The sequence below is a fragment of the Diabrotica virgifera genome, chromosome 3 (genome assembly GCF_917563875.1).
Source record: "Diabrotica virgifera virgifera chromosome 3, PGI_DIABVI_V3a".
NCBI lineage: Eukaryota > Metazoa > Arthropoda > Insecta > Coleoptera > Chrysomelidae > Diabrotica > Diabrotica virgifera.
In genome coordinates, this window is record NC_065445.1 from 238,742,645 (window position 1) to 238,814,733 (window position 72,089).

General features: G+C 33.7%; 3 protein-coding genes across 3 annotated transcripts; all 3 read right to left on the reverse strand.

Annotated features, from left to right (window-relative positions):
* Positions 1-18,198: 18,198 nt before the first annotated feature.
* On the reverse strand, positions 18,199-19,685 carry LOC126882709 (uncharacterized). The gene is made up of 3 exons (XM_050647691.1): positions 19,608-19,685; positions 18,821-19,538; positions 18,199-18,236 (listed from the first exon to the last, which is right to left on the reverse strand). The coding sequence occupies exons 1-3, from the start codon at positions 19,683-19,685 to the stop codon at positions 18,199-18,201; spliced, it is 834 nt and encodes a 277-aa protein (XP_050503648.1).
* A 25,283-nt stretch (positions 19,686-44,968) lies between these two features.
* Positions 44,969-46,228, reverse strand: LOC126882710 (uncharacterized). Its single transcript, XM_050647692.1, has one exon. The coding sequence runs from the start codon at positions 46,226-46,228 to the stop codon at positions 44,969-44,971; it is 1,260 nt and encodes a 419-aa protein (XP_050503649.1).
* Positions 46,229-52,781: 6,553 nt separating this feature from the next.
* On the reverse strand, positions 52,782-55,361 carry LOC126882711 (uncharacterized). Its single transcript, XM_050647693.1, has one exon. The coding sequence runs from the start codon at positions 55,359-55,361 to the stop codon at positions 52,782-52,784; it is 2,580 nt and encodes an 859-aa protein (XP_050503650.1).
* Positions 55,362-72,089: the final 16,728 nt, after the last annotated feature.

Here is a 72,089-nt window from a genome sequence, read left to right on the forward strand (position 1 = left end):
ACATATTTTCTGTTAATAAGGAGTTGAGAGTAAAACATGACTTGCCTGTGCAGGCCCTGAAGCAGACCTATTCTCTACCGAGTTCGTAAAAAAGTATCTACCCTTTCTATGTACCTGCTCTATTGCCCAATCCACTGCCATTTTCTCTTTTTTCCCACTGCCATATATTTTTCAATAAACCTTTTTATCAGATTTTATAAGTTTCATGTTAATTTTGCCTTTGCCATTTTTGCAACTTCCTGCAATTTCTCTGATGTTGGCTTTTTTGAGACTCCGATGTCTTTTTTGTCTGTTTATTCTTCGTCTACCGTTTTACTCTTATTCATTCTTTTTTTCTCCGGTAAGTATATTCCTCTGTCAATAGTCCTCTGTAGTCATCTGCCCATACTGGCTTATGCTCATTGTCCTCTATTATACCTAACTTTTTCCTCTTTGTTTTTTATTCCGTCGTTTTTCAGCCCTGATTTGGTACCAACTTCTATTATCTATTATCGTACCTGAGTACGATATGTGCCTCAATTGTAGGGTACGGTGCAAGTGTATGGGCACACACTTGCACCGGGACTAGTGTATGGGACTAACAAATAATAAAAATATTGAAAAACTAAATAAATCACAAAAAGGTTTCCTTGTTAGAATGACAGGAGCCTTCAGTGCTACAGCAACAACAGCTTTAACAGTCTTGACTGGTGTAATGCCCATGCACTTGGAAGCACAAAAACGTGCATGTAGATATTGGCAAAGAAAAGAAAATTATGAAAAAATAATACAATTAATGGGAATAGAAATAAGAACAAAAAGAGAATTAGAAGAAATATTATATAGAAAATGGCCAAACGAATGGAATAAATAATTCCCCTAAAACAAGACGTCTCTATCATTTTATTCCAAATTTAAATAATATACCAAATTATTTTAACCCAAAAAAAGGATTAATACATTTCCTTACAGGGCATGGTCCGTACCCTACATACCTGCATAGATTTAATTTAAAAGATGATGAATATGTGAATGTGGAGAAATAGGCACACCAGAACTTAATTGCGAAAGCCAAGCAAAGACACAAGAATTACAAAGAATGAGAAGAGACCTTGTTGGCATAAATATAGAAAATATAATACAAAATTAAGAATTATATAAGTAATACACTAAGGGCCGGTTGTTCGAACGCTAATCAAGAAGTTGATTATAATCAATCATTTATTGTAATCAATTTTCTTGATGGGAATCAAATCGCGACATGAAAATACATGTAAAACACTAATCAGTTATTGATTGTAGGTAAAACAGTAATTAAAATATAGCCGCAGCTCTTAAATTATTAAAAATTGCTTATTATTATTATTGATTTGTAAGTAAAAACAAGAAATTAACATCAGAAAGAGTTTAATTGTGTTTTATTTTAAATTAAAACCAAAATAATATAATAAATCAGTCAACATAACCTCAAAATGCGACATCTGTCAGAAGTACGCTTAATCAAATATAATTGTAATTAAATATTTGATAATGATCAGTTTTGATTAGCGTTCGAACAACCGGCCCTAAATAATTTAGCGGACGTAATATCAAAGAAACAATTATAATTAAATAATATCAGACGAAGAAGAAATCAAGTAAATATCCAAACTATATAAATTTAAATAACAAATTATAAAATAAAAAATGAAAATTATGAAAGGTACATATAAAAATATGAAATAAAATAATAGTATAACTAAATAAATATTTATATAATAAAAAATTAAAAATTAATATTAAATATAATATAAAATAAAATAAATAAAAGATAAAAAATTATTAATCAAACAAAAAAAAAAGATATATGTAGCTAAAAACTTGAAATTTTAAAACTCACTGGATATTTTCGGCTAAGGGTCTGAGGCTCACCGAAATACCATTGGGGATATTATACATATTATATAAGTCAAATAGACCTACACTTACAATTATTTCTAACTATTTTTAGATTAATAGTTCTGGCATTTCTCATCTGAGAATGAGAACTGGAAGCACTATAAAAATTATATTTTCACAAAAAAAATAAAATTTAAGATAAAAAAAAATTAAAACTACATTTTGTTTATTAAAATTGTTTAGAATTGTTTATTAAAATTGTTTATTATAATTATTTATTAGAATTATTTGTAATTTATAATTTTCAGAATTAGTAATATATTAGGGTCATTATTAATTAGTTAAATTAAATTAGAAAATTGTTAAAATAAAAATTATGTGTATCAACTACTGTAATCCCATCAGGAAACGACCTGGATTAGTCTCAAGAGGCCAGGTCATTTGTATTTACTATAAATAAATAAATAAAATTATTATTATCGTATTACATCTGATTTTTGATACGCTGATACGCACTCCCCTCGTGTATCCTCAGAAAACCTTCAAGGACATCATACATGTGTAAGATCCGTTCCTGAAAAAACTAAATATACTCTTCTGCTATATTTATCATTGTCCATTTATCTTTTGCCTCTAAGTCGTTGTTGATGATTCGGAAAAATCGCCGTCGCTGTCGAAGGAATTCAATAAAAAAATAAAAAAAGATTAAAGGTAGAGCCGGTCGTAAATCAACGACAGGGATATATCGGTTTTAGTTTTGAGATGTATTTTTATTTGTGCGTCAGTGTTGTCGCATTTTTTACATTTTCTTTTATGAAAAATGTTTCGGGAGGTATTTTTGTCTCGGCGAGATGCACCAAAAGAAATAAGGAAATGATGCGATTATTACAGAAACGGCGATTATGACCTGTCATCAAGGTTTTCTTTGAAGCGAAAGTTTTCATCGCTGTAATGCAAAATTACACTAAGAAACAACATCTTCTGTTTGACAAGAACATAATGTTTTTGACACAATTTTAATGTAGATTTTTAAACTTCGTAATTAGTGATCTTATTAGACGATAATTTCTTAAGGCGCTTTTGTCACCTTTTTTAGAGTGTTTTTGTTCAGCGTTACTTCTTCGTTCCAGTTGTCTGGGATCGTAATACTTTATTTAGAACTGGTTGAGGTGTATTGCTATCAGCCTCTCCTCCATTTTTTAACATTTCTGAAGTTACTCCATATTTTCCTGGCGATTTTCCTGGGATATTTTCCTGGTGTGTGTGTTTGAAGAGTTGGCTTGGAAGCTAGTCCTTTAGCCACAGAATTGTAATATAAGATATTGGTTTTTAATAGTATATTATTCAACGAGCATGTAATGATGGCTATTACTCACGATGATGAAATTTGCGACACGAGCCGTTGGCGAGTGTCGTAATTCATCAGAGTGAGTAATAGCCATTACATGCAAGTAGAATATTATACTTTTTCTACGACCTTTTTTATTTAGATTAGTAGAAAAATGTAATTATCAACTACTAACATTATTTAAAACGAAAATTTTATTTTTCATAAGAAAATATATTTTATATAACTATGGTAACACTGTAAGAATTACACTCGGTGAGCTAGAAACAATCAAACAGTTGTCATTATGTTATGGAATGACGGCGGCTTTTAAAAATAAGACATATTTTAAGGCAATTACATGAAAAAGAACGTGTACTCTCAATTAAAATCTATTGTATAATGAACAGTACGTAAAACAGAATTCATTGATATGAATTTCATATCCGTAAGTCCTTTTACGAAATTAATACCGATTGTTTATTGTTTACCTTTTAATAACGTCAATCTAAAAATGTCAAAGGTTGAAATTTAAACGTAAAAAATATACTAACCCATTTTTAAAGTTAAAAATCCTTTAAACATTTTTCAAATTTAATTGTTCATATAAATTACAATGATTATTTTATTAATTAAACAAGTTTAAGTAATTTTATTTGCTAATAGGTATATTAAAAGTGCCATGCACCACTTGAATCTAACTTCAACCCGTGAGTAATGACCCGCGAGCAACTTCAGCCCGTGAGTAATGAATTATTACTCACGGGTAAAGAAATGGGTGTTATTATCTATTCAAAAATAGCGAATAATGAGTATATTATTAAACGGTCGTAGAAAAATAATATTGTCATCGTCATCAATAGCTCGACAACCCTTTTTGCGTCCAGCAGAGGGATCACGAAACTCGATTATCGACTTCAGTCGATCGAGTTAACTCGATAATCGGGAACTTTGTTTCACGACATTCGATAAATCGACTCGACTCTACCAAAATTTCTCGACAACCCTAAAGGAGTCGAGTTAACCAGTTTTGAAGGTTACGCTAGTATTATTAGTGTGTTTTGGACTAAATTAAAAAAATATATAAAAATTCTAATATTTGTAATTATTTTCTATAAAAATTTATTCGTATATAAAATCACAAGTGCTTTGTTCCAAATTTGTTAATTTCTTAATAAAAATTACAAGTATGCTGCCAATTGTTCGAGAACATTTACTGCAAATTCAAAGAAGGCAAGAAAATCTTGCATTGGTTCGTAAACGTGAACAACTCAGACGAAATCAGGAACCATTTGAACTGCCTGAAAAAAGATTTATATAGTTATTTAGACTCTCTAAGGACTTAGCATCAATACTCATCCAATTTGTAGGCCATCATGTAGCAAAAAGAAAAGTAGCTAGAGGAATAACTGTAGAAAGTATAGTCCTTTGTAGTTTACGATTTTACGCAACAGGGTCATATCAAAGGTGTTTTGTAGAAGAGTTTAATTTTGGTATAGCCCAGAGCACTGTTCATAAGTATGTCCATCTAATAACTGATATTTTAAATGAACATTTTATGCCTCAGAAAATAGCATTTCCTACAAGTGAAGAAGAACGGGAGGTTTTAAAAAATTATTTTTTAAGGAAATGGGGATTTCCTGGCTGCATTGTGGCACCCATATAGCTATCTTAAAACCAAGTATTGAAGAACACAATTGTTATTTCAATGTAAATCAACCGTAACAATATCGACAATTAGCTCTAAACAACGAAAAAAAAAACTTTTGAACATGTCTTTGGTTGCCTACATAAACTGAACAGAAGTTAGATACAATCCAGAAACTCGATTTTCTAGTCAATCGAGGTTCGTGAACAACTCAATAGACTCGATAACGAGTTAAGTCGATTTATTCGAGTCGACTTTCGTGATCGTCTGCTGGCTTGTTCTATGATTTTCCGCTATTCTGTTCTGTTCCTTGTTCTTCCAGTGGGTAACCTCAAGTGTTTTCAAATATTGTTCCACTTGTTCCATGTATCTAAGTTTGCGTCTTCCCTTTGACCTTCTCCCTACTGGTGTTTGCCTCATTATATGTTTTGGTGTTTCGGTCTTCAACATCCGTTCAACATGGCCCATCCAGCGCAGACTTCCAATCTTTATGGATGTTATGACGTCGGGTTCGTTGTATGCTGCGTATAGTTCAAAATTATATCTTCTGCGATATACGTCATTTTCTTTCACCCCCTTATATATGTGTCTGAGGATTTTTCGTTCAAACGTACCTATTAAGTTCTCATCGCTTTTCGACAGTGTCCATGTCTCTGATCCATATATAAGGATCGGCTTTATCAGGGTTTTGTATATTTTGCATTTGGTTTTTCTCGTGATGTTGTTAGATCTTAGATGTTTAATTAGTCCATTATATGTTTTATTAGCAATATGTATTCTTCTCTTAACTTCTTCTCTGACATTATTATCTGCGGTTACTAGTGAACCTAGATATGTAAAACATTTTACGATTTCGATGTTATAGTCTCCTATTGTCAGATTCTATAGGTTTCTTTGGCCTGTCGATTTGCTGGCCTTTATGTATTTTTTGTTTATTTCATTAATATATAGGGTGTCCCAAAAACTGAAAAATACGTGTTCAATCATTTTCAAAAATCTACCCAATGACACCAAACACCAACCCCCACTACATCCCCTGGAAGTGGGGTGGGGGTAACTTTAAAATCTCAAATGGAAACCCCTAGTTTTTCTTGCAGATTTGGATTCGTTACGTAAAAGTAAGCAACATTTATTCAAGACATTTTTTCGAACTGTGGATAGATGGCGCTATAATTGGGAAAAACGATTTATTCTGATACCATAGGTAAATTATAGAAACGGTCTAATATCTCGAGCAATACACTTCCAAATGAGAAACCAAAAAACAGGTTTTTAATATTTTTCAAAAACCTATCGATAAACACCAAAAATGACCCTCCAACCCACCCCCTGGAGACGGGGTGGGGGGTAAATTTAAAATCCTAAATAGCACTCCACTTTTTATTACAGATTCGAATTCGTCATGAAAAATGAAGCAACATTTATTCGAAACATTTTTTAAAATTGCTGATAGATGGCGCTAATAAATCGTATTTTTCCAATTAAAGCGCCATCTATCAACAATTCTAAAAAATGTTTCAAATAAATGTTGCTTAATTTTTCATGACGAATCCGAATCTGTAATAAAAAGTGGGGGTTGGTATTAAGGATTTTAAAGTTACCCCCACCCCACCTCCAGTGGGTGGGTTGGGGGGTCATGTTTAGTGTTATTCGATAGGTTTTCGAAAAGTATTAAAAACCTTTTTTTTGGTTTCTCATTTGGAAGTGTATTTCTCGAGATATTAGACCATTTCTATAATTTACCTATGGTATCAGGATAAATGGTTTTTCTCAATTATAGCGCCACCTATCCACAGTTCGAAAAAATGTCTTGAATAAAAGGTGCTTACTTTTACGTAACGAATCCAAATCTGCAAGAAAGACTAGGGGTTTCCATTTGAGATTTTAAAGTTACCCTCCACCCCACCTGCAGGGGGTGTAGTGGGGGTTGGTGTTTGGTGTCATTGGATAGATTTTTTAAAATGATTGAACATGTATTTTTCAGTTTTTCGATCCGATGTTTAGTTCGCGAAATATTCGACCGTTCCACTACTTTTGGGACACCCTGTATATAATATAATACTGATTATTTGAGTTCACTGCAATGTTTTTCCAGCATTCTGAGCAAGCTGGTCAACCAGAACATTTTCCTTGATGCCAGTATGACTTTTTACCCAAATAACTGTAATATCTTTATTATATATTTTATTTTTAATTGCAAAAATAATACTATTTCCTTTATGTTGAGTCATATTTGAGTTTAATCCTTTGATGACCGATAATGAATATGATAATATAACTACTTTATTTATCTTGTTTAAATTTAACCAATCTAACGCTTTTTCATTTTTTTTTCATTTGCTTTTCTTATTTTTGTTTTACTAACTTCTGTCTAGGGCGCTTAGTTTACAATTTTACTAAATTTATAATCTACAATATAACAGTTATTTATGTACCAAGTCAGTAAAGTTACTCTGTATCGAACAAGTCTGATATTATGAGCAGAGCGAGCCATAACCCATTCTCATTCTTATTTTTTTTTTAATCAATAAGTTGAATAATATAGAGGACATTTTGCATAATTTACAATTATTTGACATATTTATAATTTATCACATTGAGTTTTATCTTCAAGAAATTCCTTTTGGTCTGCGATAGTTCCACTGTCATCAGCGTTTAGAACGATGAAGTTGAAGAAATTGTAGACTAATCAATTTTTACATGCTACTATACATGATAGTCCGTGTCGCCGGCATCCGAACATCTTGCCACAAGCTCTAGTACCTACAGTTAAAAAATACTACTCTCATGATGTTATAGGGACCTGCGTCCCCTGTAATCCGTATCACTGTTTGTATCAATTTAGTCTTGGAAAGCCTCGAACTTCCAGAAGATGGCATGCATAGAAGTCACCCTGGGCACTAGGTGCTTCAAGAGTCGGTTCTGATGTCATATTCATATTCAGCAACCCAAAAAACGCCGGAATAATCTGTTTGCGTCAATTTAGTGCCTAAAATCGTCGAAATTCAAGTAGTGCCTTAGTAGTAGCACTGGGCAACAAGTGATCCAGAGGTCTGTTTGTATCAATTTAGTGACGAAAATTCTCGAAATTCCAGATGACGTGCCTTAGCAGTTACCCTGGGCACCAGGTGTTTTGGTGGTCGGTTCTAATGGCGTATGTGTGTTCAGCCACCTCAAAGCCGCAGAGTAATCTCTTTCCCCGCTCTAAACCCCTCAAAACTCCAGGAGATGATAGCAGTAACCCTGAGCAGCAGGTGCTCTGTGGGTCGGTTTTGAGGACGTAGGGGAGACCGGGGCTAGTTGTCACAGGAGTAAGTTGTCACAGGAGTAAGTTGTCACAATGCCGATTTTTACCTTATTTGTAAAGTTAACACGCTGTGCTATCTACACTCGAAAGGTCTTACTCATCACCAATTCCACACAAAATATTGCAGAGATCGGCCAGTAATTATTTCTCTTATTTGGGTAAATGTGTTTTGAGGCTTCTCATGTAAAATTTTTAATATTCAATCATTCGTTCTGTGAGTGAATTTGTGAAACCAAGGTAAGAAAAATGTATTTTAAAGGGTACCTACTGTCAATCCTGTAGACTACATATATGTAGGCATATTAATATATTTATTCATTTGAATATTTGAAGCTTATGTGGGGCTGGTTGTCACAAATTACACGGGGCAAGATGTCACAACTATGTCACTGTGACAACTTGCCCCGCAGCATTTAAATTTGTTGAAATTATTTTAGAATGTATTAAAATCAAGTTAGATTGGTGCAGAATACAGGGTATCATTTATGAATTTTTCAAAAGTAAACGTGGATATTAAATTTGTGAAAAAGCGATTTAATACATACAGGATTAAAATTATTGTTTTACAGGTACCTACTTGCTTACACAACGATAGTGTTGCCGTTCTGAGACTATAATCCGTGTTACAAATAACATATCTATTGCTCAGCCTGTGCTTTTGTTAGCGGCTTGGTAAAACTTAATATTACACAAATAATGTCATAAACAATTTTTATTGGTTTTGATACCTAATTACTTTCAGATGGTTAGAACATACAAGCGAAAAACCCATCGAGTTATTCCACCTTTGGATGATTTCTTGAGAGCAGCAGAAGCTGTAAGAACTTCTTACAGCTTCTTACTAAGAAGTGAGGAATATAATATAATATCTATTAGGAAATAAAATAAAAGCTGCAACGAGATTTTGGTATAGTCGGTTCGCTAAACTCAGACGCATCTAGCTCGTGGTTTTAGTAAGTACTTAATTTTACCAATTTGCTAAAATTGGCAAAAAAAATTACTAAGTAGTTAATAATTACTAAATAGTTAGTAATTTTGCTAAGTTTGGCAAAATTGGCAAAAAACAGAAACATTGTTGACTAAAATCACTGGCCAGTTGTGTCGTTTAGCGAACCGACACATTATCGGAGTTTAGCAAGATTTATCAAAAGAAAGTCAGAGACCAATAGAACTGTCTAAATGGGATACAAAAAATCTCGACTCGCTTTCTGTGAGAGGGAAGAAATCGAACTAGAAAAATATTTAAAAAAAGCTTTTGATATGTACTTTGGTTTAACATCTATTGAAGTAAGAAATTCTTCTTACTTCTTAAGTTTATAGTGCTTCTATTGAAAGTTAGCATGAAAACAATGGGCGCCTACTGTCAATCCTGTAGACTACATACAGTGAGCACGTAAAGGTTGGAATAAATTCATTTTCTCGAGAATGGACGATTTTGAAAAAAAATCCCGAAACAGGTCAATTTTTATTTTTAAATTACGACTTTTTGGCATATATATCATACTAGTGACGTCACCCATTTGGGCGTGATGACGTCAACGATGATTTTTTAAATGAGAATAGGGATCGTATGATAGCTCATTTGAAAGGTACTTCAATTCTCTATTCAGTAATATAAACATTAACATAATTATTTATACAGTGCGTCGAAAAAATTTTTTTTGAAATAAATTTATTGACATAAAAAGAAGAATATGTGTAATTTATTTAATTCAAAATACATTTTATTGCTCTCAGAAAACAGAAAAATTTGTTTATTTGAAAAAGAATCATTGCTTTTCGCAAATTAAATGCTCAAACTGTCAAGAGGCAGGTGGGTGGCTGCTTTAATATTGAATTTAAGCAAAAAACAATATTTATTTGTCAAATAAACATTTTTGCCTGTTTTCTAATAGCAGTAAAATGTATTTTGAATTAAATAAATTACACAGATTCTTCTTTTTATGTTAATAAATTTAATTAAAAATTTTTTTACATACTGTATACATAATTATGTTAACGCTTATATTACTGAATATAGAATTAAATTGCCTTTCTAATGAGCTATGACACGACCACTATTCTCATTTAAATTAATCATCGATGACGTCATCACGCCCAAATGAGTGACGTCAATAGTATGATATATATGCCAAAAAGTCGTAATTTAAAAATAAAAATTGACCTGTTTCGAGATTTTTTCCAAAATCGTCCATTCTCGAGAAAATAAATTTATTCCAACCTTTACGTGCTCACTGTATATGTAGGCATATTAATATATTTATTCATTTGAATATTTGAAGCTTTTGTGAGGCTGGTTGTCACAAATTACACGGGGCAAGATGTCACAACTATGTCACTGTGACAACTTGCCCCGCAGCATTTAAATCTGTTGAAATTATTTTAGAATGTATTAAAATCAAGTTAGATTGGTGCAGAATACAGGGTATCATTTATGAATTTTTCAAAAGTAAACGTGGATATTAAATTTGTGAAAAAGCGATTTAATACATACAGGATTAAAATTATTGTTTTACAGGTACCTACTTGCTTACACAACGATAGTGTTGCCGTTCTGAGACTATAATCCGTGTTACAAATAACATAATTATTGCTCAGACTCTGCTTTTGTTAGCGGCTTGGTAAAACTTAATATTATCTACACAAATAATGTCATAAACAATTTTTATTGGTTTTGATACCTAATTACTTTCAGATGGTTAGAACATACAAGCGAAAAACCCATTGAGTTATTCCACCTTTGGATGATTTCTTGAGAGCAGCAGAAGCTGTAAGAACTTCTTACAGCTTCTTACTAAGAAGTGAGGAATATAATATAATATCTATTAGGAAATAAAATAAAAGCTGCAACGAGATTTTGGTATAGTCGGTTCGCTAAACTCAGACGCATCTAGCTCGTGGTTTTAGTAAGTACTTAATTTTACCAATTTGCTAAAATTGGCAAAAAAAATACTAAGTAGTTAATAATTACTAAATGGTTAGTAATTTTGCTAAGTTTGGCAAAATTGGCAAAAAACAGAAACATTGTTGACTAAAATCACTGGCCAGTTGTGTCGTTTAGCGAACCGACACATTATCGGAGTTTAGCAAGATTTATCAAAAGAAAGTCAGAGACCAATAGAACTGTCTAAATGGGATACAAAAAATCTCGACTCGCTTTCTGTGAGAGGGAAGAAATCGAACTAGAAAAATATTTAAAAAAAGCTTTTGATATGTACTTTGGTTTAACATCTATTGAAGTAAGAAATTCTTCTTACTTCTTAAGTTTATAGTGCTTCTATTGAAAGTTAGCATGAAAACAATGGGCGCCTACTGTCAATCCTGTAGACTACATACAGTGAGCACGTAAAGGTTGGAATAAATTCATTTTCTCGAGAATGGACGATTTTGAAAAAAAATCCCGAAACAGGTCAATTTTTATTTTTAAATTACGACTTTTTGGCATATATATCATACTTGTGACGTCACCCATTTGGGCGTGATGACGTCAACGATGATTTTTTAAATGAGAATAGGGATCGTATGATAGCTCATTTGAAAGGTACTTCAATTCTCTATTCAGTAATATAAACATTAACATAATTATTTATACAGTGCGTCGAAAAAATTTTTTTTGAAATAAATTTATTGACATAAAAAGAAGAATATGTGTAATTTATTTAATTCAAAATACATTTTATTGCTCTCAGAAAACAGAAAAATTTGTTTATTTGAAAAAGAATCATTGCTTTTCGCAAATTAAATGCTCAAACTGTCAAGAGGCAGGTGGGTGGCTGCTTTAATATTGAATTTAAGCAAAAAACAATATTTATTTGTCAAATAAACATTTTTGCCTGTTTTCTAATAGCAGTAAAATGTATTTTGAATTAAATAAATTACACAGATTCTTCTTTTTATGTTAATAAATTTAATTAAAATTTTTTTTACATACTGTATACATAATTATGTTAACGCTTATATTACTGAATATAGAATTAAATTGCCTTTCTAATGAGCTATGACACGACCACTATTCTCATTTAAATTAATCATCGATGACGTCATCACGCCCAAATGAGTGACGTCAATAGTATGATATATATGCCAAAAAGTCGTAATTTAAAAATAAAAATTGACCTGTTTCGAGATTTTTTCCAAAATCGTCCATTCTCGAGAAAATAAATTTATTCCAACCTTTACGTGCTCACTGTATATGTAGGCATATTAATATATTTATTCATTTGAATATTTGAAGCTTTTGTGAGGCTGGTTGTCACAAATTACACGGGGCAAGATGTCACAACTATGTCACTGTGACAACTTGCCCCGCAGCATTTAAATCTGTTGAAATTATTTTAGAATGTATTAAAATCAAGTTAGATTGGTGCAGAATACAGGGTATCATTTATGAATTTTTCAAAAGTAAACGTGGATATTAAATTTGTGAAAAAGCGATTTAATACATACAGGATTAAAATTATTGTTTTACAGGTACCTACTTGCTTACACAACGATAGTGTTGCCGTTCTGAGACTATAATCCGTGTTACAAATAACATAATTATTGCTCAGACTCTGCTTTTGTTAGCGGCTTGGTAAAACTTAATATTATCTACACAAATAATGTCATAAACAATTTTTATTGGTTTTGATACCTAATTACTTTCAGATGGTTAGAACATACAAGCGAAAAACCCATCGAGTTATTCCACCTTTGGATGATTTCTTGAGAGCAGCAGAAGCTGTAAGAACTTCTTACAGCTTCTTACTAAGAAGTGAGGAATATAATATAATATCTATTAGGAAATAAAATAAAAGCTGCAACGAGATTTTGGTATAGTCGGTTCGCTAAACTCAGACGCATCTAGCTCGTGGTTTTAGTAAGTACTTAATTTTACCAATTTGCTAAAATTGGCAAAAAAAAATACTAAGTAGTTAATAATTACTAAATGGTTAGTAATTTTGCTAAGTTTGGCAAAATTGGCAAAAAACAGAAACATTGTTGACTAAAATCACTGGCCAGTTGTGTCGTTTAGCGAACCGACACATTATCGGAGTTTAGCAAGATTTATCAAAAGAACGTCAGAGACCAATAGAACTGTCTAAATGGGATACAAAAAATCTCGACTCGCTTTCTGCGAGAGGGAAGAAATCGAACTAGAAAAATATTTAAAAAAAGCTTTTGATATGTACTTTGGTTTAACATCTATTGAAGTAAGAAATTCTTCTTACTTCTTAAGTTTATAGTGCTTCTATTGAAAGTTAGCATGAAAACAATGGGCGCCTACTGTCAATCCTGTAGACTACATACAGTGAGCACGTAAAGGTTGGAATAAATTCATTTTCTCGAGAATGGACGATTTTGAAAAAAATCCCGAAACAGGTCAATTTTTATTTTTAAATTACGACTTTTTGGCATATATATCATACTAGTGACGTCACCCATTTGGGCGTGATGACGTCAACGATGATTTTTTAAATGAGAATAGGGATCGTATGATAGCTCATTTGAAAGGTACTTCAATTCTCTATTCAGTAATATAAACATTAACATAATTATTTATACAGGGCGTCGAAAAAAATTTTTTTTGAAATAAATTTATTGATATAAAAAGAAGAATATGTGTAATTTATTTAATTCAAAATACATTTTATTGCTCTCAGAAAACAGAAAAATTTGTTTATTTGAAAAAGAATCATTGCTTTTCGCAAATTAAATGCTCAAACTGTCACGAGGCAGGTGGGTGGCTGCTTTAATATTGAATTTAAGCAAAAAACAATAGTTATTTGTCAAATAAACATTTTTGTCTGTTTTCTAATAGCAGTAAAATGTATTTTGAATTAAATAAATTACACAGATTCTTCTTTTTATGTTAATAAATTTAATTAATTTTTTTTTACACACTGTATACATAATTATGTTAACGCTTATATTACTGAATATAGAATTAAATTGCCTTTCTAATGAGCTATGACACGACCACTATTCTCATTTAAATTAATCATCGATGACGTCATCACGCCCAAATGGGTGACGTCACTAGTATGATATATATGCCAAAAAGTCGTAATTTAAAAATAAAAATTGACCTGTTTCGAGATTTTTTCCAAAATCGTCCATTCTCGAGAAAATAAATTTATTCCAACCTTTACGTGCTCACTGTATATGTAGGCATATTAATATATTTATTCATTTGAATATTTGAAGCTTATGTGGGGCTGGTTGTCACAAATTACACGGGGCAAGATGTCACAACTATGTCACTGTGACAACTTGCCCCGCAGCATTTAAATCTGTTGAAATTATTTTAGAATGTATTAAAATCAAGTTAGATTGGTGCAGAATACAGGGTATCATTTATGGATTTTTTAAAAGTAAACGTGGCTATTCAATTTGTGAAAAAGCGATTTAATACATACAGGATTAAAATTATTGTTTTACAGGTACCTACTTGCTTACACAACGATAGTGTTGCCGTTCTGAGACTATAATCCGTGTTACAAATAACATATCTATTGCTCAGACTGTGCTTTTGTTAGCGGCTTGGTAAAACTTAATATTACACAAATAATGTCATAAACAATTTTTATTGGTTTTGATACCTAATTTGGATGATTTCTTGAGAGCAGCAGAAGCTGTAAGAAGTGAGGAATATAATATAATATCTATTAGGAAATAAAATAAAAGCTGCAACGAGATTTTGGTATAGTCGGTTCGCTAAGGTCAGACGCAACTAGCTCGGGATTTTAGTAAGTACTTAATTTTACCAATTTGCTAAAATTGGCAAAAAAAATTACTAAGTACATAGTTAATAATTACTAAATGGTTAGTAATTTTGCTAAGTTTGGCAAAATTGGCAAAAAACAGAAACATTGTTGACTAAAATCACTGGCCAGTTGTGTCGTTTAGCGAACCGACACATTATCTGAGTTTAGCAAGATTTATCAAAAGAACGTCAGAGACCAATAGAACTGTCTAAATGGGATACAAAAAATCTCGACTCGCTTTCATACAGACTGCACCAATGGAAACCAATTTTATGTGTGCCACAATTGTGACTCGGAGGACGATATGTAGTTCTTTCTAAGTTTGTGAGTTCTTCTTTGAACAAAAACGTTTTATTTTTTATTTACTTTATTTTTGTAATACTGTGACAATTTGCTCCAGGTACTGTGACAACATGCGCCATCTAGGGGCATGTTGTCGCACAAATCCTGTCAAAGGTTAAACTATCTTACAATTTTAACTGCTGGTACCTACAATTTAAAAAAAATATGAACGGGTAGCTTACATACCAACTCATTGTTTGGAGAAAGTTTCGTTTAAAAAAGATAAAGTATGTCGGAGTTAGAGAGCCAGAACCAAAAACTGTGACAACTAGCCCCGGTCTCCCCTATTCTTATTTAGCGACCCCAAAAACCACCGAATAAAAAAATATATAAATGAAATTTTGTTTGTAGAATTTTTCCTTAACATCATCCTCAACATAATGCAAAAAGTTGGAAGTCGATAGGTGCTGAATTTAAAAATCGATTTATTCCGGTATTTTTAGTTCTAAATGCCCTGGTATAAACTAAATTTTGTTTCCAATAGCTCTTTATAGTTTCAATGATATTTTACCAGTCGACAATCTCAAATTTTTGTCGTACCGCATTTTTCAAACTAGATATAAAAATGATTAAAGCACGTTACGGAAAATATCCCAAATAATTCATTCTCGACTAAAAGCTATCGAACAGGATAAAAATAACGTCTAACATCCCGTAGGTTTATTTAAAAACTAGTTTCTTTTAAGTAAATTCAATTTTTTGATTGGCCGATTGATTGGAAACCAATCGAAGGCGATCGGATCGTGACGGCGGCATCGACAGGGTCGTTCGAAGGGCCTTCTCAGGGCGTCTCCCGCCGCCGTCATCGTCGCCCGTGCCTCCGTCGTCGTTGAGGCCACGTCGGGATGCTCCACGGCGTCGGCGTCTACAAAAATCGAACATCTATACTAGAATGCGCAAGAAGTGAGGTCGAGAGGTCAGAGGTCGGTAGGAGGAGGAGGGAGCATCGGTCCACCGATCCGATGGACTTTTTTACGATACTCGTATATAACTATATATATAGCATCCGAGCCTGGTGTTCGATATTGGATCTGCTGGCTTTTCTGCGACGCTTCCAACGCGCGCTCGGGACTATGTATATATAGATGATTCGGTACATAAGGTGTGTATATAGAGCCCGATTGGTTCGATCGGTTTTCGATATTGCGAGGAAAAAGGGTATCGGGGCGGGCCGATTTTACTAGGAGATTCGATTGATGGGTTGGAGGTGATTGGGATGGTTTGGAGGAGGAAGGAGTGGCTCTCCTTTACTCCCAACGATTTTTTTGTCCTTGATATCCCATCAAATATGCTATCTATTAAAATTTTATAGCCAATTTACTTCTAGACGAGGTTTTTATACCTTAACATTTTATGGAGTAAAAAAGAAATTTTTCGTAAGAATAGTCCTTCGCATACGTCTTTATACAGAATGTTTGTACAAATTAATGTCATGTAGCAGGTTCGTATTCGTCTTATTGATATCTCATTGGATATGACCCGTCGATGTCCTTACTTATGTCCTTATCTCTTTCATCCTATTTATATCGTAAAGGCAATTGAAAGAGATATAATATAGTAAAGCAGGGGTAAAAAATAATTTTCTACGCTTTCTAAATTTTCAGTAGACATTTGCCAAATACATGGCAAACTCATAAAGCAAACATTACTTTGAAAGCCAAAAAGAAATAAGAATTATTGCTAACTTGTACTCTGGCCTACAGATTATAGCGTGAAGTATCGAAAGCACTGAATGTAAGAGGGCGGTGAAAAAAAAAACATTTGATCTCAGTTTACCTTTACCGTTGGAGTAAAAAAATCAATAGTGTTTGTTTAAATACATAAAGAACTAATTACAGTGGCTAGTAGATCAATTAGTGACCACAATACATAAAAGATAAATCATCATGAAAACTAGGTAAGTATATCTATAGACCAAATTCTCGATGAGGGCGTAAAACTTAGGAATGATAGACTTCAAAAAATTGGCAACAAATTGGTTTTACTTGGACTGCGCGAGTTCTAATAATTATTATACCCAGTCCCCTTTATACTACTAGCGCAGCTTTGGGAATATAGCTCGATAATCTGCTATCTCTTGAGCTTACGGTATACAACAAGGAAGGTAACAGGATCACTTGGTTGAAGGCTCATTTGATTGGATTGAAAGATAATGAATATGAAGACTATTTAGCTAGATCAGTGTTCGTCAGGATCTTTCTTTCACTGGCCTGGTTATGTCAGACATAAAAATGAAACAGCCAACGTGACACTGACATCTTCACCCTGTATTTGAGGATGATGAAAAAGAGCTTTACCAGTAAGGGTGTCTCAACGTAGCAACAATGTGAATGTGGTGTTAATGCTAGATGCTTCAGGATGGTTCTCAGTTTTGCAGAAATTTTTTTTATCGTGGAGTACTATTTTTGGTCATACGAAAAAGGTCGCGAAGAAGGTCCATGCTTAAAACTAATATTACATTCTTATGATGACTAAAATTTAAACCATTCCAAATGAGTTTTAAGGAAAAAGAATCCTAACATAAATATGAGGATATTCAACTAAACAGATATAGGTACAGGGATAGTTAAACAGCTACTGCTACTATGTGGAAATGTTTTTAAGAGGCCGCAGATAAGATCAATTCGTCACACCTAATGACCTAATACAATGCTTAGCACCATCCCTAAAGCTACTATCGATACGACGGACGCATCCGTTTATCCGTTTATCAAATACTGAATATTAGATATACTTAAAGATTATGGTGTAGCAGTACCAACGGTAAGGCATAAAGACTGTGGCTTGGTGATACTCCTCCATAGATCCCCACCGGAAGGGCAAGACGCAGTAGAAGTATTTCAGTATATTGCAACGTTAAACCTTAAATCGTTTGCAAGAAAACAACGTGAATCTGCTCCCACCGCACTCTCGTTGCTCAGTCTTATCACAAATCCAATATGTGTATATGATCGGCAATTGGTATAACCAATTATCCCAAGAAGTAAGGCCATCGGATAGTATCTTCGACTGGAAGACATGTAGGACATTAAACCATATTTCATATTACAACTGTCGTAGGCCCAGTAAAGACCAACAAAATAAAGTGGAAGCTGCAAACTGCTACTGGCTATCTGTGCGAATAGAATACTTTGCTGTGAAAAACAAGAAAATATGGAACATCTGTCATGCCCAAGATGTCTAGAAATTATTATTCTTCTTCTTATTCAGCCTGTTTGCATTCACTCCTGGATAAAGGCCTCTCCATGAGTTCTCCATTCTTCTCTATTTTGTGCTATTTGGTGCCAGTTTCTCCCCATTTTTGCTTTGATGTCGTCTTGCTTTTTTGTGCTCTTCCTCCACTACGACTCTGCTCGCGTGGTCTCCAATGTACAATGTTTCTCGTACACCTTTCGATGTTTTGTCGTGCCACGTGTCCTACAAAGTTCCATTTCATTTGCGCAATTCTTTCAAATACATCTTTCACCTTCGTCCTGTTTCGCACTTATCCTCATTTCGTATAGGTTTCCTCAGAAATACTCCTAACATAACCCGTGCTAACATAGTTCCTACATAATCGCCCTCTGTATCGTTCTCAATCTATATGCTGATACCGCTGTAAGTGTCATGAAGCTGAAGAACACCATCGGTAATGAAGATGCGGCGTGGTATGTGAGGGGCTGCAGTTGCCGCCATTACTGCGCCCTTTGGTCGTTTTTTTGTAAAACTGCAGGGTAGTCTACATTTCTTTGCTTGTGCTCCAAATCTTCGATGGTAGTAACACTGCTCGTCAGATGATGACTTGGTACTCTTGACCATTTGAATCTGTTGCCGTTCTTCAGCTACAGTTGATCTGTTGGATAAAGCGCTCACTTGGTCATCCAATGCAGCCACTGCTTTGTCTAAGGTAGGGCTTTCGGTAACAGCCATGACTGGAAAACTAGAACATCGGAGGTACTTATCGGCTTTCTTAGCAAGCTTTTCTAGATCTCCATCAAGAACAGATATAACACTTCGAACCGAAGGTGGTAGGCGGTCCAACCAAAAAAATTTTAGAACTTGTGTACTAATGTTATCCATGGCCAGAGCTTGCATTCGGTGGAGAAGTTGAGTGGGTTTTAGGTTACCCAGAGTGAGCTCCATTAATCTGTGGATCCTTTCATCTGAGCTAATGCTATACCTTTTGAGAAGGCGAGCTTTCAGTTGTGTGTAGGCATTGCCAGCAGTTTGATTCTTTACAATATCCGCCACTTCTATTAGTATGTCACTGTTTAAACTAGCAACAGTAAGGTCGAACTTGCAGTTGTCAGATGTGATTTTGGCTTGTCGGAACTGCGCCTCCAGCCGAAGAAATCATAGTTCTGGTTCATTGCGCCAAAACTCTGGAGCTTTTATGCCTACCCGTGCAATTATTGGGTGATCATTGCCTTCATATGGTGTAGCATTATCGTTTGGCATTGCTTGGTCGTTATCTGTCATAATGTCGAATTTAAATCGTTGTACTTACAGTTTTTTTTTTTCTCGGGATCACCAATGTGGCCGGTTTGCGGGATGCAAAGTAGTCGGGGCACACTTTAAACTATTTTATTGGTTTATTTACAACAAACTACATACTAAAACAAGTAAGAAAACTATGACAGTTCTTTACGGAGTTTCTGAATGTGTTCTGACAGACGTCCGTTAATTCGTCTCCTCTTCTTTCCCCAGCCGGTCAACATATATTAGGTGGTCGTAGGTTAACTGCCAATCTGCCACAGTCTCCATTCCACAGGTCATAACTGGTAGAATAAAACTGTTGAATACCCTTTTCTTTAGATTTACTGGTATCTTTTTGTTTTTCAAGGCATCACTGAGTCTTCTTACTGCTGCCGAAATTATTAGAAATTTACAAAAAACGTGGGCCGGTTTACTTTTGTTATTTCTTAATATGTATTTCAAATTTAATTTAAACGAATATTGCATTTAAGTCTCATTAAAATTGACCAACTCTTAGGTACTGTTCGGAGTTTTCAGATTCAGGGAAAGTCAGTGAAGGTATGTAACAGTGGCGGCTCGTGACCTCAGTATGCGGGTAGGCTACACATATACTTCGGGTAGGCGACAAAAAATATCCTACAATTTGTAATACATTTTGAGCCGTCTTGCAATACTAAATGTAATCTATGAGCGCAAGAATGTGTAAAAATTGCTTTTGGAGCATCTACTTTAATTTTTGATTGTAATCCGTTTAAAGAGCCAGCCATTACACTTGCACTATCGTAAAATTGAGCAATTAATTTATTTTTGTAATCATATGGCTCAAGCACGTTTGAAATTAAACTATATAGAGCGTCTGCAGATCTACTCTCGCTAACATCAAAAAACCCTAAAAATCTTTCTGTTACCTGACCAACTTTGTTAACAAAACGGATTGTTAAAGTACACTGTGATTTTTCGGTTATATCAGTAGTATCGTCCGCTAGTATAGAAAAAAATTGACTTTCATTAATTTCTGTTGAAATTTCATTTTTTACGTAATCGGCAAGGCAATCTATTAAATCATTTTGTATTGTTTTTGACAAACCCGTGAACACCCCTTCTATTTTTTAACATGATCCTGGATTTCCTGATCGCGTTTAACTATGTACTAAATTAAAAATTTCTTTAAAATTACCCATGTTTGAAGAATTATGGCTCTCATCACGACCGCGAAATGCAAGTTCTTGTTTTACTAACAGAATTGTAACATCAATTTCTTCAACTTCTTCAATCTTTTTCAACTTCTTCATTATATATCTTATTAGATAGAGAAATTTGTCCAGCTAAAGCACTGTCAATAGTTTGTTTATTTTTTTCTAACCGTTTTAAACCTAAGCAATTGTTTAAATGTTCTTTCGAAGATTCATGTTTTTTTACACTTGCTGATAAATTTTTCAAATCTGAATATCCCTGACTCACCCAAACATTTTGCTTCAAATTTGAGAGCAACAGACAAGGCCAACAGAAAAGTGAATTTTTAAAATAACTTCCGCTTAGCCATTTATGATTTTCATACCATATTGTTTTAAACGATCTCGAAAATGGTCGATTGTCTTTTGTCTTATCTGTGGATAAAATTGTTAAATTTGGTAAAGGCCGGCTCATTGAAATAATTTCTGATCTTTCTTGATTTTTGCGCCTTGAAAAAGGCGTCTCGATCAAACTGCATATTACAACGTTTAAAATATTCACATTCGATGACTAAATAAAGTTTTTCCACCAATAAAACTAACACACCTACGTTTCAACAACGTCAAATATTACTTATTTTATGTATGTATCAAATAATAATTTACTCTTCGAATAAATTGATAAGTTAACAATTAATCTGGCTTTAAATTTTTAATTATCTATATAATCTAATAACACAATTCGTCAGTTTAACTTTAAATTATCCAAATTGTATTGAAACACAATAAAAATATAATGGACGACTGACAAATAACTATTCACAGATTTATTTGTCGTTAGTGAATTATTACTAAATTAATATAAAATTAAAATGCCCTTCAATAGACCGATCTCAAATTTACCTCTTTATTATTCAGTTTTCATAAACAAATTTAAATTGTCCTACCTAGTTTTATTCAATACTTAACCTACTAATAACAGCCAAAATCAAAAAACAATTATTTAAAACAGTTTCAAAAGACACAAGAGAAGCAACTGATAAAATTTTGTAGGTCCGGCTATAAGACTCTGTGCCTATCCGCCCTTTCAAAATCGTAGAATACGGTCGCTACCAGCAGACCTGCAGCAGGCCTGCTCGCGTAAACAGAGAGAGATCGCACGTCAATTCGGTGTTGGCGTCGTTCTATTTCAGGCTACGTTTTCAAGTGCCTGACCAAGGAAGAATATAGAATCTTATACAGTACTACTGATACTACAAGGAGCGTACAATAATTATAACTACGGAGAAACTTTTTTGGATATTTTTAAAAATAATTTGGATAAGTTTTGCTATTTTATTGTAGGTATTGTGTCAAAATTGATAAATTACAATTTTGAAATAAGTAATTTATATTAATAATTACATTTGTACTACATTTGAAGAGGGTAGGCGGCGCCTACCTTGCCTACCCCGACGGGCCGTCCCTGGTATGTAAAGCAATGAGCAAAAGCTATATTCTATGGCTTGATACCATCCTGCGTCTATCCCGTTCATTCGAAGTTCGATGTAATTTGCAGAACGGGATTAATAAAACTAGAAAAGCGCAGTAGAGACATGATGTATAAAATCGATATCCTCCAGTCACAGCGGTGGGTCCTTTTATATATATAAAAAGCGAAACTACAGATGACATCCAGGCTCAAAACGACGACGGATGATCCTCCGCTCCTCTCGCGCCTTTGCTTTCCGTTCCCTTTTCTAAGTTTTCCTTTTCTGATGCCGATCTGATACTCTCGACCCGAGCGGAGTTCGATACTCTTCCTGAGAGACGTTCGGTTTGGACAGCTGAGCAGTTAAACCGTGTTTGCATCGCTCGGCACAATAATTATTGTTTTGGCTCAGGTCAGGTTCTTATTAAAATTAATATTACTTACACTGTTAAAATAATATCAGCCTGAGTATAAAAGGAATCGCTGAAAATATAATTAGATAAAATAATTTTGCACTGTCTCAATTTAATTTAATTAAATACTATTGTTTCCAATTTTTCTTTTTTATTTTGTAAGTGCCTCCAAGAACAGTAACATGACTTTTAACTTGTTCGCAGTGGACCTAAATACTGCCGCTGACTCCATACCCCTGGCAGAGGTTTTTGAGTCAGGGTCGACATGTGGGCAAAAGTACACCAAGTTTGATCTTTTTTGGTTCATTTGTCACTCTGTCTATTTACGATATCCTCAAGATTTGACGATATATCCAGATATCGAAAGATCTTTCAATTGTTTTAGACACTGTTTCGGTGAAAGGCCATGTTCTACTCTATATAGCAGAATGCTAAAGATATAACAATATAATAACCGCATTTTTAAGAAAATTCTTAGTGTATTGTTGGTGCAATCTTACAACCTTTTGCAATCTTCTTACATGATGTTCTAGTTTCCTCTATTCTGCTTTTCATTTCCTCAGTTAAGTCCCACTTTCCATCCAGACAACAGCCCAAATATAATGTGTATGACTCTACTCTCTCAACTATTTCCCCATCTATCCTGATAGAATTTAGATTTTTAGCTACCTATAGAAGTATTTATTTTGCTGATGGCTATTCATTTATCTAGTTATCTCTGTGAAAACTTTTAAACCCATTTGTTTACTATGGTCTTTTACTGCTGATAAAAGTAATAATGTGTAAATCATATTTTAAAGTTACTAGGAAAACTATCAGCATATTTTAAGTTTTTGATGACTAGTCCGTCGGAAATTATATCTTCTGTTCTGTCTTCTACATCTTCTCCAAAAACCTTTTCTGCATATAAATTAAACAAAAGCGAAGAGATCACACATCCCTGTCGATATTTTTTAATAAAAGGAACTTCTTCGGACGTCTGTTCTTTAATTCTATGTCATCTTTGATTCCTGTTCAAACTGGCTATTATATTATATAAATATCTCTTTCTAGACCTATGTCAGACATGCTTTCTCGTAGTCAAAGAATCGGACATAAACATCAACATGTACATCTCGACATGTCTGTATGAGATTCTGAATGCCAAATAAAGCCTCCCTTCTACCGAAATCACACTTGAAACCAAACTGAAATTTGCCAATGTTTTCTTTACATCTGGTATATACAGGGTGTCCCGGAAAATAGTGCGTTCCTTAAAGGTATAGGTAGAAGGCACCATGTAGAACAAAAAACTCTTATAACATTTTTTTTCTAAATGCAACCGTTTGACCAAAAAATTAAAATGTATTTTGGTAGGCAAATTTAAATCTGACAACTATGTGCGGTACGCAAATTTAAGCATAGACAGTCCCATGTAAATAAATAGATAGAAGATAGATAGTAAACAGATAGTTTTAAAGAATCCTGTTTAGTGTCAATGCCGAAAATGTTTTCGAATAGTGAGTGTATTACCTATTATGTTATTACCTATGAATGGTGTTTGTGAAAGGTTACTTGAAACATCTATTCGCTATAATAATTATTTTCAAGTAAGTACAACTTAATTATTTCAGTTCACAAGTAAACAAATTACTGAGACATTATCTGGTGTATTTAAGTTCAACTGTAAACTATTAAAACTATGTAATTCAGTTAAAGCCCTCAGCAATACTCAGCATTCAACCCATTTAAACCTTACTAAATACATAATACTAGTTCAGTTAAAAGATGTGTTTTTATGTTAAAAGATGTGTAATTCGTTTAAAATTATGCAATAGGTATTTCAATACATTTCAAAAGAAAATAATTTTAGTAAACAAATAGTAAATACATAAGTATTACCTACTATTAGGTTGGATTATTTTAAATACTGTTAATCACAATCACAAACGAGTTCTTATTATGTTATTATTCCGTAGTGCGTACGATGTTGCCAGTTTATTAAAATTTCCAAACATTAAAATACAGGTATATTTATGGAAAACAATGTTAACTTTTTTTTTTGGAAACGGTTAACTTTAGAAAAAAATGGTATAGGACTTTTTTGTTCCAAATTGTGTATTCTCTCCATACCTTAAAGGAACGCACTATTTTCCGGGACACTCTGTATTCTAGGGTGAACGATTTTCAAAACCAACTTTAGTTCATGGCTCATTAAACTAATTGTTCTGTATTCTTTGAAATACTTGCTCCTAGGGTTCTCAGGTATCGCCACGACTACTGATTTAAGCTACGTTTAATGGTGTCGTTGCAGATGCGGTCGTAGCATTTGCGATCACGGCTATTATCGTTGCATTTGCGGTCATACAAAAATATGTTGATTTTATCGTTGCATGTGCGGTCATTGCCTAATAAACAAATAATATTTTTACCTTTTTCTACCACTATCACATGAATAATTCTATAACCATATTTTTGTATGATTTAAATAATATTTATCATAGACGTTGATAAGAGGAGAAAATGCTTACTAATAATTTTATTACGGTAAAAAGTATTTTGATATAAAAAAACTTGCTTCTTTTGAGAGTTTAGTGAGATTATCTGCACTAATTAAAAAAAATGAAGATAGTTGATTTACTAAACCTTAGTGTCACATAAATAAAATATTAGTGAATCGTTGATTATTTCTATATAAATTGGCTTCCTTACTGTTTGTGTCAAATGTTAAAAAGTATTAAAAATTTAAAAGTGGATATCCAGCGTGAAGAGCAGAAGGTTTTCCCTTGGTGGTTTCAATCACTTCAAAATTTTCAGTTATTAAAAGTTGTTACTTACTGCAATAAACAATCTCTCAAACTAACAATATACAAATAATATGCATTTGTTTTTATATTTAGATTTTGGTAATTCTCCCCCAACCTTTATAATTAGGCAAATACAAACTTTCCAAAAATCCGTAATGAGGGGATTATTGTGGTTTATTCATTACTGTTTTCATTACCTATTGTTCGAAATATAGATAAGCGGATTAAAATATTTCAATAGGGTCGACCTGGCCTGCTAATAACTCGGGTGGTTACTAATTTACGACCTTCTTAAATTTCTAGCTTTTAAGTAAAATGTCTGATCGCAAGTGCAACGTTACCTGCCAAAATATTTTGGATTGACCGCTTTTGAAACGAAAATTACCTTGACCGCATATGCAACGACCGCATCTGGACCTATTTCACGTTTAATAGGAGTGAGATAGTTCCGCTTTCTCCAAGCGTTTTCAAAACCTGTTCTACTTGATCCTAGCACCTTTTCATCTTTCATTCCTACTACTGGGCGTTTCTCATTACTTGACCAAAATATATCAGCTTTCTATGTTTAATGGTGTTAATGATCTATCAAAATTTCTAGCGTCTATTTTAGATAAGAGTAAGACTACAGATTGCTGGTAGTCCCAGTCCCAATCCTCACAGTCATATGGATCAAAACCATGTACTTTAACCAAATTCGATGCAGAGTTCGATATTCTTCCTGAGAGACGTTCGGTTTGGACAGCTGAGCAGTTAAACTGTGATTGCATAATAATTATTGTTTTGGCTCAGGTCAGGCCCTTATTAAAATTAATATTACTTACACTGTAAAAATAAGATCGGTCTGAGTATAAAAAGAATCGCTAAATATATAATTAGATAAAATAATTGCAATGTAGCAACTTAATTTAATGTAGGTACACAAAGTTCCTCTAGATATTCTCAAAAACAACGTAACTCATAATAAACAAGAAATTGTGACTAAATACATTTATACAGTGTGTTTCATTGGGAAACGGAAATACTTGAATGATGAATAGAGGTCACTGAGGCAGCTCTAGATATAGGTACTACATTAATTTATTGCCCCACCGATTTTTATAACCGAGCTACAGGGGGTTATATTGGTTTTGACCATTTCTTTCTAGATCCACAACTTTGTTGTTGTTTGTTTGGGTTTATATGACTGCGGACACTAAATCCATTCGCCAATCCACAACTTTAGAACCACCTAGCAGTGGCGGCCCGTGAGGTAGTGCCATAGAGCCATGGCACTACCTTGCTAACTATCCATAAACATATTTTTTATCTTCAAAACTTTTTAATTCCTATTAATTTTTTTGTGTGTATTTCTTTTGATCTTCATAAATTATATAAAATATGGCAACTATGGGCGCAATACAATCCCTGCCGACAGCGGAGAGTATTCGACAGGATCTCCTTCGCGCCGAAGTCAGTACTGGCACGAGTAAAGAGAGAAAGATTTTACGAGCATTATATGTAAGTGACAGAGAAAGAGCTATATTGGACTATTAGTATACCTTAACATTAGAATCTCTGTGCCAGGCACGAGGGTATGAAGCCAGGTCTATTTATTTTGAGTTTCTTTACGTGCTGGTTTGTCGCTTTTATTATGTATATTTTCTGTTAAAAAGTTTTTGTATTTATAATTAAACTTTTAGTGCATCATGATCGTGGGTATTTTGATAATATTTTGATTATTTCTTATGTTAAATTTATTAATTGACAATAAAGATTAGAATTTAAAAAATGTTTTTTGGTGGTTTTTCTCTAGAAAAAAAACTACAAATGTTATAAGGTGTTGTGGAGCTTTCGAGTTAGCTTTAAGAGGTCACGACGAAAAAGAAAATTCAGAAATAGAGGCATATTTAAGGAGCTGGTCAATTTTAGCGCCGAATTAGACAACGACTTAAAGGTTCATATTATTCAAAGTGCCAGATCTTTCAAAGGTCTACCTTCTCCGGACATTTAGTTGTTTCTAATTTATTTATGTCGGAGAAGTTTTCTGCTTATAAGCATCAGTTCTCCGAATCATTTCTTAATGAACCATGGAGACAATTTTATTTTTTAAGCAAAACTCGGTTTAAAACTGAATTAGAAGTAGGTACTGTATTAGCGAGACGAATTAAGTACTATAGGTCTGGATCCCGCGTATGAAAAAAAAAGTTGATTAATAGCAAGCTGAAAATTTGTTAATAGCTTAAGGGTGTCTAGTCGGATAAACTTTGATATATGGGAACACTGGAACAGGGGTAGTTTTAATTGTGGAACAGGTTAAAAATTTGGAACGGTCACAGCACGAAAACGGCACATTTATTTTGTCCGACAGAACAGACTTAAACTCTTCGAACAGAGATTAAACTCTCATGCAAAAATCAGACTGTTATTTATCACCAAATGGGCGTTTTAATGAGTGGAACATGTAGAATATGTCAAATGACAGGAATTATGACAGGTAATAAATAGCAGTCTGATTTTTTCATGAGAGTTTAATCTCTGTTCGGGGAGTTTAAGTCTATTCTGTCGGACAAAATAAATGTGCCGTTTTCGTGCTGTGACCGTTCCAAATTTTTAACCTGTTCCACAATTAAAACTGCCCCTGTTTCAGTGTTCCCATATATCAAAGTTTATTCGACTAGACACCCTTAAGCTATTAACAAATTTTCAGCTTGCTATTAATCAACTTTTTTTTTCATACGCGGGATCCAGACCTACTACCTCTGGGGCTGTTTCGCTATCGGTTTTATTGTAGAGGGAAGGTTTAAAAAGCACATTTGAAGAAACTGTTAAACTTTTAAGTATTTTAGTTACCATTCCTATATCAACATCTGAAGCAGAACGCTGTTTTCCGATGTTTACATCGAAACCTAGTGCTTTAGGTATGCTATCTGCAGAAAAGCATTTTGTAAATTGTATTGATAATTTTAATTATAAATTCATTGAAAACTTTGGTACCAAAAAAATAGAAGAATGAACTTCATATGTCGTAAATTTTAAAAGTGACATTACAAAAATTTGTGCATGTGTGTGAATAATGAAATAGTATTATTTTTATAAATTGGTAAATAGAGACTAAATCGTAATAACAATTTTCAAGCACTATCAGCAGTAAATGCTGGTGGTAGGTTAAGAGGTTTTTATTATTAATTAATTTACGGAACTGTTTTGATCAATGTTGGACAATTGCTCGGCACCTCAGATCAATAAACTTAGATATGTACATAAGATAAAAGTATCCGCGCATATTTTTTTTAGTTTTTGTTGTCAGTATACCTTTTTTTGACAATATCGTGAATCCGTCACTAAAAATTTTGGCGGCTGCCCGAGTGCTGGCACTACCTTCTTAAAGTGGTACGAGCCGCCACTGCCACCTAGTATATTTTTTTTGATATTTGGTACACATTTAGAACCCAAACCATTCAACTACTAATCACAAGAAAAATCCAGGTCCGGCTTAAGAATAATATAAATTCATTGCGACCTTGTAACAACACCCTGTATATTTAAGTTTTCAAAATCCGTTTGGATATTTGAAAAGAGCAAAAACACTAATTTTAATGGTTCGCTCTAATTTCTTGAGCAGGTAATGAGTATTTATTCATTAAATTCAAGTTCTTAAAAATTTCAATGTATGTAATTTCAAAATTAAAGTCATTAAGATAAAGGCAGTTTTTCTTTACATTCGATTCAGAGTTGGACCACCATCTCCATATAGCTATTTCAGCATCCTCATGCCTCCTCAGTGAAGCTATGCAGTCACAACTCTGAAAGGAATATAACCAATCTGCCTATTTAAGGGAAACCATAGATTCCACCTTTTGAGACGCAATCTAGCGACATCTCTCGTATTACGAGGAAAACAACGAAAAGCCCTAGATACAAAGGTTACTACTTTTTAAACAATTAGAGTAATTGAAATAAAAATATAATAATAGTACATTGTTTACCGGGTAGGAAAAGCTTAACATTCCTGGACGACTGTGAAGATTGCTAAGTCGAGGCGCAAGCCGAGACTTAGCAACACAGAGTCCAGGAATGTGGCTTTTCCTACGAGGTAAACATACTATTTTTCCGCAAATCGTTTAAAATTCGACAGATATTGATTGATTAAAAAAAAACGCGATAATTTTATTCCCAAATAAATGGTGCTTTGAAATTCCTAATAAAATTACTTGGGTTACTATGGAAACGTATTGAAGTTGAATTGTCAAACTTGACGCTTATAAATTTAATTGCTGGTGTTCTCGAAAGTAAAATGATAAGTGATGATGAAATTTCCATTCCTGGGACTCCTTCAGAGCTGGTTGAGGCAGTGAATACTGCTTCATTAGAATTATTGCCAAAGAAATCAAGAGAAAAGTACGAAAATGCATACAGACGTTTTATCGATTATCGCATGAGTAAAAATACGAGTTCTTTCTCAGAAAATGTTGTAATGGCATACTTCCTAGACCTTTGTTTAAAGATGAAATCTTCAACATTATGGGCCAATTATTCAATGCTGAAGTCAACCCTTGCACTTAAACACAATGTAGATATATCTACATACTCAAAATTTTGTTATTTATTGAACCGGCAAGCTCAAGGTTATAGGGCAAAGAAATCTAAGATTTTAACGAAGGAAGAAATTGAAAAATTTATCCAGGAAGCTCCAGATAAAGAAAATTTAATGATTAAGGTAATTTACAAGGTTTTAATAGCAATGTGTTTTCTATCATTTATGTAGAACACTAACAACTGTACGGAAATATCATTTCCTTACAGTAAGGAAATGACATTTCCTTACAGTAAGGAAGTCCTGACTTTTTCTTCAAGAAATTTTGACAGGAATGTCAAAATTTCCTGGCGATTTGCGGAAAACAATATTTTAAATCTAAGACTTTTCGTTAATAAACTGCTTTCTGGCTGCATCCCGTATCTCCGGATTTTACAATATATAATCACAGAGACGACGAAAATAGGAGAAAGCAAATAGAGGACACTTAGGCCACGCATTTACCTTCTCTTGGTCTAGGGAAAGGACCGAAAGACAGTTTCTAAATACTCAAAACTGAGTAAAAATGGAAAAGATAAAGACAGTTTTTGTTTACATTCGATTCAGAGTTGGAGTCATTAAATTCATTAAATTGTCTGCGCAAAAAAATGAGGAGAACTATTTGAAAATTTTGAAACCAATTTTGAAAATTTCTATATAGTAGGGGAGGAAAGTACCTATGCTAAAGTTACTCGAGCGTTATGGGGACCTATTGGGTTGTGAAAATTGGGTCCTAAAACGAAAAAAAGTTAAGTAAAGTTTTCCATTTAAGTAGGGACTTTCCATTTTTTTAATTTAATTTTCCATTTCGAGCAATCGTTTTTTCCGTTTATAGCGCCATCTATCCATAATTCGAAAAAATCTCTCGAATAAAAGTTACTTATTTTTAAGCAAGGAATCCTAATCTGTAATAAAAAATGGGGGCTTCCAATTTAATATTTTAAAGCAACTCCCCACCCCTCCTCCGTGGGAGGTCGTCTTTGGTGTCATTCAATAGATTTTTCAATAATATTTAATACGTGTATTTAGCAGTTTTTTGATGTGATTGATGTTTATTTCGCGAAATATCGCGGGGTTCCTATTTAAAATTTTGAATTTACCCCCATCCCTCGCGGTGGTGGGTCTTGTTGGCATCATTCGATAGATTTTGAAAAAATATTAACGCGTATTTTTTAGTTTTTCGATCAGTCGTTTATTTCTCGAAATATTCGCTTTTTTCTTGTGAAACTTTGGGGCTTACCGATTTCCTTACGCTCCGCTCCGATTTTTGAAATATACACTGTTCTGCATGTACTTTAACTTACCTTATCTTAATCTGACAATTTCGAGTTTTTCTAAGGATAGATTTTTTTTTTCGGGCCCCCCTTAACGAACTTTACTGTATTCAGATCCAATATATGATAGGGGTACATTTACAGGATACAAGGTTTCTTTCCATGTCATATTCTGACGCGCTCGAGTAACTGCAAAAATCCCTGCTTGGGCTCCCCTGTCCCCTACCAATAGGTACACAGGGTGTTTTTCAAGGTCACAATGAATTTATATTTTTTGTTAATCCGGACCTGGATTTTTCTTGTGATTAGTAGTTGGGTGGTTTGGGTTCTAAATGAAAAATTATATATGTGTAACCAAATATCAAAAAATATATACAAGGTTGTTCTAAAGTTGTGGATCTAGAAAGAAATGGTCAAAATCGATATAACCCCTTGTAACTAGAAGATGTAATGTAATATATCTAGAACCGCGTTCTTCTTCTTCTTCTGGTTCCTATCCGTTTCGGATATTGGAAATCATATTGGCAATCATAACCTTTCTCACTGCGGCTCCAAACAGTTTTGTTGATGTTTTCTTAAACCATGTTCTCAAATTCCGCAGTCATGGTATTCTACTTTTACCGGGTCCTGGCTTACCTTTGACTTAACCTTGCAATATGGACTGCAGCAGGGAGTAACGGTGCTGATTTCTCATAACGTGTCCCATATACTGCGTTTATGCGTTTGGTGGTAAACACATTCTCCGGTTCCTTCTTCATTCTTCCTAGGACTTCCATGTTCGTTATCCTTGCTGTCCATGATGTAGAACCGCGGTAATGACCCCTATTCAGCATTAAAGTATTTCTGCTTTCCAATTGAAATACCATACATATACCTATAGGTCAAAAATAACAAAAGAAAAAAAAGGAAAGAGATCGTAAGAGACAGAAGGGTAGTGGGCAGCCTTTAATAAATAGAAATACATCCTCACAAAAATGTGGCTGCACAGACGTACACTAAAAATACCATGGACGTCTATGCTGATAAATGTTGCAGTCCTTAATAGAGCAAATGCTGCTCGCGAGCTGCTTTTTAACATCAAATATAGAAAGACGGCCTATTTTGGATATGTAGTAAGGGGAGTCCGATATAATATTCTTCAAGTTATTATGATGGGTGAAATCGAAAGACGCAGAGGAATTGGTAGAAAGCAGGCCTCTTGGTTGAAGAATATCAGGGAGTGGACAGGAATAAGCAAAGCAGAACAACTATTTAGAATAGCTCGAGACAGAAACAGTTTCGCCATGTTAATCGCCAACGTCAAGGGGACTTAATAAGGCACGTTAAGAAGAAGAAGGCCTGTAATTATTAATACAAAGTCTATGCACACTTTTACCTAAGTTGATAATATAAAAACCAATTACATCTGTTAACTTCTATCGTGTCTTCGCGTCTCATAAAAAAACAGTCTCTACGTCTCGATCTAACTTAATAACATCATATTTCCATTATTCGTTTCCTCCCCCTCTTCCACCGCCCGAGATTCCTTGCTAAAAACTCGTAGAACAACTTTACATAAATCTCTAAGAAAACAAAAGAAGACACGGTGAAAGACGAACGGTCGGCAATTGCCCGACAACCTAAAAACTCATCCACAAATAGCGAATACAAAAACAAAAGAATATCAAGAAACAAGTGAAAATACTACGTATTTCAATTGTTCACACTTGCTATGATTCAGAACACTTGACTCTATTTTCAGTCTAAGGAAACTACTCGAGCAAGTACGATGCGAGTTTGTTTGGTTTGGCGTTTGTCGTATAGTCACACGCAGGTACGGACTAGACGATTGTGTTAAAAAAAGAACATAAGGCTATACACAGGGTATCTAATAATTACGAAATTTCTTGACCTAACCTAACCTTAAAAATGGGACATGTTTGATGTCTCGTATTTCATAAACCAGTGATCCGATTTGAGTGATTCTTTTAGTATGTTATAGCCTTATTATTTAAGAATATCGTTGTAATAATATTGTTGCTAAACAGGTAAATGTCATTTTATATCGGGTGTAACAAGCATACTGTGTTTTTTTCTTAAAATTCGGAACACCCTGTGGAATATTCCAGCATATATAAAATATTAAAATTAAAACTCGATTGTAGAATTATGCTTTCTTAACATTTTCTTTTTTGATTTATCTGCTTATGTTGGAAAATAAAAAAGTTATGTGATTTAACAACTAACCATGTTTTTTATCAATAAATCCTCATAGTAGGGGAGAAAAGTATGCTAAATTTGCAATTACTCGAGCGTTCTTGGGACCTGGAGTGGATTGTGAAGAGTGGGTGCTACAACCAAAAAAAGTTAAGTTAAGTTTTCCATAAAGTGTGAGACTCTCCATTTTTCAATTTAATTTTCCATTTCCACCAATCGTTTTTTCCGATTATAGCGCCATTTATCTATAATAGGAAAAAATGTTGCGAATAAAAGTTGCTTATTTTTACGTCAAGGATCCAAATCTGCAATAAAAATTGGGAGCTCCTATTTAATATTTTAATGTAACCCCCCACCCCACCTCCGTGGGGGGTCGTGTTTGGTACCATTCGGTAGATTTTTGAAAAATATTGAATGGTGAATTTTGCAGTTTTACGATCTGATGTTCATTTCGCAAAATATCGCAGCGTTCGTATTTATAATTTTTAATTTACCCCCCACCTCTCTCCGTGGGGTGTCACAAGCCCCCACGGAGGTGGGGTGGGGGATTTAATTTAAAATCTTAAATAGGAGCCCCCTATTTTTATTGCAGATTCGGATTCTTTACGTAAAAATAAGCAACTTTTATTCGACATATTTTTTCGAATTATGGATAGATAGCGCTATAATCGGAGAAAAATGATTGTTTCAAATGGAAAATTAAATTAAAAAATGAAAAGTCTCCCACTTTATGGAAAACGTAACTTAACCTTTTTCTGATTTTAGCACATACTCTTCACAATCCAATAGGTCCCCATAACGCTCGAGTAACTGCAAATTTAGTATACTTTCCTCCCCTACTATGAGGATTTATTGATGAAAAACATGGATAGTTGTTAACGCACATAACTTTTTTATTATCTCACATAAGTAAATGAATCGAAAATAAAAATGTTAAGCAAGCCTAAGTCTACAATCGAGCATTAATTCTAATATTTTACATATGCTATAATATTCCACAGGGTGTTCCAAACTTTAAGAAAAAACACAGTATGATTGGTACACCCGGTATAAAATGGTATTTACCTGTTTCGCAACAATATTATTACAACGATATTCTTAAATAATAAGGCTATAACATACTAAAAGAATCACTTAAATCGGACAACTGGTTTATGAAATACGAGACATCAAACATGTCCCATTTTTAACGTGTTCGGCTAATTTTGCCGGTGTGTGTATCTATTTACGGGCTTACGGGTGTACAATAATTATTCAATTGTTACCTCTCTGTCCAAGGCATCGTCTTCTTGTAAATTGCGGTCATATCGATTTTCTGATGTATATGATTTTCTTCTGATGGTTTCAACAGATAATCAATTCTTCTTTTGTTTTTTTCTTTTAGTGTTCTTTCACATTCCTCGTCGAACCATTTTTACTTTTTTGTTTTTTTCGTTTTTCCGATAGATTTCTCTGCTGCTTCTGTAATAGTTCTTTAGATGGCGGAGCACCAATTAATGCGAAAATCACAGAGCACAGGTTAAGATGGTTTGGTCATGTTCATCGTTTAGGGACCGTTCAAGTATTACGTAACGCAAGTTGGGGGGGGGGTCAAAAATTTTCAAAAATTGCGTTACGTAATAGTTAAACTTCCATTACAGTGCGTTACGTAGGGGGGAGTGGGGTCAAAAATCTTCCAAAATCGCGTTACCTAATACTTGAACGCTCCCTTATCGCCCAGTACGAAGAATTGTTGATCTGCCGGTTCCTGGGAGTAGTAGGAGAAGAGGACCAAGATAGGCATGTAGTCTTAGGCAGGCCCTGTCGGCAAAGGTGATGATATTGCTATAACCCAAGATAGAAGCTTATGAAGATATATAATTTATGTAATTAGGAAAACCGGTTTCGCATAGAGATAAAGCCAAAGAAAATGATGATAAAATAGCTATTTGTATAACAAGGGAGAAAAGTGCTACTTTTTCTCCAGAGAATGAAGTTTACTGCCCGACGCGTAGCCGGAGGGCAGTAATCATTCAAAGTAGGAAAAGGCACTTTACTCCCATGTTCCTACATATGGTTTTTCCACCTTCTCTGACCAACAAAATTTATTAGAACTAAAACTAACAAGTAGGTACAATATAACTGTCAACTGTCAAATATATCTAAGTCAATTTATTAATGTAAACATTGTTAAATCAAAATAACAATTTACTGTTTTTTACTATTCTGCAAAATACAGGGTGTTTTATAAATAAACGTTAACAGGTATAGATACGTAATAGAAAATAGATATTGTACAGGGCGTCAATAAGTTATATTTCATTAATGAAATACCATGACGTCACTTTTACTTTCCCTCCCTAGGGAGGAAAAGTACAACTTTGCTACCTACAATCAGGTCCGGAAAAGTATACTTTCGGTAGAGGTAAGTGGAAGAAAAGGTTTATTATCGTTGTTATTTTTTAATACAATTGCCAAAAAGTTGCTTTTTTACTTTCCTCTTTTTATTTTTTTTGCAATATTTACTAATTTGATAGAACTTTATAATAATTTGTTGTAGATGTTGGCGGATGCTGAAGATACATTGGACAGCAAGAAAAGCTAATAAAGAAGTACTAAGGATGGTCAACAAACATAGAGAACTGCTAAAGACTGTTAAACACCGGAAAATGCCATATCTGGGACATAGTGATGGGAAATCGATATAAAATATTACAACAGTTAAAGGCAAAATAGAGGGCCGTACAGATGTAGGAAAAAAAACTAGTTTCTTGGTTAAAAAAGAATCATGAATGGACGGATAATTCTGATATGGCACAAGAAGAAGACATGAAACAAAATTTTTATATTTGTTTATATTTGTTATTTCTGCAAATAAAAGTTGTATTATATTTTTTTCTATAATTTTTTTAGTATGTGAGACCCCACATAATCCGTTACAGACGAAATGGTAAAAAGAGCTATTTAAACTAAAAAGTTAACTACATGTCATAGTTGAGGTCATCAAGAATTAAGAACCTTTCTTTTATTTTTTTATTGGTTTTGGCACTGCCTAATCCAACCATGTTCCTTTCTTTCTTGTCCCATATTCTCTGTCGCTCCTCTTGCAGCTGCCGTCGGCAAAGAGCACCTTCGGGACTATACTATAACATTGTATATTCCGTTTGACATCAGCACTTGTTGTCCAATTAAAAAAATATCCTCATTAGTTGAGAAATGTTATTGTGTCGAAAAGATGCAATTGCAGGGAAATAAGTGCGAAGGGAAACGTCAGATTTGATGGTGTAGCGCATACCGAGGTTGCTGCAAAAATTAATATATTTATTTTCCAATGAAGAAATACTAATAAATATTTCAAGAAATCACTTAGACAAAATTCCAAGTGGTTGACTGTATACACCCTAATTTCAAAAATTCTTTCTTTGTTTCCTATTTGGTATATAGGAATTCAATGTTAAAATTATCCAAAAGGATTCGTTTTTGGTCTGAAAACTGAAAGTCAGTAGGTACCTATTTCGATTTGATTTAATAAAAATCGTTCAAGAGCCGCAAGCGGATTTTGCTCGTGATAAGTAATATGGACAAACATTACGGGGGACGGGGGTATTGGCAGCACCAAGTCGGAGGAATTCATCATTGATACCGGGCTTAGAAAAGGATTTAACTTCGCACTGGAACATGCAGTAAGGAAAGCTCAGCCGCAACTGACAAACGGATTTGCCGCCCAAAGACCAAAAATACTATTAGCTTTTGCGGATGACGTGGACACAATGTCACAATTCACCAGAGATGCAAAAGAAGCTTTCACCCTATTCGAGAACGGAGCCAAGGAAGTTGGTCTTAAAGTCAACGAGGACAAGACCAAGTACATGGTGGTTACGAAGAACCCAAGACCAAGGGTTAGACAAAACGTAACAATTAATGAATACAATTTTGAAGTCGTCAAAGAAATTAAGTACCTGGGATCATAACATCTGAAAATAAATATGAAAAGGACGTGGCAGCCAGGATCATTGCAGGAAACGGGACATATTACTCATTAAGGACCCTAATTAAATCAAAAATACTCTCAAGACCAGCAAAAATAAGAGTATATAAGACAATAATTCGTCCCACAATAACGTATGGAAGCGAAACATGGACTCTGAATCAGCGGGAAACGACAAAATTACTGGTACTTGAAAGAAAGATACTGCGGACTATCTATGGGCCTTGCAGGGAAGAGATAACAGGAAAATGGAGAAGACACAATGATGAACTCCAGACAATATATGGAGATGAAAACATAGTACGCTACATTAAAGCAAACAGAACACGATGGGCGGGTCACGTGCTATGATCAAGTGACGAAAGACTTCTGAACGCCACATTCTGGGAAAGGCCCGATGGAAAAAGGTCAGTTAGTCGCCCAAGAAAGAAATGGAAGGACGCAGTAGCCAGCGATCTATGCAAAATGGGAGTGCAGCAATGGGAAATAGCTGCTCAGGACCGACAATAATGGAGGGAAATAGTAAACGCGGCCAAGACCCACATAGAGATGTAGAGCCAAATGATGATGATGATACGGAGGTATGTTGAATTAGTTGTGTACCTACCTACATGACTTCTCCGCATATACGGGCGGACACCAAAGCCTGTAACGATGGTAGTTATAAGGTGTCAAAGTCGCGGTTTTATTTATTTTTTTGACGCTCATGATTGAGATACTGCGAAGCAAAATCTCCAGGGCCGGACAGCTCGGTGGGGGACAAAGGGGTGGCGAGCATGGGTGAATTTAAAAATTATAAGAGGTTTTTTGTGACGTTCGTGATCGAGATAGTGCACAAGAATTTGGGAATAAGTAGATCATGACGTAACCAAGCAAAATCTCCAGGGGCGAAACACTGCGTGGGGCACAAAGGGTTGGTGGGCAGTGGGCAGTGTCAACCTCTATAGAGAACTTGACAATTTTTTTATTTATTTATTGTATTTGTCTACATATAGAAATAACACTTACCAAATATCAAACCTGAAATCGCAATATTTAATTTACAATGAACATTCAAAGTTGTGTAAACACATAATATGATAAGGGAAAAACAGTATAACATTATTCTATTAATTATAATGGATAAAATCGAAGGAGGCAGAGGAATTGGCAGAAAACAAGCTTCGTGGTATAAGAATGTCACAGAATTATCCGAGATATGAAGAGTCGAAGAACTGTTCAGAATAGCTCAAGACAAAGATAATCTTGCCGTGCTAATCGTCAACGTCGAGGCGACTTGATAAGGTGCTTAAAGAAGAAGGGCATGAAAGATATAACTATGTCGTTATGGGTCTTGTTTCCTACTTGGCTTATATAGTGTTATTCTTATTTAATTATTTAAAGATAAAAATAAAGGTAAAAATCACAATAGAAATAGCATGAAAAGGATTTATAAAACACAAGTGATTGTTTACAAATAAGAAATTGAGTTTGGCCATTAGATTGAGGTTCGTCGAATGTTATGTTTGGTCGCAACTACTATATGGGGTAGAAGCTTGGACTCTAAAAGCAAAATCCGTAAAAAAATTGGAGACATTCGAAATGTGGCTATAATAGGCGTGTTCTGAAAATTCCTTGGACTGCAAAAGTCTCCAACGAAGGTGTTAAGACGAATTGGACATGTCAGAAAGTTGATGAACACAATAAAAATAAGAAAAACATCGTACCGAGGCCACATACTTCGTAACAATAAATACTCTCTGCTACACGTCATCATGCAAGGAAGAGTAGAGGGAGAGGGGAAAAAAGGCTTGGGAAGAAAGAAGAAATCTAGGCTGAGGAATATCAGAGATTGGACCAACCTTATTGTTAAACAGATATTTCACGTTGCAAAAGATAGAGAAGCGTTTAAAGAAGTGATCCCAACCTTCATTAGAAGGCGGCACAAGAAAAAGAAGATTTAATTGTTTATTCATATTTTAACAATGTTCTTTTTGAAATTAACCAAACTCCTGGAGTCATATATCCCTAAAAATGCATTTGTTTTTTTATTTTTTTTACTAAGTTAATGGCACTGGCATAGCCAAAAGACCAGTCATGTTTTCTTAGTTTTATCAACCATTGCTTACTTACATTTATATATGTGGTACATTGAGTAACAATAATTTGTATACAATACAATAATAGTGTGTTAGTAAATGCCTAAGGATTTTGTTTACGTATTTTTATTTTTTTTGTGTATTTTTTTTTTCTTTTTTATTAATTTTTTTATTTCTATTCGTTTTATTAGGATTTATGTATATTTTTTTATTGTTTTGTTTGTTTTCTTTTTTATTATTATTATCAGATTTAGCCATACGGCTCACACTCCCTCTAAGGGGAAAATTGACTCATCCCAGATACCTACGGTATCAAAAGGATTGAGCTCTGGTGGGACTCTTTCCGTGTTATCGAGCCCTAGGTGACTTGGAATGCAGGTGTATCTCCCAGAAATTTTCGTACGCATCTGGCCGTCGCGAGTAGTACAGCTTTCTGCATGGTCTTATAAAGATGTTCATTCAGACCCAGCTTTTTTATGCTTTCGAGGAGGGTCTTCGGAATGACTCCAGTAGTAGAAATAATAATCGGTATCGTCTGGGTACTTTGCATTCTCCATTGCCTTCGTATTTGAATTTCTAGATCTCTGTATTTGGCGATCTTTTCAGTAAATTTACTACGTAGATTATTGTTGTTAGGTATCGCCACATCAATTAGTGTTGTTTGTCTTGTTAATTTATTAACTAGTACGAGATCTGGTCTATTATGTGCCACTGTTTGGTCTGTGAGCACAGTGCGGTCCCAGTATAGCTTGTAGTTGCCATCCTCAAGCATACTCTCAGGGACGTATTGATAATACGGGAGATGGTCTGTTTGGAGAAGTCCCAGCTTGATAGCTATCTCTTGATGAAGGATTTTTGCTACTGCATCATGCCGTTCCTTGTATTCAGTTGCAGCAAATGCCTGGCAACCCCCTGTAAGATGTTGGATGGTTTCTTGGGCTTGACATCCATATCGGCATCTGTCGTTTTGAACCTGAGGGTCTTTGATGATATATTTCAGGTAATTTCTGGTTGGTATAACCTGATCCTGAATGGCCAGTAATGAACCCTCCGTTTCAGGGAACATCTTTCCTAATGTCAACCAGTAGTTCGACGCTATATTGTCGACATAGTCTTGGCTGACCTCATTGGGATGTCGCCCGTGCAGAGGTTTACCCATCCAGGTACGCAGTTTTTCGTCCTTAGTAAGGTGGTTTATGCGCATTTCTGGTTCCCTCAGTTTGATCGGTGTTGTGTCATCTACTGCGCAAATTGCGCGGTGTAGAGTAGATGTCTCAGCCTGCATCTGAAAATAAGTTCTTAAATTAGCAATTTGTTTATCTAATTGCTCACCTATATCCATAAGTCCTCTTCCTCCTAAATACCGGGGTAATGTTGTTCGTTCTACTGCACTTTTAGGGTGGTGTTTTTGTGCCTTTGTGAGGTGTGTTCGTACTTTTCGCTGAAGATTTTCTATATCCGTTTTTGTCCACTTAACAATACCAAATGAATAGCTAAGCGCGGAACAAGCGTAGGTGTTTAGTGCCTTAAACAAATTTTTACTGTTAAGCTGTGAACGAAGCAGCTGTTTTACCCTTATTATAAACTCAGTAGTTATCTCAGTTTTCATTTGCTTATGGTCAATTTTCCGCGCCTGTTTTACTCCAAGATATTTATACATATCGTTGTCGCCCATGGCCTCGATGTTCTGGCCATTTTGCATATCGAATCCACCGGGCTGTACCTTTCCTCTGACTATATTCAAAACACGGCACTTGTCTAGACCGAACTGCATACTAATATCATTAGAGAATGTTTCTACAGTTTTTAGCATCTCTTCTAGGTGTTCTCGAGTGGAAGCCATTAATTTCAAATCATCCATATACAACAGGTGATTGAGCTTCGCTACCACAGTATTATTGCTTTTAATGCTAAAACCTGAGTCAGTGGAGTTTAATAGCTGGGAAAGGGGGTTCAAAGCTAAACAGAACCAGAGTGGACTCAACGAGTCTCCTTGAAACAGGCCCCGGTTGATTGCGATATTTTCGGTTTCAATATTTTTTTCACCAGGTATTTGGAGGTGAATTTTAGTCTTCCAATCTCTCATTATATGCCTTAAAAAGGTCACTATGTTATCATCGACTTTGTATATTTTCAAAATATCTATTAGCCATTCATGCGGTACTGAATCAAAGGCCTTTTTATAGTCAATAAAAGCAGTAAAAAGGTTCCTTTTTTTAGTGAATGCCTGGTTAGAAATGACTGAATCGATGATAAGCTGTTCTTTGCAACCCATGGAACCCTTAGCGCATCCTTTCTGTTGAGGCTCTATGATATCGTTTAGAGCACAGTGTTGGTAGATACGCCGGGTTACACAGGATGTGACCAATTTATACAAAGTTGGAAGACAAGTAATTGGGCGGTACTTGGATGGATCTTGGGTGTTATTTTGATCCTTGGGTATTAAATAAGTAGTTCCCTGAGTTAGAAATGATGGTAATTCCTGCGGATTAGAAATAACATGATTAATTAATGTTGATAAGCACTCATGAATACTCCAAAACTTTTTAAGCCAGAAGTTCTGAACCCCGTCTGGTCCAGGAGATTTCCAGTTATGAAGCTCTTTGATGACATTTGAGACTTCTTCAGTCGTGAATGGTTCGTAGTTAGCAGTGACGTAGTGGTGACAGTTGTGCGTCGTATCTTCTATCCAACCAGCATTGTTGTTAAAAGCAGCTGGCGTGGAAAGTTGATTTCCCCAAAACTCATGAATTTCTTCTTGGCTTGGGTAAGACTTGTCGACACTTTCTACGGTGGAATTGAGTTTTCGGTAAAACGCCTTCTCAGAGTTCTCAAAAAGTGCATTGTCACATTTTCGGTTGTTACTAACTTTATACCTTCTTAATCGTCCTGAATAGACGGAGAGTTTTTGTTTTAATGTATCCAGACACTGTTGGGCTGTGTTATTTTCTGGATCGTATCTCGAGTGTCTTGAAGTGCTCCGCATTATTTCTTCAGCTCTCTTAATGACTTTTCTACTTGTTACACCTCTTATATATTCTGTGACTTGACCAATAGCCCTACGCAGTAATTCAATTTTTCCGAGAAGTCTTTTTTCCCATGGTGCAATTCTGTTACCAGTCTTTCCGTTATTAGTACCCCGTCGTGTTCTGATCTTAACGCCCATTACATTGGCAATTGCTGTTGCTGCACAGTAGATTAGCATATGCAGATATTCCAATGTGTGGGCTTCTACGACATAATTGGGTAGGACTTCAGTGTTCACAATTTGTAACAGCGCACCTAGTTTCTTACAAGAGTTTATTCGTGGTAGCGGTGGTCTGCTAAGTGGATTTGTTCCATTAAACTCTTGTACGGCACGAGCCATTTCGTTTTCTAGACTATGGCGCAACTCGTTGTTTTCCTGCTGTGTATTGTCAGGTTGAGTTTCTGGTATGGGAATCTCAGGAATCTGCTCCTCAAGGATTTCATTAGGGACTTGATCTAAAACTAGCTCTTGGTTATTAATCTCCCGTTCGACTTCGCTTTTGATGGCATCGCGTCTAGTCTCTGGGATAAGATTATTTCTTATGATTACCCGGTATTGATCTGATACTCTTTGCTCCGATACTTGAATATCTGGGTACTCCCTGCAAAATTCGGCATACAGCAGTAGATAACCAAAGCTTTTACGACTACAGAGATAGGGAAATCAATGTGTTAGAGAGAGAAGTACCTTCCCAATGAGTAAGAGTGAGATAGATGCTGACGTCACAAGTAATCTTCCATAATGGAATCTACCATAGTTATTTTCCGCTAGATGACACCAATCCGCCATTTTTATTCCATTTCAGTATTTTTAGATGGCGGCATAGCCAAAACGGCACTAAAGCATATCTCCGTTGTTATTGGTCCGATCGTGACATGTGAGGTATCATAGGAAAGGGGAGGAGGTAACGAATACGTTAACACAAAAAAAAACAAAGATGCAGCATAGCCAAAATGGCACTAAAGCATATCTCCGTTGTTATTGGTCCGACGTGTGAGGTATTGGAAAGAGGTGCGTTGGATCGTGACGTACCAAGGGATCGTTGGAACGCGGCATGTTACATATACTATATTTTATCTACGACCATAACACAATATGTTATTTAAAACAATCACGTGCATAAATCTAAGCTTTACGAGTTGCATACTATATTTTATATACAACCGTAACATAACTTGTGTTTAAGCGATGGTGACATCTCGTTAGCATTGGTCTGATTGGAGATTGTGATACGTTAAAGGTGTGGGGTGTATCGAATATCATAAACTAACTCTTACGAGCTGCATACTATATTTTATCTACGACCATAATGTAATCCTAACCGTAGAGAAACGTATGAGGAATCATGTGATATAATTGAGTAATATAGAAAAATTAATCATGTCATAAAGACATTATGTATCTTTACTAATACAAATTTGTTAGTAGCGTCATGTCTTTGAGTGAGTACAGACATAAAGTTGAACAGTTTCAAGACAAACTTGTCGAGTTACAGAAAGATATTAAAGTATATCAGGATTTAAGAAAAATTATCAAACAATTAGAGAAGCTACATATTAGTGATAGAACATATCCACTAGGACATATTCAACCATGGACGATAACACCACCAGCGGGAACATGAAAAGTGAATTTAATAATATATTCGCATTGACGTGTTTAATTTTAATGCCTGTATTTATCTTAATTTTAAAAATTATTTTAAAAAATTGTAAATAGAGGATTTGTCATGTAATATAAAAATTGATGAGTAAATAAGGAGTTTTAATTAAAAGTCAATAGTTTTTTTATATATTTTTATTATAAAACATAATTATACAGGTAATATCGTATTACAAAACCATTGGCGTAGGCGATCCACATTTCTTTCGGTGCATAAAAACAGACCATTGGCGTGACAGGGGTTTGCATCAGGTGCAAATTTACAAACGCTAGGTGTATAATCAAATTTGCAAACATCAATAATCGCAGGAAAAACTCCAATCATATTACATGTCTGTCGTAAAAAATCTGCTTTTTGTTCTCCTCGAACGTAAATGTAATCGGCAGCATACAATAACTTGGATTCTAGTATTTGATTTATTTTGAAATATTCAACATCACCATTGGAATACCGAATGCCATGCAAGTTTTTTTCCAAGAAGAATACTGTCTTCTTATCTTGATTAGTTAATGAAGTAAACGGTTGCGGCGACGTAAATATGTAATGACATCGTTTAAAACCAATTTCAATGCTGAGTTCCTTGGGTACAAACCATCCATCTACCATAAATCCTTGTATGTCGACTAAAGCAATCCTCATGATTGAGCGTGATGATTGATACTGAATGACATATTCTTTGAATCTACTTAAATAATATTTTTGATAACTTCTGTTAGAGGAAAGTATTCGAGTAGGCTGTCGTGAACAATTAAACAGTAGGCTCGAGTGCCTGCCGGAAAACCTGAATCTGCTTCGATTTCCAGTTTAACATCAACGGTTCCTGATCTGAATGACGTATCATCCTGCTTGGAACAGTCAAACACAAATAAGGCATATTTCTTGAATGCAACATAATCTAAGATGGGATGTTTTGTTGAGGAAAGAGTATAACTAGGAAAGAATTCCGTATAGTTATAGTGAGCTATAGCATAGTCATTTTTTGCAAAATCCAATTGCATTCTCTCGTTAGGCCAGTATTCTCCATTAATAACCAATCGCACGCTGGACATTCTAATGTGATCAAATAACGTTGGATTAGCGTGTATGTCATCTCGTTTAGAGGTTTGAAAAGCCACAATGACATAGCGTGGACGTTCAACAGATGAAGTTGTCTTTACACTCCATATCTCGCGTCGAGATCCTGATGTAAGTGAAGGAAGTTCATTGAGCTCCCATTTACGGAAAGGTATAGTTATCGGCACATTATTCTTAATCGGAGTCATTAATTCAATTTTCATATCATCATTGGGAAAGACATGCTTGACCTTGAGTTCCATGCTGGTAACAGTTAACGATACTGTTGTTGTTGTTGTAGCATTAGGTTCTTTCATTAGAATACAGTCTCTATCATTGCGTGCTCGAACAAATCTAAACACTTGACGGCCATAGGTTAATTTATTGTAATCGTTGAAAATGTTGAAAATATGTTTTATCGGAATCAGTAAACTAAAGTTGTCTCCCGATATATGTGGATTATTCGGATAGTTCCATCCTGCAGTACTGAGAAACTTGGAATCTTCAGGAGTATAACATAGCAAACTGCGAATAGTGCTAACTACACCTGGGTCTCTAACTATTTCCATATCATGTGAACTTTGGATATATGTACATGTATCAAACAAGAAGGCTCCAGCATTCGGTGCAAGAGAAACCACTCCATCACCTACTTTCTCTATACTTCCTTTAATTTCCAACAGCGTTTCGTGTATCGCAAAAAATGCATCTGATTGATTTATAATAAATTCCACAACGTCACTATTATTAAATGATTTGATGTATGGCGTATATGTACGAAATTCTTCTTTTCTAATAGTATTGTCGAACAGGGGTTTTTGGTAAAGATCAAAAATATGAGGTTGAGGTTCCTGCTGTTGAACCCCCCGTCGAATGTATTGACGTTTTGACATCTTTCAGCTTTAATCCAATGGCAACAAGAAAGGCTTTATTGGCGGCAGACACGTCACGTCGCATGCAGGATCTACGTGAGACTAATGGATATTGACTTGTAGAGTTTTGTTTTATAATTAAACCCATCTATATCGTTTCCTTAAAATCCAAATGGAGCGTACTTTTCTCTCCTCTAAAGTTGACAGGTCTTAATTCCTGATCGACTATACTAACAGTAATTTTGGTAATTTCACGTATACTGATGCTTATTGGTATGTATATAGGGTTATGAGGACGTTCATCAATAGAAAAACCTGGATCAACATTTATCGGAAAATGCAGAATGGTATGTACAGGTCTGTCTTCGTAGAAGGCTCCTTCAGTAATGTTGCATTCAAAGAGTAGACTTGATACTTTTATAATGTTCACAGGTTGGTCTGAAGAATGCATTTTTCCTGATGTTAACACTCTATTTGATGAGAAACCCAATAATTTACCAAGACTATCACCTTTCTCGAAAGTAATGGTATGATCTTGACAGAAAATTTCGCATTTAAGCGTATTGTTGTTCGGTTTTAAAGTGAACTCCTGAACCGAATTGTATATACCCATTAATTCATTTCGAATGTATGCTTCGATATCGGTAATTTCATAAGATCCAGATGGAATTTCAATATGACGCAACTTTGTACGATCATTTTGCTCATAGAAATAAAACTTTTCACCATCAATGTTTGGAATTGAATTAAATGTATGAAATCCCAACACTGCTACATAATACTGCCGTAGCGGATCAAGCAAAAGAGGCACTTGAGGAGTAAACGAAAACTCGTTTGTAGTACTTGTTAGGGTCAATAATCGAGACATGACTGATAGGAGGTAAAAGGTGCAGTAAGTTAAATACCAAAATATGTTAAACATTTCTTTATTTTTCTTAGAATAACGTTACATGTTTTTCTTGTTTTATTTATATTTTGCTCATAATATGGTATTCTACAAAATACACATACACTTTCCATCAACCCACAAACATCACTCCATACGTGTTTCTTATAGTCTTTCTTACAGGGTAAATAATATTCTAGTGCATGACGAATATCTTGTGGTAATTCATACCAGACATCAGCGGTTATATTTTCCATTATACAGAAACTTTAAGCACAAATGTCCACAGTTTATTTGGTTATAACTTTGATATTGATCGTTATTATAGGCAATTCTTCCACCATTCAAATAGGAAACTAGTTCTTGAGGTGGCTTCAAGCAACCATATGAATCAAAATACTCTATGTCTTTGTTTATCTTTCTGTAAGCTACCCAATGTGTACCAGGGTTTGTTGAAATGTCGAGATTAATTATAGCACATTCACGTTTACGAGGGTTACGAGGTAAATTATCTCTCATAAACACGCCTCGAAAATTTGGAATTTTAAGTAGTTTAACAAATTTATTCAAGTCAACATTGGTTAAAGGTCTATTAGGTAGCTTTAGCGGTAGTTTTTTGACTTTTTTAAGTACAATCCAAAGCCTCCTTTACCGTTTTTTCGAAGGTATAATCCTTTGCCTAGATGTTCCATAGCTTTATTGTGACGTTTGTCCTCTTCCAGTTTCTTTTTAGCATTCTTTGAATCAATTACAGTCTTTGCGATGGCACTTGCACCACCAGCCAAACTACCAAGAGCTGATAAGCCTGCAAAGATGGGGATTAAAGGTAAAATACCGCCAGATTTTGATTCGAATGGAATGATTCTTGGAACTCGTACATTTCTTTTCCCACCTATATTCTTCACGGCTGTTCTAGCGGCTGCAAGTGCAACTAGAGCTGATTTACGCAAATTTGGTGATGGTGGAGTTCGTTTCATCGTTCTGATAATTGGTTGCAGCACGTGGCGCTTAAATGAACCAACACTTTTACCACGTTTCATACCCATACCTAGTTTTCGTTTAGCTTTCATTGCTGTAGTAGTCAACCAGGCAGTGGCTTTTTCACCCAAAGATGCGCCGTTTGCTGTAACTCGTTCCCACGCTTTGTTTTCCAATACCCAATCTGCTTTATGTCTATCTTTCAATGAATTACTTTGGGAATATGCAATATCATGATCTCTCGCAGCTCGATCTAATGGATTTATCCCTGGATCTCCACGAGCTAGACGTTTCTGTAATTTAGTTCCAGGTCCTAGATACTGGTAACCAGGGACATGCAATTCAAACGGTATATTGTTGATTAGAGAATTCAACACTCCTTCGCCTTGAACGACTAACATTGAAATGAATGGCTTCTTGAAAAATTTCTTTATATAACCGAGCGTATAAAATACATCTTAATCACAAGATGAAGGTCATTCAACAAGATAAGACACTAGCGGTCGAGAACTTGGATTTTGTTGATAACGTGGCAAGAACCAGTAAACATGGCGCATTGCTACCACATTCTTTTCGTGCTATCGTATGTGGTCCAAGCGGATGCGGAAAAACGAATGCTATGCTGGCATTACTGTTTGATCTAAATGGCGCTAAATTCAAAAATGTTTACGTATATTCAAAGTCGTTGTTTCAACCCAAGTATCAGTTTTTGAAGGAAGTGTTGGAATCTGTGAAAGAGGTTGGCTATTTTCCATTTAAAGACAATGATGCCGTAATAAGTCCTGGCGAAGCTAAACCAAACTCAGTATTCATATTTGATGACGTATCTACGGATCCACAACAAACAATACGTGAATATTACTGTATGGGAAGACATAAAGATATCGATTGTGCATACATATGTCAATCATACAGTAGAGCAGGCAAACAACTCCTGCGTGATAATGCCAACCTTATTGTATTGTTTAAACAGGATGAGCTCAATTTAAAACACGTCTTTGATGATCACGTCTCACCTGACATGACATTTGCCCAATTTAAAAAAATTTGTTCTGAATGTTGGCAGGATAGATATGGCACGTTCGTAATTGTTAAGGATTTCGATATTTCTAACGGACGATATCGTTTAGGCTTTGACAAGTTTATAAAATTGTAGTTATGATCGAAACACACGCATTCCATAACAACATGTTAGACAAAGAGGTAGCTGCACGCAAGCGTAAAGTTGCTGAGTTAGCTCGAGTCATTCGCAAAAAGTATTTGGCACTAAAGCTAGGTAGGACAGAACAAGACGAGACCCTAAACAAGCTCTTTGAACCCTTAGCTAAACCTCTAAAAGATATTGCACAATCCTCAAAAACGTCCCATCATGCTCCTAATAACAAGCTTAGACATGTCAAAAAGGAAGAGGTGAAAACAGAAGAGGCGAAAAAAGAAGACAGCGATGATGATGTATTTTCCGATGCAATATCAACGTATCAAGATCATGAAAATGAAGATTTAAAACAATATAAAGAATTAAATAATACTGAAGTTCATCACAATTCCATAGGTAATCTTAAAGGTGCAACTGCAGAAAAATATCTTAATATTGTCAAACCGTTGTTTAAACCTAAAAAAGCAAAGAAGCAATCACAAAAAATTAAGTCTACTACATTAAAGAAACTGTCTTTCGAAGGTCTAGCGACTCGTTCACCACCGAAAACTCGGTCTACTACATTAAAGAAACCGCCTTTAGAACTAGAAAAAGCAACTCGTTCATCATCGTCAGCATCTACCTCCAAAGGATCAGGGCTCGTCGATGCTTCTCATTTGATTTACAACGATAATCCTATTGAATATGTATATTGGGATGATCCAAATGAACTCTGCGACAGACTCGAATTGTTGATTGCTTCCCAAGAAGCAGGAAACACATCTCATAGTAACGAAATTGTTGCCATTATCAACGAATTACGTGAAGCAGATATTATATATTAATGTTAGATCAGATTAGGCATCATTTCCAATATGAGTGTCGATAAGTTTGGTCGTCATCATTATCGTTCTAATGAACAAGCTATTCAAAAGCTGCGTGAAGGCTTCAAACAATCCATTTTAGATTTACAAAACCAGATACATGCAGTAAATAAGGATATTAAACGAGATCCTCCTGTAGCTGGTATACATCTTTCCAACAAGAAATATGTAGATGATCACATTGTGAATATAAAAAATTTTTTGCGAAAAGAGATTAACTTGATGCGTAAAGAATATAGTTCAAAAGATACTCAACTTGAACAAAAAATTTCTGACTTTCAAAATTCCATCGGTAAGATTGAAAGCAATTTTAATAAAAAAAATAATGAGTTATCTGATGCGAATAAACTGGTTGCCTTGAAAATATCTGATTTAACAAAAGAAATTAATGATTTACAAAGATCAGTAAGTATCCAGAATGTAATAAAACAAGAAGACTTTGAATCTGTTACCAAAAAAGTTGCAGAAAATATCATGCCAGTAAATAGGATTAACGAGAGAATAAATCATATGGAACCTACATTACAGGGCGTAGTAGATAACATTAGTTCACATTTCACCTGATTTATCAAAAGAAATAACAAAATCAATAAAACAAGAGCATTAAATCTACAGAAAATATGACAGTAAATAAGATTAACAAGAGAATAAATCAAATGTAACCTACATTACAGAACGCAGTAGATAACATTACTTCATGGGACAATCGTCTTAAGTTGAAATTCGCAATGTCTAAAGAAAAACAACAATTGGTCAACGAATTGCATAAACCAGCACGAAAAAATTATCCTCGTCGACGAACCATCATTAAAGGACTAGATGATTTATGGCAAATGGATATTGCTGAGATGCGATCCTATGCCAATCAAAATAAATCCTACAAGCTCATTCTTGTTGTAATTGACTGTTTTTCAAAGTTTGTGTGGACTCGGCCATTAAAGACAAAAACAGGAGAGGAAATAACAAAGACGTTTGCAGATATTTTAAGTCAAATTCGACGAGTTCCGAAAAATTTACAAACAGACCAAGGTACAGAATTTTTCAATTCCAAGTTTCAAAACCTCATAAGAAATCATGGTATTAATCACTATAATACCTTTAGTGTTAAAAAAGCAGCCATATGTGAACGAATTATTCGAACATTGAAGGAAAAACTTTACAAGTATTTCAGTCTTAATGGCACTTACAAATGGATAGATATATTACCTCAAATTACAAAAGACTACAATAATACGAAACACAGCAAAATTCGACTTAGACCTATTGATGTTAATAAATCTAACGAAAAAGAAATCTTACGAAAATATTACACTCACTTGAAAATTTCAGGTCCAAGAAAACTGAAAGTTGGTGATATGGTTCGTATTAGTAAAAATAAACACATTTTTGATAAGGGATACAAACCAAATTGGTCAACAGAACTATTTAAAATTATTGAAATTAAAATAACAAATCCCACAACATATTTGATTGAAGATATGACTGGGGCGCCTATTAGAGGAGGATTCTACGAAGAAGAATTACAGAAAACAAAAAATACAGACATTTACTTAATTGAAAAAGTATTGCACAGACGCGGAAATAAGATGTATGTTCAATGGCTGGGTCTCGATAGTAAACATAATAGTTGGATTAATAATAAAGATATCGTTTAGTATTTAATACATACGAATGCAACCTTGAAGAGGGGGGACGCAATATAAAAGACCACTCAGCAACATCGCTCTCAGTTAGTTCACCTCACTCTTCAACATGAGTTCTCAAGACAGTGGTTATAGTTCATCAAGTTCTGTGGTATTCGATGACTCATCAAGTGAAATCAATTATGATGCTGAACTAGACCAAGTTTTAGCAAACTTCGAAGAAGCTGCGAAGAATGAACCATACTACTTGTTAGAAGCCTCCTTTCCACTAGATAATTACATAATTAAAGTTGGTCTATCACCAGCTAGACAGTTTACGACATCCGTAATTTTATGTCAACATGCCATAAAAGAAGAATTATTCGACGGTCGAAGAATTAGTATAGATAAATTTGAGTGGAGTGACATAATTAACCTGTTTTCACAAAAGGTGAATGATTTTTTCTATGCAGACGAGTTTGATCCTGTCGAGTTTCAGTGTGGTGACTACTGCAAGATACGACACCTGGTGCTGGATTCAATCAAGTTCCTTGTTATTGAAAAACATGGTGTGGAATACTATTTAGATGAAAATGATGTTACGCAAATTCTACAAGTACACCGCAGTATAGTGACTCATCGCATATTGTTGTTGGAAAATTTAAACTTTCATGCATATTATACAAATGTTGTATATTTTTTGCAACAGAATTTTTGTACAGATACTAGTTTATATGGCCCGTTTGAAGCTATGACTGCGTTTTGTGAAATTTCTCCAGCAGATACTTTGTTAAGCCATGCTATGAGAGAATATGTATATTATTATAAAATTAAAGTTGTAAATGACTTAAATAACTTTATTTGTTAATAAATATTATTTATGTAACACTTGTGTTTTATTTTCATAATATATTTACAAAAGGGTAAAGAAAAAATAAAATTGTACAATGGTCATTTTATTAAAAATTACCAAGGAAAAGTGATTGTGTCTTTTCAACAGCCATACATATTTTTAATATCCAAGTAAATGCCCTCAGCGTCTTAAAGCGATTATATTTTTGCTAGAAAATTATGGTATGTCGCAATGCCCCCATGGAAGTGTTTTAAAGGATTCTGGTATTAAATATCGTTTATCATCATAAGGACTTAGGGCCGTTTTTGTTTGCTCTATGCTGAATACTGAATGTTGATATGACCGAATACACCTTTGGTTTGTGCTTTTAATCTTGTATTCTTTTAAACAATTTTCAAAATCTTCAAATGTGATTATATTTTTGACTACATTATATTTTACACCTTTTGCTTTTTTGGTTATACCTAAATTTTGAATGCCACAATCAATTTGTTCCTTATTTAGTTTCAGTTTTAAACGTTCTCTCTCTTTTTCTCTCTCTTCCTCAGTTGTTTGTAATTTAAATGTGTACATTTTTGATCTTAGACCAATAAAATGCGTAATAATTTTTCCATTAGCTTCATCCTTCATTAGACCAGGGATTTTTTTATTTAACCGTTCTATCATGTACGGGTTATGTTCCGAATAGTCAGATGTATCGAATTTAGAGTTGTGTGCCTTTAAAACCTCCTTGTATGCATCTAAACACTGTAATTCATATATAAAGCTATCTGTATCCATATACAATAACACACAATTTTCTTCTCCCATCGTTGGAAGCATGAAGGAGTAATGAAAATCATACATACATAATTTTGATATGTCTAGGATTGCTGCACCTATATACAGAGGTTTATTAAAGCACACTACTGATTTGGTTAGTTCGATGGCCACCAAGTTTTCGCTAAAGATAGTACGACTGTGAAACCGAATACTTGCAATCAAGTTTTTGGCTCCGTACCTTCCATTCCAATTTTTACATATTTTTACAGTTCTATGCCTCCTTATATTCTCCATGGTCTTACCAAACACAGCATTGTTCATCATTTTATAGAGATTTTTCTCAAAACTGCTTTTAGATGCAGCCCGTAAGTTAGTATTTAATTCAATATAGGGCCGCAGCCATGCAGATTGATTAAATTTCAAAACTTTATGTATTTTTGTTAAAATTAATCCGTTGGATAAAGTCTGCTTTAAATTTCTATAATGAATAATATATTTTGACTTATTAAAAAGAGTTGGCAATAATTTTGGTAGTTTTGAACCGGGAGGAATGCGGTGTTCGGCAGCAAATGGAAAATCTTTATGTTTGTTATGTAATTCAAGTGGATACTCTAAGTCAACTTGAAAGAAATAGCCCTCCTTCGCAGCATTCGGAATTGACATAATATCAATATGACCCTTGGGAAGTTTAGTGGATTTAGATGCAACACCAAATTTGGTTACATCTTCAATCCACTTAAATCCTCCAAAAGGTAAATATTCACTCATAGCCCAACCATAGAGGTTATTTACATCTAAATACATGATGTATTTAGAGGGCTGTGTGGGGTCATATGTCGACATGTACTTATTGTTAGCTTCCGAAAATCGGTTACTACATACAGATATTCCGCCTCTTATGCCTTTTTCAATAAACAAAATCATATCCACATCTTTTAATAACTCTAATCTACATTTTGTATACCTTAGCATACAGTCCCATGTATAACCTGGTATGGTATAATACCACGCAGGATCTAAATGGTACGTATCCCTACATTTTTGTCTAAATTGTTCAAATACATCAGCCAGAAGCAAAATATCTGTTTTTAAGTACAAATCGCTATACTCTCCCAAATTTTTACATTCAAATGTAGACCAAACTTTCTGCGCATGGGCATACTTCTGTTCGCTAATATGTTCATCACATAATTTATTATAAAAATGACTAATTGTAGGTAAAGAAGTTTCCTCTAATTTTTCCAAACTGTCGACATAATCATAGCAAAATACTCCTTTGCAAGTTAATAAATTAAATGCATCATCATCTAAACTACAAAATTCTTGTTTTAAAATCTTCTTCTCTGAAGTATCTAAAAGTGATGCTAATTCATCGAGTGAAGCTCCCATAAATCTCATAGTATCGATAAATCTTAATCTAATTTTATGCTCATCTGAATGTAGAGTAAAAGAAATATATTTTTCTTTATTAATAGGAAGTAAGCTCAGGCGCCCATGTTTGCATAAATCGATAATCATGAAATGTGAGTCATATCCACTAAAATTATGGAAGGCTACTGGCACAATAAACACCTTTCTGAAGTTTAAATTGCATGCTTGGTGTGCAAATCCTCTTACCTCTCCGGTAAAATGATCATGATCTACCACAATTATATCTGTAGCTAAAAAGCGTTTCTCACAAATATGACAGGCAGTTGCCTTACTTGTACTAGGCTTTTTAACCATAGGTACAATTGATTTTATTTTAGAATTAACAAATTTGGATATTTCAGCCATTTCTTTTGCAAACCACTCCATGCAATTTTCACCTCTGTAGCTTCGAAAATATGATAAGCTGTCATCGTAAGCACATTTAAAGTAATAGCCTGCACTATAAGGTACATGCTTTTGGTATTTTGCTGTTTTGCTCAGTTTTACATTAGAATCTGTAAAATTATGTAACTGACATTCAAAATCAGCATATATGATAAAGGGAGTGGTTTGTTTGTATGTGAAATTTCTAAAAGCAACATGATCGTATTTGGGAACAGTCATTTTACATTTGTTTATGTCTCTGCAGAACTCTTCGTGCTCCGCAAGTTTATTCACGCTGGAAAAATAATTCATGCAGCGATCACAAATATATTTTTTATTTGAGTTCTTACTTAACTGAGAACTTACCAACCTAGACATATCTTTAATCCAGCAATAATGATATTTTATTTCAATATTTTCATCGTCACTAGGAGGAGCATCGTAATCATTTAACTTTGGAAAATATTTATTCTGAATTAGAAGCAAATTTACATGTCTATCAAGCTTGTTTTGTGTAAGTCTAGCCGGTACTACTTCGTAAAATTGTTTTTCCTTAACTTGATTTAATTCCAAAGCATAAACATTCACTGATATACTATTTATTTTTTCAAATTTTGTGATATGACTTAAAGACATTGGAGCTTCCAAGTCCTCCGTTTTCAAAACAGTACTGTAATATGGATATGATGATGTAAGTTCTTTATGTATTTTAGCTGGATAAAGAGAGCTAATAGTCGCCCAATAAAAGCAATTTTGATCGTAATTTTTGATATTTATACATGCTTGACGCTTTTGAATTTGTTCGGGGAGTTTAATGTACGATGAACCGTTCCCAATTTCGACTTTATTGATGTTAACTTCTAATGAGATTACTTTAGAGAGAGCGGCACCTGAATCTTTTTCTGCAAATTCAGACATTTTTTTGAAAATTTTATCTTTAACATTTTCGCTAAACCAAATGTGTAAATCGGTTGAATAACTATCTATAATGACATTTTTAGTGTTAAAATGCATCAAATCTAAACTCTCACTGTCACCTGTCTTTTTAATAAATTCCCCCCAGAAAGTAGTGTTGACTTTAAGTACTCTATTAGATTTCAAAACCGGTTTAACTTTTTGTTTAAATACGGTAAAAGCATCATCCAAAAATGATCCTACATCCTTATGATATAAATTTATTATAACCCCTGTCTTAATCCGGCTTGCAAAACTTGAAGCAACATTTTCCCATTTTACTCTGTTCCGTAATTTTGAAGTAAGTCCTAGACCAACATGTCTATTAAAATTTAAAATTATTCTTCGAAAATGTTTAAAATGCCCTATGTTTGATTGTAATTTTCTAGCAGTTCCAATGGGTAATTTTTTAGCTTTAATTAAATTATTACATTTGTAAATATGTGCATTTAATCGCTTTAACCACACTTTAGCATCAATTTGAGTGAATTTATCAAAAATTATTTTGCGAAGTCTTTTAATAGTTAATAATAGATTATCCGACTGTTTAACTATTTCCTTAATCATTTCAATATATGTATGGCTTATAAAACAAAATCACTTACCCTCTTTTTTAATTCTAAGTTTCAACGATTTTGAATTTGGTTGCTGGATGTTCGTTTCCACTGCAATGGATGAAACCTTGCTTATTTCTTGCTAAATCCACCTAAAACAATAAAAACTTGCTATACTAAAATTCACTCTCTTCGAAAAAATTTAAAAAATGTAATTCTAGTGCGATTTTCGAACCTGCTGCAGAAAACATAAAAAAGACAAAAAACATATCTAATAGGAGTCTCTCTAATTGAAATATGTTGTAAAATTTCGATGCAAAATTCGGAGCAAAACTCCCAATCAAAAATTTGCTATACTAAAATTCACTCTCTTTGAAAATAGAACGAAAAAAAAAATCGAGAAAGAGAAAAAAATGCATCGCTATTGAGATTTTCGAATCCCGCTGCTTACGTATTTCACTATATTTTAGGTTTACAAAAAACAACATCACTCACCCTCTTTTTTAATTCTAAGATTCAACAATTTCGAATTTGGCTGCTGGATGTATGTTTCCTATATCTTGTAGTCCCCGGAATACTAGTGAATATCTTTTAGTCGAAAATTCTTGTAGGTATGGCACGTAGTCTTTCGTTACTCGATGTGGCAGGAATACCACATTCTCCTCTAACTCTAGTATTACTGCTTCTCCATATTTTGCCTTCACCACCTTAGCAGCATTAATTTTAAATGGCGTGTCGCGTGTCAGATCCTTTAATTTAATTACTGGCTTCTTATCTGCAATGGATGAAGCCTTGTTTATTTTTGTTAAATCCATCTAAAACAATAACAACTTGCTATACACAACTTCACTCTCTTCGAAAAAATCGAGAAAAATGTATCTCTTGTGCTTGATCCACTACGAGACTCTGAATAGAACGGGAACAAAAATATATCTAAAAGGAGGGTCTCTAATAGAAGAAAGATGCAAAATTTCAAAGTAAAGGTTTGATTAGAGTAATTCGACTGAGAAAATTATACATATGAATAAAATCGGAAATACTAAAAAATTGAGGTTCTAACCTGCTGCAACACTACGAGACGCATGAGAAATAATAAAAAAATCTAAGAGAAAAGGTTACAAACGAGACTATGGATAGAACAGAGACAAAAAAATATATCTAAAAGGAGAGTCTCTAATAGAAAAATGTTGCAAAATTTCAAAAGTTTGATTTGAGTAATTCGACTGAGAAAATTACATATACACAAGTTACGACTATAGCAAAGATAGATCTATGTATGAATAAAAAAATTTGGAGCCTGTCACAATACTACGAGAAACATGAGAAATAATGAATAAAAAAATCTAAGAAAAAAAGTCAGAAACGAGCCTATGGATAGACAAAAACACAAAAGATACCTAAAATGAAGGGCTCTAATAGAAAAAAGTTACAAAATTTTACTTTAAGTTTAATTAGAGTAATTCCATTGAGAAAATTATAACCTGCTGCAACGCTATGAGACACTGAAGAAATAAAAAATATATAAGAAAAAAGGTTACAAACGAGACTATGTATAGAACAGAGACAAAAAAAGATACCTAAAAAGTTTGGACATAATGAAAGAACGCCTGTGTACGAAAGATTTAGATGTTTCTCAGTAGAAACGAAAAAAAGTCCTTTTGACATGCTTTGATTTTTTATGTCATTTATTTTATTGGTTAAATTTGATTTGATACACTGACATTTTGCACCTAGGGAGAGATAATGTAAATATTGAGAGTTTACTAAAATAAGACGTTTACTAGTTTGGATATAATGAAAGAACGCATACGTGTATAATAGTATACGAAAGATTTGGATGTTTCTCTACAGAATCCCTTTTGACATGCTTTGATTTTTATGCCATTGTATTCTATTGGTTGAGGTACTTTAAGTCATGATATTTAAGGTCCTTTTGACATGTTGATCTAAAGTAATTCGACTGAGAAAATTATAAGTATACACAAGTTACGACTATAAATAAAGATAGAACTAATTGGCTTCAGGAACAAAGAAGCAAACTCTCATATATAAGAAGCAAAAAATATTGAGAAATACTAGAAAAATAAAACCGAAAAAATATATATCTAAGAGACGAATACAAAAGTATTTTAGTTTAATTTTATTAAAAAATGGCATATAACAAGGTATGAATATAAATTAAAAATCAGAATAAAGTAAAAATAGTACTCACCTTACTGCTATGTTCACTGCACTATACCAAATGTACTTAACTGCCTCGAAAACTCGAATACAATATATTTCACTGCTTTTCTCGTTTTTATAGCAAAGTCCAATAATTATATCGATGAGTCTTTAATTACTGTATTTTCTCCATCAATTAGTGTGACGTATTTTTTAAATTACCTTCTAATTGCTTTGCTATTAAGCAAAGTTTATAATATTTTTCCGTATATCATTTAGCTATTAAATAAAAATTAAATAAAGTTTCTAATATAATTTTTTCTATATTAGCAGTGGCGTATCGACGAGGAAGGGAAATTTCATTTTTCTATGTCATTTTATTCTGTTAAATAATCATGTGGACCAATAGGACTGAAAATACTAAAGCCTTTTTACATGCTGTTGTATTTGATTTTTTATTGGGCCAATGGGAGTTCGATTTTTTACTTGTGTATATATAATTTTCACAATATAAAACAGGAAAAAGATATATATTTAAGAGAAAAATACGTCACACTAATTGATGGAGAAAATACAGTAATTAAAGACTCATCGATATAATTACTGGACTTTGCTATAAAAACGAGAAAATCACTGAAAATATTATTGCATTAGAGTTTTCGAGGCAGTTAAGTACATTTGGTATATTGCAGTAAATATAGAAGTAAGTACTATTTTTACTTTATTCTGATATTTTATTTATATTCGCGCCTTGTTATATATCATTTTTTCGATAAAATTAAACTAAAATACTGGTGTGACCTTTTTTTCTCTTAAATATATATCTTTTTCCTGTTTTATTTTCTAGTAGTTCTCGATATTTTTTCGCTTCGTGACTATGTAGTTTTATTGCTCTTTGTACATTATTGTCTCTTTTTTTGTAAATACACTGCTTGTCCATCACCACTGGTGGAGGGCTCCACCACAAAACGAGAAAAAAAAATGAGCAGAATGGACCTTAAATTTTTTTTAATTTCCCCAGCATCTGGGGAAAAATTGATTTTCTATCTAACTCTAATACACAGGCTCTTATGGGAGGCGCTGTTGCTAGATGTTACGAAATGCCCAGTTTGTCAGTAGATCTAGAGAAATTTTTTTGTGCGCCCATGCCGGTGGACACTACATACGTACAACTTTTATTGTCTATACCTCTCTACGTTACGCCATTTAGGCATACCTACAACCTTTATTGTCCATGTCTCTCCTTACGTCTATGCCTCTCTACGTTAAGCCGTTTAGGCACTACAACTTAATTACACATCATTGAGTTAATTTGTAAATGCAATAAGTAACTCATAGGTATTATGCTTTCAAAAAAACGCTACCAACCAATCTCCTTCATATTGGCGAGTTTCAAATGTATTTCTACAATTACACCATTATTTGCCAAAATAGTAAAATTTTTCAAATACTTTTATTATTTAAAGGTACCGTATTTTTTTGGTAATTATTAATGTTTCACATGCTCTAAGAACATTCGATACACCCCACACCTTTAACGTATCACAATCTCCAATCAGACCAATGCTAACGAGATGTTACCATCGCTTAAACACAAGTTATGTTACGGTCATAGATAAAATATAGTATGCAACTCGTAATGCTTAGATTTATGCACGTAATTGGTTTAAATAACATTATACTATATTTTATCTACGACCATAACATAATATGTTATTACCATAACGTTTATAGTATAGAACAAACAAAAATTGTGCTAAGTCCTTATGATGATAAAAGATATTACAGTATTTTTAGAATAGATTTTTATTGCAGAAGAACGTTGAAATGTCTCACAGATGTGTTACACCAGACCTATGGACTCCCGCTAATCTGCAACAAATAGCAGCCAATAAAATTTATTGGGATGTAGTTGATGCTAATACAAAGACATTTACGCTTCCAAGTGGAGAGCAACATCCTCTCCCTCAAGATGTGATTGGTATTGAACGATGGTACAGTAAGCAAGGATGTACCGCGAATTTTAAGATTCCCAAGCAAATACGATCCAGTTTAAACGTAAATTGTATAAGAGAATTAAAACTACAAATTGTGAAGAACTGTGAAAAAGTGATGTCATGCGGGTGTCGAAGATGCGGGGCTCCCTATGGATTCCCCCCAATTTACAAAAATAGCGAATACAATCCTAAGTAAATTGTCTAAGAGAATTAAACTACAAATTGCAAATATATATAAAAATTGATTTTTTGAGACGAATTATGTTCATAAGCTACTATCTCTCTTTTGTACTAAACGCATAACAATATCCACGTGCTATCTCTCTCTTTCTTGTATATATATATTGTAAAATAGTTTGTAATATATATATATATATATATATATATATATATATATATATATATTATGGTAAATTAAAAAACTCTAAATTGGTATTTTTTTATTTATTCAAATCATTAATTACCCTAATTTTATAAAAATAAATGAACTCCCTAAGAGCATTGTTTGTCATATCATCTGGCATTATAGAACAAAAAGCATACAATATTTGCAAGAGGTTTAAACTATCTGCAGCATTTTTACAAAAATCTAAAACATTATAATAATATATAAAGGAATACCATTCGTATGAGCTGAGTGATATTCTGGTTGGTTTATATTGCATACAAATATACAAGGAATTACATAAAGGTAAAGACCAATTTTTAATTAGGAGGGTAGTTAGGGGGTTATTTTCACTGATTTTTTCATAGAGAAAAGCAGGTGCCGACCTTTTCCAATACCTCACACGTCGGACCAATAACACCGGAGATATGCTTTAGTGCCGTTTTGGCTATGCCGCCATCTTTGTTTTTTGTGTTAACGTATTCGTTACCTCCTCCCCTTTCCGATGATACCTCACACGTCACGATCGGACCAATAACAACGGAGATATGCTTTAGTGCCATTTTGGCTATGCTGCATCTTTGTTTTTTTTGTGTTAACGTATTCGTTACCTCCTCCCCTTTCCTATGATACCTCACATGTCACGATCGGACCAATAACAACGGAGATATGCTTTAGTGCCGTTTTGGCTATGCCGCCATCTAAAAATACTGAAATGGAATAAAAATGGCGGATTGGTGTCATCTAGCGGAAAATAACTATGGTAGATTCCATTATGGAAGATTACTTGTGACGTCAGCATCTATCTCACTCTTACTCATTGGGAAGGTACTTCTCTCTCTAACACATTGATTTCCCTATCTCTGTAGTCGTAAAAGCTTTGGTTATCTACTTACAGCTGTTGTCTGTAGCCGATCGTTTCTTGACCGAGGTTTGTCACCTTATAATAGAAGCGCAAAATGCTTTCGTTGATGGACACAGTCCATTTCATGCGCTGCCTCGGTCGTCCCGCTTGAGTGAGCGCCGGCTGATGATCCAGCGCAGCACCTTCGGCAGGTGCAGCTCTTGTTGTTATTTGGCTCGCTTGTGGTTGTGGTTGGGCTGTAGCTGATTGTATGACAGGGGCCCGCCTCCTCAACACCCTGCCACCGACGTCCCGCATGCTGTCACGTCCAGCGCCGGCTCCAGACGTGCCCTGGCGATCCCCAGGCAGCGATCCTAAACACAAATTATTATTCTCCATTCTCATGGGTGTGCATTTTATACCTACTGCCAGGTGTCAGTTTTTGTTCCACGGCAAGTATTCCTGCTACTCTCTGGGTATTGGCGCTACGAATACCCAGAAAGCATCCCCCATTCGCAGGGGGCCGCGCCTGATAGAAGAACTGACAAAAAACTCCCACAGGTTAGGTTATTATTATTATTATTATTATTTAATTTTTTAGTACATATTTTTTTGTTGTTGTTTGCTTGTTTTTTATTTATTTTTTTTAATTATTTTTTCGTTTTAGGCTTACAATAAAAATTTTTTGTCTGCCGCAGTACTGCTTAGAAAGTAATGTTAGTAGATTTTACATAGTGATATATAATATTATAAATACTATTATCCTCAAATGTCAATAGATTTGAAACATTTATTGGAAATTTCATGTTGTAAGATATTAAATTTTGATAAAGCTTATCAATTTCTAATTTTTTTAAAGGACATTCTAAAAGAATATGTTGTAAATCGGCAATTTCATCACACAGACATTTATTATTATCTAACAAACCTATTTTACATTTATACACTGGAAATAAGGCATGGTTACAGCGCATTCGACTTATAATCCGACTAATGGAACGATTACATATATTCTCAAACCATGGTTTGTCCCTTATTTTTGGTTGTATATTCTTAAAAAACTGTCCCTTCTCTCCTAATTCATATTTTAGCTGCCAATTTTCCTTTAGTTCCTTTCGAAAAATTGGAATTAAGTCAGACTCTGGTATTTTTGATCCGAGTATTCTTCCATTTTTCGCACCATTTTTTGCTAAAGAATTCACTTCTTCATTTTCATCTATACCTGAATGGGCTTTGATCCATGAAATATAAATTTGTTTTCCCCTACTTAATACATTGTGATACGATTCCAAAATATCAAGCAGTATATAATTTAAATTAGGATTTAAACAAAGGTTTTTAAGTTTTTCTACAGAACTTTTAGAGTCTGTGAATATAACAAATTTATCATCTTCTTGTTCTAAACACATACTAATTGCTAGTTTTATGGCAATAAGCTCTGCACTGAAAATTGACAACATTTCTGGTAGTGTGTATACTAACTTAATATTTTTAGAAGGGTAATAAACGGCACAACCAACTCCATGTTCCGATTTCGATCCATCAGTATAAATTTTTTCATATTCCTTCCACTTAACTGTACAATCCCGATAATATTCTTTTTGTATAATATCACTGTTTTGACACAAGTATCTAACATTAATATGAGTCTTTACTGGATATAGAAACATTTCATAGGAATAATTCCATAAAGGGATACCATTGGATTGATAAATTTGTTCATATCTGTGTACATTGGTAATAAAACTTTCAACTAATAACGGTGTTTTTTTCTTCTCCCAATATTTAGATGTCAAAAGCATACTGGCTAAACTGGATATTTTAGCTAATACCTTAGATTTCTGACAACTTAACTTTAACACGAATTTGTCAGATAAAAATCTTCTACGCAGGTTCAGTGGTGGTTCACATGTTTCAGCTTCCATGACGTCTATAGGCGTACTTCCCAAGTATCCAATACTGAGTCGAAGACATTTGTTTTTTATTTGATCTATTTTTATAAGATTTGATTCCGCTGCTGAATGGTAAAATAAAGAACCATAATCTAAAATAGATCTAACGAGTGTTTTATAAAACAGTAACATTATTTTTGGATCCCCTCCCCAACAGGAATGACTGAAATTTTTTAATAAATTTACACTATTTTCTGTTCTTTTGATTACATAAATTATGTGTTCTTTCCAATTTAATTTACAATCTAAAATTAATCCTAAAAATTTAGTGGAAGATTTGTAAGGAAATACATATTTTGATAACTTTATTTGAGAAGGACAACGAAATATTTTTCTTGTAAAAGTAACTAATACTGATTTTTCTTCGGAAATTGATAAGCCGTTATTGAAAGTCAAATTGTCTAAATTTTTTACTGCATAGTTAAGTTGCTTATGGCCTATCTCAATGGAATTGTGACGAGTTTAAATAACAATATAAATTTATAAATTTTAAAATTAATTAGTGTTGTTTAAGACAATCAAAATTGAACCCTCACGCACAAGTTGTACGTACAACTTCAGTGAGGAACTGAGTTTATTATATGTATAATTTATTTGCTACGAATAAACTCCATTATTATTATTATTATTATTATATCATCGGCATATTGCAAAATAGATACATTTTGTGGGATGTCAATAATTAAATCACTTGAGTAAATTAAATATAGTATAGGACTTAATATACCACCTTGTGGCAGCCCCATAGATGTTTGTCTGCATTCAGAGAATGAGTGATTTTCTCTGAAAAATAGATTTCTGTTGTTGTATATAATAATATATACGTGTTTAGCTAGACTGTGAGGAATTTCCATTTGACACATTTTTAAATATAATATATCTAAATTTACGTTGTCATATGCCCCTTTTATGTCTAAAAATAAAGCTGATGCTGACTGGTCATTGGAACTAAAAATGCATTAAACATTTATTAAAATCGTTGGAGTTCCTATTGAAACTTTTTGCGCATCCTTGGTATCATGCATTCTGTCAGGAATGTGCAACCTGCAAATGCAAGTGAATGCAGCTCAACGACTGTTTTGGTTCCGTCGTCATATTTCGAGATAATTGATATTATTACGAATTAACACGTCCTCATTAAATCTTTTTAGAATTTCAAATGTGTGAAAAACTGCGAATGTGGCTTCGTTGGATAGTTGAGTGACGATTAATGTTTTTTATCTGTCTATTGTTCTACAATTGTAGAAAAGCGAGCGTGGTAGGACAGTTGAAAAATAATATTCGTGCGGTAAATAGCTAAATGTAAGTGGATGTTTTGGACTAGAGTATCCAGGATAAGTCATACCATAAAACAATTTTTTTAAAAACTTATTTTGTGATACCTATGTTCTATCGTATCTACAACTATAATTCTTTGTAAATGAAGTCAATTGTAGGTTATGCGTTCAGCATTGAAATACGTACTTTTACCTTATAGGGGAGTGCATATAGATTTTCACTTCGGAAAAAATCAAACAAGATAGAACTTTTTGTAATTTCATTAAGAAATGTTTAATAAACCACATATCAAAAAGTTCTACTCGAGAAGAACTGAAAAGTTCTACTGCTTCATTTTTTATTAAACAAATGAACTACGAAGTTTGATGTTTTTTTAAATAACTCCGAAAATATAAATTTTAGAACAAAACTGACTTGACCATTGAAAAATTCAGAAAATTTTACAAAAAAAAACATACATAAAGAATTTTCTAAAATTAAATCTGTATCTTCTATAATTTTTTATTTATAACGCTAAAGTCACCCTTCTCACAAACATTGGCGCACTGTAAACTAGCTTACGGCGAAGTGCACGGTTGAGTTATTTTAATGTAATTCTTTAACTAATGGATCAATTGAAATTTTACAAATTGAACCTAAAAGAAGAATAATTAAGCTATCTTATAAAAAGAAATAAAATGTATGGGCATAAGTACGGTGGGGGTGGAAAGTGAGCCTTACATGAATTTTGTTTAAAAATGATTTAAAAATGTGTAACTAATACAATTTTTCTTATAAAACCCTCAATTTTGCACAACTTACCTTTCAAGTATCGTACTAAATGATGTTTCATTCAAAAAAAAATCTCAAAAATTTAATTTAAATGATATGACGTCTTAAAAAATGTAATTTTTGAAATCTTCGTAGTTTTATAGAATTACCACCACTTTAAGACGGTATTACTCAAGTTTGAACAGATATTACAGTTTTGTAAGTGCATTTTTAAAGCTTAGGATGTAATCTTTAAAATGCACTAAATTATTTTACTTTAGAAATGAAGTAGACTATTTCTTTTTGAGGAAATTAAGGAAGATAACAAAAATGTAATACAAAAACCGAAAATTACCAGCTAAAAAAAAATGTTTATATATAGTGATCAAAACTTTTTTCTGTAAAACTTACCTAAAATACATTTAATAATAAACTTCAACAATAATAAATGTACAACAAAAAAACTTTTTTTAGCTCTTATACAGTATGTCTGCGTAACTTGGAACCTATTGATAACTTTTTTATTATCAGTTTTAGGAAAAAAAGGTATTCTTTATAAAATACTCTGCATCGTATATTATCTAAGATGCAATCATCAAATATCAAATTTATTGAAATTTATACGAGGTATGTCAAAAAATATGTACTCAAGAGTAACGTATCGTTAAATTTCACAATATCGAAAATTGTTATTAAGAAAAGTTATTTGGAATTAAAAAATTTGTTTTAGTGTTCAATCACATCCTTCTAATTAAAATATCGTGAATAATAAAGGCACTTAACTCTTAAGAAATATTCATATTTGTTACATACCTCGTATAAAATTAAAAAAGTTTAATATCTGATGGTTGTATCTCAGATTTTAGACCAGGGAGAGCATTTTATGAAGAATAACTTTTTTTCGTAAAAGTGATAATAAAATAGTTTTAATAATTTTAATAAAATGATGATGAGTATCCTTAATTTGAGAAAAAATTGAAAAAAATGTTTCGAGTAGAATAATGTAATTGTATATTTAAACATAGTTTTTAATTTCAAACAACTTTTCATTATAGCATTTTTTGATATTCTGAAATGTAAAGGTACTTTACTCTTTACCGAAATTTATATTTTTGACATAACTCGTATAAAATTGATAAAATTTGATATCTGATGGTTGAGTTTTAGATTTTTGACTATTCAGAGCATTTTATGAAGTATAACTTTTTTTCGTGAAATTGATAATAAAAAAGTTTTCCATGTGGTTCCTAGCTACGCAGACATACTGTATAAGAGCTTCTGTATAAGACTTTTCAAATTGCAATGCCATGTTCGGATTCAGTATAATCAAAAACAAAATAGAAATATATTTAATCAAAGTAAAATGATGAATTTAACGATATTTTTAAAATTATTAATACAAAACAATTGTTATTGTTTAAACAATTAATAAACAATTAGCGGCCAAATCCGCGAGTAGAACTTTTTACTTTAACATGCATATAAACTAACAAAAAAAGTTTTAGAAAAATATAAGCTTGTTTGAATTTTTCCGAAACAATGCATATTTTCGTTCTAATTGCACTCCCCTATTAGCAGACTTAGCTTACTCTGCGCTAGAAAGAAAACCAGCAGGCAAGCGTCCACCGGGGAGACCACCAAAAAAATGGAGAGATAGCTGGCAGTCTACCTCTCAAGAAATACTTCAACGTCGGAATTAACAGATCGACAAACCTACAACTAGTATAAGAAGAAGAAGAAATAAACATTACGAACGAAAAAATAAGCCAAAAATGACGTAATTTTGTAATTGTATCTTCATTTAAGTATAAATTAAAGCATGGAAAATACATAAATATACGCTTTTTTTAATTCAAGTGACCCCGATTAAAAAAAAATGGTTAACATTGGTCCACTAGAAGCTGAGATAATTGAAATTTTTAAGCGCGTCATTTTTTCGACTTTTGATTTCCTTTTTGAGACAACTGAAATTTCTATTACCTATTTGTTTAATAAACAGACCTCAATCCTTCGTACCATTGTTAGATTTGCATACCGGTCAACTTTGTTCGATCATAACTTCGGAACTAATTGACCAATATTACCTTTTCTTGTAAGCCTCCATACCTGAACTTTCAATTTATTTCAATGATTAGAATTTCATTTAAAAGCTTGAATTCCCTTTTATATGTGAAATTTTCAATTAACCTACTTAAAACTTGGCTGGCTCTGTATAATTTTGAAAATTAATAACTATTGAGCTATTAATAACTATATATTTCAAAAACTTACGCTTCAAAATTATTTTGCGAAAACTACTTGATCTACTCTGCTGAAATTTTGTGTAGTGTTTTTTTGTAGATATTGAAAAGATTTCCTGGATAAATTTTAATTACCTACCTACCGAAAAAAAAATTATTGAAAAACATTGATTTTTAAACATTTTTAGTGGTTTTCGCTAAATATGCAATAATAATCATTATTTTCAACGAAAACTTTTCGTTTATAAATTCGGAAAGTCTGTGTGTTATTGCGTTGCCGTTCCTGCAATACTTAGAGCAGATTTATCGATGGATTCGTAGGTAGTTTTGTCTTCTGAATTCAAATCTGAAAACGGCATTTCGATATCTCTAACCGTCTTCGAGATACTCGACCTCAAAGTATAAAATGTGACGTCACAATCCTTTTATTTTCTGCCGACACACTAAACGTCAGCTGAAATTGTTGCTAGTAAGTAGGCTAATAGTTTTTTAATCTGAATTTGTTAAGCAAAGAATATGTTATTTATATTATTTGAGTTTGACACTTCGTGAATGTCAAACTAAATTTTAAATAAAGTATTAAGAGCAAACAGTAGCGATCAACAGGTAGCAACAAACGCGGTCCAAGATTGCGAAAGTTCTGCGAACTTTCAAAAGTGAGGCACGCAGTGCGTCGGTAATTCGACACTGACAGTGACGTTTATACTAGATATCAAAAACAATAATTTTTATACACATAGGCGCGAAATGTTGCCAAGTCAGTGACGTTCGATTTCTTGTTAGGTATATAAAAAAATCGATTTTTAGTAGTTCCAATGTGACACAAAATCTAGGCACGGGATAAAAAAGTTTATTCGAAGAAAGTTTATTTTTTTGTCTTTCTTAATGGCGGTACAGGCTCCTTTTTGCAATATTTTATTTAGTTATAGAGTCATTTCCACATACTAACATATTTCTGAAATTGGGCTCTGTACCGCCATTCTTTATTATATTACGAATATGTGTGCCAAATATCTCGACAAAATATTCAAAATTACAGCCGCAATATTGGAACGCGTTTGTTGCTACCTGTTGATCGCTACTGTGTGCTCTTAATAAAATATCAATGACATTTGATAGTGAATTTAATTATTATATAAAATAAACACCATGTTCAAAAATACAATTTGAGTATATTTAGTCCTGTCGCCAGGGGGGGTACAACGGCCTCCTTAATTCAGATGAACTTACCCAAGTTTTTTTTATATATTTTGACCCCTAGAATACGAATTTTTTGGGTAACAGTTGATCCGGATGTCGATAAGATTGTTATAGACAAAGAACTTGAGGAATTACATAACAGCGATTTCTCGCAAAACAAAACATATTTTTGTATTTTTTGGGTCATTTTAAGCAAAAAATATTCCTACAAGTTTTTTCGTAGAATGCATAGTTTTCGAGATAACCGCGGTTGAACTTTCAAAAAATCGAAAAATTGCAATTTTTGAACCCGAGTAACTTTTGATTAAAAAATAAAGTAGCAATTCTGCTTACCGCATTTGAAAGCTTAAGTCAAATTATATCGGTTTCGATTATTTGCATTGCTAAAAATTAATTTTTTTACTGCTGAACAAAGCTATAAACACATAGTGTTTCCCGTGCCTAATACATGCGTTTTAACGCATGCTACGTAGAAATTGCCTTGCTTGCACTTGTAGCTACTCTACCTACTCGTTAGATTTTAAATGAGAAATCATTGAAAACATCACTCACGCACTAGGTGTTTATAGCTTTGTTTACCAATAAAATAATAAATTTTTAGCAATGCAAATAATCAAAACCGATATAATTTGACTTAAACTTTCAAATGCGGTAAGCAGAATTGCTACTTTATTTTTAATCAAAAGTTATTCGTGTTCAAAAATTGCAATTTTTCGATTTTTTGAAAGTTCAACCGCGGTTATCTCGAAAACTATGCATCCTACGAAAAAACTTGTCAGAGTATTTTTTGCCTAGAATGACCCAAAAAATACAAAAAGATGTTTTGTTTTGCGAGAAATCACTGTTATGTAATTCCTCAAGTTCTTTGTCTATAACAATCTTATCGACATCCGGATCAACTGTTACCCAAAAATTCGTATTCTACGGGTCAAAATATATAAAAAAAACTTGGGTAAGTCCATCTGAATTAAGGAGGCCGTTGTACCCCCCCTGGCGACAGGACTAATTTTGAAAGCAATACTTTATTAACAATTTTAAAAAGGTTTACGGCCTCCCCTTTAATGGGACTACCTAATGATAAATGGACTGTTCCATTTGTTTTGAAATGAAAATCAAAACAATGAAATAAAAAAACGTATCGAAATTGTCAGGGCCACCTTCATAAAGATGAGAAAATTCTTCTGCAACAGAGATATAAGCATCCCTCTACGATTAAGAATGCTAAGAAGCTACGTATTTAACACGCTATTATACGGTGTAGAGGCCTGGACTCTCAAAAAGAACAACATAAATAATATTTAAAGTTTCGAGATGTGGTGCTACCGTCGAATGCTGAAGATGAGTTGGGTTGGAAGAATCACACATTTTGAAGTAATACGAAGGATAGGAAGAGACCCAGAAATTTTGTTAACGATAAATCAAGAAGAAAACTCGAGTATTTGGGTCACCTGATGAGAGGTCATAAATACGCATTAGGTACTTCAAAATATAATGCAAGGAAAAATAGAAGGAAAACGGAATCCAGGCCGTAGAAGAATGTCATGGTTGCGGAATTTGAGCTTGTTTCAATCTGCAATCGATTCTGTAGGAAAAATTGCAACAAAACTTTTGCTGTTTTCACAAAATGTTTCTAAAATGCATAGCGGCCGAGATAGCAATGAAAAAGAACAAAATTAAATTTTTCACTTTTTTCACAAATTGTGTATCAAAAAAATTTAGTCTACTTTTTGAAATGTCCGCGTAGTGAAGCTATCATAGCTTTTCTAAAAATATTTCAAAGTCATTTAAGCAAAAAAGTAGGACTATTTACCATTTACCGAAATGAGTTTGAACAGATACATAAATTTTTTTATGTTTCAGATTTTATGAATAATAAAAAAATGTACACTCACCGACACAAAAAACGGGCACCCCAAAAAATGGCTCATTTTTAATGTCTTGGATTTCCTAAACCTGATGTCCGATTTAAGTAATTTTTTAAATATGTTATAGCCTTATTCTTTAACAATATCGCTGTAATAATATTGTTGCTAGACAGGTAGGTACATTGTCATTGTATACAGGGTGTACGAATCAAATTGTGTATTTTTCTCAAACTTTGGAACACCCTGTGGAATGTTCTAGCTTTTATAAAATACTGAAATTAAAACCCAACCATAGCCTCAGGTTTTCTTAACCTTCTGTTTTTTGATTCATTCGCTTATGTTGGATAATGAAAAAGTTAGGCACTTTAACAACTACCCCTGTTTTTCGTCAATACAGGGATATATCTAAATTGTTTATACCCGTATGCATGCCAATGGTGAATATAAAATTCTTAATTGTATGCCAAAAAATGCGCAATAACTACCTTTTAAAATCTACCAAATTTCATTTGCATATCACAAACCGTTTTAGAGCAATAAATAAATCGTCAGTTTGTAAGAACAATTTAAACACTCCCTATCTCGGAAACGAAGCATTTGCGGGCATACGTTTATAAAACAGACTGTCATTATTTTATCATAGCTACAGAATTACCCCTTACTTTTGCCGTACTTATTTAAAAACATCCTGTATTGACGAAAAACAGGGGCAGTTGTTAAAGTGACTAACTCTTTTATTATCCAACATAAGCGAATGAATCAAAAAAACAGAATGTTAAGAAAACG

What these genes read in the sequence shown, in the direction of transcription:
- LOC126882711 (XM_050647693.1), bottom strand. Translation starts at nt 55,361, where the DNA reads ATGACTGTTCCCAAATACGATCATGTTGCTTTTAGAAATTTCACATAC.
- LOC126882710 (XM_050647692.1), bottom strand. Translation starts at nt 46,228, where the DNA reads ATGTCAAAACGTCAATACATTCGACGGGGGGTTCAACAGCAGGAACCT.
- LOC126882709 (XM_050647691.1), bottom strand. Translation starts at nt 19,685, where the DNA reads ATGACAGATAACGACCAAGCAATGCCAAACGATAATGCTACACCATAT. An exon ending in ATCACCCAATAATTGCACGG is followed by an intron (nt 19,539 to 19,607) that starts GTAGGCATAAAA and finishes CTGGAGGCGCAG; the next exon opens with TTCCGACAAGCCAAAATCAC. An exon ending in GCTTCATGACACTTACAGCG is followed by an intron (nt 18,237 to 18,820) that starts GTATCAGCATAT and finishes CATGTCTTCCAG; the next exon opens with TCGAAGATACTATCCGATGG.